This window comes from Oryza glaberrima, chromosome 7, assembly GCF_000147395.1.
Source record: "Oryza glaberrima chromosome 7, OglaRS2, whole genome shotgun sequence".
Lineage (NCBI taxonomy): Eukaryota > Viridiplantae > Streptophyta > Magnoliopsida > Poales > Poaceae > Oryza > Oryza glaberrima.
The window spans coordinates 5,210,977-5,280,895 of record NC_068332.1 but is presented as its reverse complement, the minus strand read 5'-3'; the positions used below and the strand labels follow the sequence as shown (position 1 = coordinate 5,280,895).

Genomic DNA, 69,919 nt, shown 5'->3' with positions numbered 1-69,919 from the left:
AAATAATACTTACATAATCAGTTCAGACCACCCTCCAAGCTCAATAGATTTCCAGTATAAATGCCAACGGATCTGAAATCTGGCAGCACCAATATATCAGTGTATGTGTCATCTTTTAGATCATAACTTTGTAGAACATTAGTTCCCCGCAGTAGGAAGACAATCTTCTCATCGTCTAACAGCAGCAAAGGATAAGCATTGTTATTATAGTATTCGAAATCTATGCTGTACTTCTTAACCCAGAGTCCTTGCTCAAGATCTGACAGAAACCACAGGTCCATGGGGGAACCGTATACAGCATGCACCATCACTAAGGACCCATTCAAGTCGGCTAGCGAGAGTTGCTCCATAATTTCCAAGGTTGAGGAGATAACAATCATATCCCGTCCCCTGGCGACTGGTTTCGGTCCGTTTAGAATACCCATCCATTCCTCCGTCTCAAGGTTAAATGGAACTATGTTACCTGGTCGAATAAGCAAGCCATCATTTGAGCAATAGAGCCTCGAATAATCTAACAGGAAATACGCAACCCCATTGATGACCACACTTCTCATATTGTTACTTGACCAAACACTCATATTGTTACTTGAACAAACAGGTAGCTGAGGTCCTTGTATCGCCCTCCATTGCAAAGCGCCAGCACTATTCACGGTCATGATCTCGCACTCGTATAGCTCACATGGGTTACCAGAACCAAGGAGACGGAGCACCTTGTACTCTCCTGTAGAGGGGACCTTCCCAAAAGCACAGGATTCCATTATGAGACGGCCTGAACTCAGCAAATCCTCATTATCCGCAGAGATCCTCTTTGCCGGGCTGTAGGTAGCACCGGTGACCGGATCCAGCACGGTGGCATCCAAGGGGCTAGGCCCTTCAACGAGGCAGACGAGGTCGAGGCGCGTGCGCTGCACTCTGGATCCACTGACGTCGGTGTAAATAGTCTTGACGATGTCGCCGGAGGACAGGTCGACGATGTCGACGCCGCAGGACTCGTCGCCGCCGTCGTCATCGGAGAAGGAGGCGGCGACGTACGGGCCCGGGTGGCGGGAGGCGTGCGCGTCGACGAAGGCCCGGTCGGAGGCCACGGCGCGCCACGACCGGCAGACGGCGCGGAGGCGGCAGACGTCCCTCGCCGGCAGCCGCAGCATGATCTCGAACAGCGCGTCGAGGGGCAGCCCCGCGCACCGGCCCGCCGCCCGACGACCACGCCGTCCCCTCCTCCTGCTCGTCCCCGGCGGCGCCATCGCCCACCCCGGATGCCCCCCCGATCTACGTAAAACCACCAAATCGTGAGAAATCCTCCTCTTATAGAACGCGGTGATTACGACACGGCGGATCCGGACGGCGGCGCGAGAGAAGGGGAAGGGAGCGTACCGGGGGGGAACTCCGGCGAGGTGAGGTGAGGCGGGCGCGGCGGCGAGGTCGCAGGCGGCGGCGAGAGGGAGTGGATGAGGAGTGGAGTGGAGTGGAGAGGCGGCGGCGGGTAGAAGTAGCGGCCGCGGCGCCGCTCTCGCTGTCTGGATGGGCCTTCAAATGGCGTCATGTCCAATCCAGCCCAAGCCCAACCTATCTGTGCGTTCCGTTGGGGCCTGGCCCATAGGCAGCAGAGAGTACGGCCCATTTGGAGGTTTCGTTTGGGTACGGCCCATGGACGCCCACAAAGGAGAACGGCCCATTTGAGTGATGTGTTTGGGTCCGGCCCATGAAAGCCCATAAAGCAGAGGAGCTCGAGGAACACTGAAATTTTTACATTTTAGCTTTTCTTTTAGACTGTATAAATAAATAGATCTTAAAAAACTATTTTCAGAAATGAATCCTTTTCTGGAGCCCTTTTTAGAGGCTAGCCCCTAGGTTAAATGGCTCGGCGCCAATAAGACTAATGTCGATCTCTCTTCCCATGAGGCTGTTCACAGTGCTCCTTGATGTCGAGTGGATTCGCCGCTCCATCTAAGCCGCATGATGCCGTGGAGAAGAGAAAGTGTGGGCCCTCGGACCTTGGCATAGATACTCGGCGCTTTGGATGGACACGAGTGCTTCCTCTGAAAAAAGCTAAAAAAAAGCAGGTGGGAAGAAAGAGGGATGTGGAACCTATATGAAAAAGCAGCTGGGAAGAGAGTTGGAATCTGGCGGGAAGCAGTGTTGTGAGGATGGCCTGGCCTGTGGTGCTGGAATATTTAAAGAAGCCTCATCCGATATGACATACTAGATTCCTCTTAGGCTATGTTTGGCACTACCTGTTCCCATCCTCTCTTCCTTGTTTTCCGCTCGTACACTTCCCAAATTGCTAAACGGTGTTTTTTTAAAAAAATATTTTCTATAGAAAAGTTGTTTTAAAAAATCATACTAACCTATTTTTTAATTTTTTTTAGCTAATACTTAATTAATCATGCACTAATCCATCGCTCTGTTTTCCTTGCGAGACCGTTTTCCTTGCGAGAGGTGAGGGAACATAGCCTTACTAGTACCTTGCACTGTAAGAGCAAGTATAATAGAAGGCCGTTAGAAGGTTGAATGCTAAGGTGGATGAGAAAAGAGAGGAGAGAGAGGGAAAGCTAGTGGTATGTTTAAAGCCAGCTTAGGTATAGAAACCAAGAAAATATGTAAGAGAAACATGTGAACCATATAGTTTATAGTTAAGAGCTAACTACTACATGAGTTGGCTGAGAGGTAGATTGTAAAGATCTTATACCACATTTGACGTGATTTGGGCTCGTCGCCTACCACGTCATAGTAAAAGGCCGGCAGAAGGGGTAATTAAATAAGTTAGAGGTCTACTCCATCTGTCCCAAAATAACTCAACATAAGATAGGATGTTACCTATCCTAAGATAACGAATCTAGATTAAGTTATTTTGTGATTCCCTCCGTCCCGAAGAAACAAACCTAGGAGGAGATTTGACCCCTCCTAGTACAATGAATCTAGACACTACATCTCCTCTTAGGTTGGGTTTTTTGACGGAGGGAATATTTCTTACGAATAGTAATTTTAGGGGCCTATTTATGAAAAAAAATAAAAAGGGGCTTAAATGTAAAATTTTCAGTCGAGAAACACAAGGTCCTCATCCGAAATTGCTAATTGGCGACTGGTCACGCGCCCCTCCCCCATGCGGATGGACGCGTGGCGCGCGTAGGAGGGGGAGGGGGCACGGCGGCCCCGCGCAGTGGGAGGGCCGCATTCTTTTTTTTCGCCGGTTTTTGTGGGTGTTTTCTTCGGTTCTTTGTTTTTTTAAAAAAAACATCACATATATAAAGTTTGTATATACAGTATACAAAGTTTATATACGTACATATATAAAGTTTATATATGCGTATATATAAACTTTGTACATGTATACGTTATATAAACTTTGTATATGTGTATATATAGAATTTGTATACGAGATGTTTTTCTCCCTTTTTTTGATTTTTTAAAATGGACGTATATAAAGTTTGTATATATCATATATAAACTTTGTTATATGTCATATATAAACTTTTGTATATGCGTATATATTTACATATAAAAATATTTTTTTTAAATAGTACTAGTAGTATATGATAACAGTAGTAGTGGTGTAGTGGTACTAGTTACCAGTAGTAGTACTAGTTCTAGTTAGTACTACTTCCTCCGGGTTGATAATACTTGTCGTTTTAGATAAGGGTGAGGTTAAACTTTAGAATCTAGAATCTTTGATTACGAATCATTTTTAAAATATTTGTCTTTCAAATATGATGACTACATGTATAGATTAGTCTTAAAAAGTACTTTCATAAAATTATATATTTATTAACACTTTTATATATATTATAATGAAAAATAATAGCCAAAGTTGTTTTTCGGAGATCGTGCCATTGTCCAAAACGACAAATCTTATCAACCCGGAGGGAGTAGTAGTTAGGTTGCTTTCGATAGGATGGGTTGGGAACCCATCCCCTCCGCACGAAAAATGAAGCAGTCTATTAGCACGTGATTAATTAAGTATTAGATTTTTTTAAAAAAATAGATTAATTTGATTTTTTAAAGCAACTTTCGTGAAAAGTATTTTTTTTTAAAAAAAATATACCGTTTAGCAGTTTGAAAAGCATGCGCGCGGAAAATGATGGAAAAAGGTTGGGAAACTTGAGGTTGGAACGGAGCCTACTAGAACTCCAGTTACTACTAGTAGTACAAAGTACTACAGTGGTAGTTGTACTAGTACTAGTAATACTAAGTAGTAGTAGTATATACTGTACTCCGTATAGTAGTACCAGTCGCCCATTAGCCACCCCCGGTCCTCATCCACCTAGGCTTTAAAGGCTTCGTCACTTCCACACATCCTCTGCTCCGCTCTGCTCCACCAATGGCGCCCACCACCCCCGCCTCCTTCCTCCGCCCGCCGCCGCTGCCCAACCACCACCACCACCCCCGCATCGTCCGCCTGCCCCCTCCCTCGGCGACCTTCCGCGTCGCCGACCTCCTCGGCGGCCGGGGACTCTGCAACGGCGAGGTCGGCATCCGCAAGGAGCTCGCCTCCGACCCCCCCGCCGCGCCGCCATCCACCACCGCTTCTTCCGACGAGCCCGCGGAGTCGCCGCCGCCGGCTGCGTCCGGGGTGGACCCGGACGCGTTCGACAAGGAGATGATGGGCCTCACCGGCGGATTCCCCGGCGGCGAGGTCGGCCTCAAGGACTTCGTCGCCAAGAACCCGCCTCCCCCCAAGCCGGCGCACAGGAAAGGTCTCGCCGGCGGCGCCGCCGCGACCACGGCGGAGCGGCCGAGGGCGCCGGAGCTGCCGCTGTTCCTCCCCGGGATGGTGGTGCTCGTCAAGAACCCCGACAACGCCTACCACATGTACTGCGGCATCGTGCAGCGCGTCACCGACGGCAAGGTCGGGGTGCTGTTCGAGGGGGGGATCTGGGACAGGCTCATCACCTTCGATCTCGACGAGCTCGAGGGGAGGGAGAAGGGCCCGCCCATGGTGAACCCTAAGTCCGTGCTGCTCGAGTCCCTCGCCGCGGAGATGGAGGACGATGTGGCCAAGGAGGAGGAGGGAGAGGAGGCCAGGAAGAAGGAGGAGGAAGGCACCGCCGCCGCGGCTTGACCACCATTGCTGCTTCTGCTTCTTCTTGTATGTATACAGCTATCTATATTTTCTTAGATGATGGAAGTGAAAGGGGTATATATATATATATATATATTATCTATTCGATGAGTAATTTCGAAGTGAGTAAATGTGTTGTTGTTAATTGCTATATGTACAGTTGGAATCTTAGTGTGAATTGGCACTATGAAACAAACGATTCGGAGATAAAAGTTTAGCATCTTTGTTGAATTGCTATATGTTTGATCAATTTGATCACGTTTGGTCTGGATTGCTAGTGAAATGCCTACAAGGGCACCAGTTGCCATAGTTCATTATGTTGGTAGGATTAATTTTTTTTTTTACAAACTTGAATTATCATCTCTTGCTTCTTGAAGCGAAGAGGCTATGACAGTCAGGTAACCAGGCTTTCATGATTGTAAATTGTACAGAGTATGAATGTTCAATTGTTCGTTATTCCTGACATGACTTCAAAATCCCGCAGTATTTCGCACAGCAACTATCTATGCATTGTAGTTTACATTTGCCTGATAGCTGGTTTCCCATGATTTTTGTTTATTTGAAAGTGTTGGAATTAATGAATGGGCCTTAGCCCACTCAAAGATTAATTCTTTGGAAAATCACAAAAGCCCACCTCATGGGATGGCATGCATGTGAAGTTTAGTACCACCTTGCTTATTCTAGGAGAGGGGGACCTCCTTAAAAGGGAGGATGCCCTCCTAGCCACTTGAAGCATGTGTGGTGGAGAGAAGAGGGGAAACACGCGCTCGCTCGCCTCGCCTCGCCTAGGCAGGGCAGGCGGCGCGCATGCACGACATTACGCATCTCCGGATAAGTTACGCGCGACTTATCCGGTTCGGTTACGCGCAGTAGAGATCGTGCGAGCGCCCTGATCAAGCGACCCTTCTCTATATAAACCGACCTGCTGTCTTCACGGTACACACGCGAAATCAATCTAGGGTTTGCCTCCTACTCTGTACTGCACCGTCGCTCGTAGGCTACTCCATCTCGCTCGCCGGCGTGCACCGGCGATCGGGAGAGCAGGTCTCCGGAACCTCTGCCTTCGACGTCCTGCACCGGGAGAAGGCGGCAATAAGGTTTTTGGGAAGCGCTTCGCGCGACTGCTCCCTGTTCGTTCGCGATGGCTCGCCTTCCTCTTCGCTTGCGTGTTTCGTGCCTTCGTAGACGCCTGTGAAAAGTTTCGACCAAGCAGCCGGTCTTTCCGTCACCTCGGTACGTGTTCAATATGTTGCGCATATTTGATCTGTTCATGTTATACTGTGTAGTTTACATGTGTAGATCTAATGATGCGTTCATGCTAGTTTTCATCTGTAATGTCATGATTTATTTATGGAATAGATTAAATCATTATATGCCTATAATCTCAACAGAAAGAGTATATGAAAAGATAGGGCCTTTACTTCTATATAACCTGCCTTACTCAGGAATAGGATGGTGAAGGAAGAGAGTGAAGTAACAATAATGATATAGTGTTTTGCAAACAGAGTACAATTTGTTTTGATTACCACCATCTATATCTATATCTATACTAATATAAAAAAGGAGGAGTTGTACCCCTCCAATCCTCCAATCCTACGAGCCAAATCACTCGGATTAATCCCTACGGTCCATCCGCGCGCACGAATTCACCACCGCACGATTCCACGCCCAAACTTCACTCCTCCTCCTCCACACGTGAAGACTTTGCTCCTCCTCCACGCACGGACTTCGCTTCTCCTCCTCGCTCGCTCCTCCTCCTCCCTGCATGTAGCGCCGCCGCATCCTCGCCGTCGCCGGAGCTCCTCCCCGCGTGTACTGCCGCCGCATCCTCACCGGAGCCGCTGCCCACGCCGACATCTTCTGCTGCCGCCGCCAAATCCGGCTTCTTCCCTACCGTCGTGGCCAGATCCGACCTCGGCCCCATCCGCCGCCGCCGAGGTCGGCCCCTCCCGTCCCTGCCGCCGGAGTACATCCATGTTTCCCTCCTCGCTGTCGTCCACAGGCTCCGCCAATGCAATGGCCTCTACCTTCCCTCGACCACCGTCTTCTGGACAAAAAAGCAGAAGTACCAACAGGTAAGGTGAAAATGCCCAAAATCATCTTCTATTTTGCAATCTGGCTACTCTTTTGCATGTATTCTTCTGCCATATGGGCTGGAAGGGGTGAATATGAAACTTTCAGATTAATTAATGTGTTGCAGTTTGCCAAACAAACAAATCAACAGTTCTTTATATTATATTGGTATTAGAATGTGGTTAAGAAACTTGTTTTCTACTGGATTCATGTTTTTTCTCTAACGATTTGTTTACTACACGCTTGCAGACAATTATCTGAACCACAAGGGGATATCACACCAACTCACTCTCTCGGCTTGTTTCTGGTATTTATCATACCCAACCTGTTCTCCAAACATAATATTTGTACTGCAACTCACATATTAGAATTACTGTACCATTGTTTCAATAGATGGGAACACTTCAATCAAAAGTTGTGTTGTCTCACTTTCGTTATAAAATAAAATAAAATCCAGTGCTCTTCAACCATGTTGGCAACATAGCCGAGTGTGAATTGTTGGGGATGATTATTCTTTTTTGATTGTTTGGTGAGATTTGATAATTCTAATTATTCTATACAATTCTCTATTCTTGTGAATTACTGATATTTTTTTGAGTCTTTTAGAAGGATACCCTAGAGTTGATGCCGATAAATTGAGGTTTATTTGTTGGTTAAGGATACTTGTAGGCTATTTGATTCGTTCTATAAATTGCAGAGCACCTATGCAAAATACAAGTGTTGTAGGGCTAACCCTTACAATTTTGGATCATTTTGGTTGCTATACATGTCATCCTGAAGCAACACTTCTTTCCAAATACTACACATCACCATAGCAGCTTACCATGGTGATCTAATCATGGCAGTTAGGAGGGCAGTAAATGGTGATGTATGTTGACTAGATACTTTGGAAATTAAATGAAGGCATTGAGCTGGCAATTTGGGCAAAGTAGATGGGAAATGTTGAGCACTATTAGTATGCACATATAATTAGAACTTACAGCATGCACTTTAGTTTACAACTCTCTAATGTTTTCTGCCAAGAAGTTCCATATCAAAATGCCTGCTAAAATATTTCTGGGTGTTTGCTTTCAGAAATATTGCTATATATAATAGAAATGTAAAATCAATCAGGGTTGTCAAATCAAGGCATAAGGCGTAATGTTAAGATTTAGTAAGGACTGCTAGCCCTGTTAACCAGTTCAGCATGCATGCCTGAATTCATTTTTCTTTCTTACTGCCACCTAATTGTAATATTTGATTGATGTGAAACAGGGTTGTGGTCCGACGTGAGAATCTGAACAGCTATTCATATCCTAGATATCATCTTCCTAAGATTTTCTTTTTCAGTAATAGATTTTAGATTCATGCAGTTAAAATTACTGCAGAGTATATCAACTTTACAGTGACATGCTATGAGCCTATGAGTTATGATCTTGTTCTTTTCTTTTCAAGTTCTCCAAAAATTGGAACTACACCAAGCAGTAGCAACACCAAGTGATGTATCCAGCGTCACTGGCGGAATCATTCGTGACCTATCAATGATGGTCATCCCCATTGAGCATCACATGGTTCACAGAGGCCATGGCATCTTTGATTTCCAACAGGTTAATCCTTGTCGTCTCATGTTTTGAATTTTCATCTCCACGTTTGCTTTTGATGGTTTACACTTTAAGTTTGACACTAAAATGTTCATACTCCAGATGAACTGGTTCTTGATCATGTGATCATCAGATACTTGAAAATTTGCGCATTTGGTACTGAAATTAGACTCTGCATTTATGTTTCCAACTACCCGGTCCAAAAAATGCTTGTAGTAAATTACAATTATCACCTAAAAATGTTGGTGGCACATAACTTAAGAAATTACGATGGTTCTTTCGATATAAAGTGATGTCATCGGAATTGCTTCATGAATTACTTGCAAAGTTGTTTAGCAGTTGAATCTTGTGCTTATTGTAATTCAATAATCTTTTGATCATCAAATTGACCTTGAAAATATTAGCCTTTACTATTTCTGATGAGATATCCTTTATCTTTATGATTGGAATCTAGATTTTCTTTGGTCAATGTTAATTTGACTTGACATACACTGTGCATAAGAAAATATTTTACTATCAATACTGATCCTTTATCTTGGCATACATTGTTTTGTGTTTTACTTGACCGATGAAGTGCTGAAGGCGAAAGAAGTTGGACAGACCTTCTCGGTGTGACACTTGACAACACATATGAGGCTGTGGATGTATGAGATGTGAGCAACTGGGTGTGTGCATGATCCTGATTTTGTCATAAGAGGGAGGTACTGAAGTTAAGTCGTGCGGAATACACTGTAATAAACAAGTATAGTTTCACATAAAATAGGCTTAGCACTTTCACTTATTTATATACAGTATATATTTATTCTGGTGATGGATTCTTTGGTGCTACCATGCATGTATAACTTGCTTGCTGTTATTCTTATTTTTCTCCCACAATGGTTTTAATTTACATTTGTTACTACGTGCATTGCACGTGCACGGTTTAGTTACTAAGCCACTCATTGTACCTCTTGACTCTTGAAGCACAACTCATCTTAGTGCTCCCTTCATCTTATGCCACATTTGAACTTTAAAAGGTTGTGCATGTTGGGATTCTTAATGAACTTTGCTTTCATGCAAGCATAGTCAATTTTGGACAAATTTACCAAATTCGTGGTAATGCAATATATGATTTTTAGTTTACTCAAACTCAGATACTATTCATGATAATGAATTGGAGAAGCAATCCTTACTAGAGTACCAAGCTTATGAATCCCATAGTTAATCTAATAGAAGTGCATTGTAGTTTGTTGATAGGGAACTAGAAGTCTGATAATCAATTAGTATCTGGTAGACTTCCTGCGTTGTTAGTCTTGCTTGCAGGGAAGCTTTCAAGCAAGAAAATGCCACCTTAATGAGGGAAACTATGTTTTATTCTTCTGTTCTTGTTGGTGCTAAAGGTCATGAATCCAGAATTTTCTTAATTGTCATATCGTGGTCCCTTGATAAGTCAAATGTTGCAATAAATTTCTTGGGTGCTTCCCAAAATTCCGAGCACAACCATACCCAAACTATAAACACCATATTTCTGTCACATGAAGATATATAAGACAGCTCTACAGAAGGAAAGAGTACATACTATACTAGGAATCAATGATTGGATATGGATGCTTTTGATATGAGAAGAAAGTATATAACAAGAGCTAAGTAGCAATATGTCCCAGCTAGTCCACTCCAATTAGATGAATCGGACTTCAAAATTCTTGCTGTTGTGCTGTACGGAAATCTGAGACATAGGCCTTGGGCCTCGAGTGTAACTAGTTAGATGTCGTGGCTCACAGTCATGATGCAGATAACATAAGGAGGTGCTGCCCAAGGAGAAGGGGAAGCAAGAGGACACCACAGGTAAGGATAATAGAAGCGTAAGCATAAAAGAGTTTACAGAAATCGCACAAACATTCATAGTACTTAAGCATATATCACTTTAGTTGGTTATCTAGATTGATCCCAAACCTGTAGGATATCAAGTACTATCTGGTAGTGTTGCTTACACTAATGTAGAACTGCTATTTAGGACTGAAAGTCTGAAAGCTCAACATATCAGAATTGAGTACTAACTTAGGCTATATGAAAGGAGCAGTTACGCAATTTATTCTTTTGGACAATTTCTGTCATGCTGAAATGTCGATAATTATGCTGCAGGCATATATATATATGAATGATAACAATAATCAATTAAATATCAGACCTTGGGGATATCTTCGTAAGGGTATCAGAGGGCACAATCATGAAAGTATAAACGGTTAGGAGAAATCATGAAAGTATAGACAGTTAAACACTATCTGTTGTATCCAGTGTTCGGATGTTAAATACCCCATCAGTTAACAATATATGAATGCAGGGTTTGAAGATCTCCAGCTGCTCGGCACAGCCTTGCAATTGCGTTGGCCGCTGCTGCAATGGAAGCACCCTCGAGCATCCATGGTGCGGACTGAAGCCAGTGCGGGACAAGGCGATCGACGACTGTTTTAGAACTGCCACTCCCACAAGGATCAAGTTGGGGGATGGAGGAACATCTTTCTGGGTAGATGATTGGTTCCCAGACAGTGGTGCAGTTGCTAACCTGGTGCCAATCGTCTCCACTTCTGTCAAACCGGAGAAATGGACGGTGGCAAGTATCTGAACTTTCTCTTCAGGCCTTGAATAGGTATCTGAACTTTGTGTGTTGGTTGACGTTGTTGCATGGAAGCTGTCGATCAATGGAGAGTATTCTGCTTTATCAGATTAGGTAAACTATCGCAAGATGATCTGAGGAAGTGCGAATTCTTTCATGTGCAAGCTGTTCTAGCTTACAACCTTCTGAACCCTGTGGTTGATCAAATCTCTGCAACTCCTTATTTCCTTTCTGATGAACGAAATCGGCCAGCGATCTCTCTTTCACAGCCCTGCGAAATACATATAAATATACATAATCAGTTGTATCGGTTTGTGCCAATATCTTTGTGTGCTTGTGGTATTGTTATGCTGATTTGGATATCTTGGATGATCTAGGCAGGCTCCTCTAACTTAAGTATGTGTTGTTGATACGTGGGCTCATGTGGGTGTGCCTCACCTGTCAGGACCTATGTTCCACTAATTTTAAGTTAGAGGAGCTTCTTCTGTTCAGAATACCAGGGTTCCGTGCCCCGCTAGTTCTCGAAAACATGAAAATTTGACCAAATATCGAATAAACTTCAACATAATTTACTTTCCAAATTCGGATTTCCTGAAAACCATTTGAAATCCAGCCACCCCCCAAAATCATGAAATTTATGGAAAACGAACCCCCTTTTTTGGCTTCACCTAGGAATGGATGAAAACCGACCCTCTACCATTTTCATTTCTATATTTTTTTTATCGAAAGCGGAATCGGAATGATAGGCCCGAAAACAGTAACGATATCGATAATATTGGTATATTAGAAATGGGACTGTCGGAATGGAATCTATCGATATTAGTTGGAAGTCGAAAATTCATATCGGAAACAATGGGACGTGGCATAATCACACATTTAACTATGCATGAAGATAACTTTATAACTTCATTCGTGCATCATCACACTCCACATAACACTATTATATGATGATTAATGATATGATAATAACTTCGACGAACAATATAAACAAACTTCAATAATAATTCAGCATCGATAAGTTGAGGAGACCAAAGTTCAGCAAAGTCCGCATGTCACGTCTTAGAGTTAACAACCTTTTCCCCTGGCCACTTCCCATTCCTAACAGGCTGCAAGCCTACCAGACTTCCTTCATTTATAGGCTTCTGGTTGGTTAGGCTAGTTAGACCACTGGGGAACTTTTCGAATTTTGACGGAAATTACTAGACAAATATGGTTACCGACAAAACGGTCGGAAAAACCTCCATCCTATTTTCGTTACCATTTCCAAAAGATATTACCGTTTCCATTTCCGACACCGATAATTACCGATACCGACAGTCGGAAAGTGGAAAGTGGAAATGACAGTCGGAAATCTTGGAAATTTTTGTACCGTTCGTCAAACTAAACTAAACTTAAAAAGAGAGAGAAAAAAAAGTTTGTTTGGCTTCGCTTAGCATGCTCGAATGATGTTATAGCCTGCCACTCCGTAGACAACACCAACTAGCGCCGTAAACACTACCATTGCCCTACCCTCCACAGTTAAGTCCAATACAAAAGCCAACACAAGGCAAGTGACGAAGACCCCCAGCGATACGCCCGTAACGATTATCTGAAAATGAGGACAGAAAAGAGAGTGATTAGAAGAATATATATGCATAGATCACCGTATATACGGGAAAATTTGTACTTTCAGTCAAAAAGATTTGAGTTGTAAAGAAAAAAATTATCAGTTACATTGATTTTCTTTTTATATTTCAAAAATAGAGTACTTTCAACGATGTGGCTTCTACATGGAGTCCATATAGGCAATTAGTGATGGCATCAACATACCAATCAATAATAAATAATAACAATAAAAATAAAAATACTGCTTATCTATGTGTCATGCTCACCTCCGTTTTCTCTTTCTATCATAGACATTATATATTTATATATTTTAAATTTCTAATAAGGATATCAAGTGACGCTATGTCTTCGAAAAACACCCTGGTTTAGGCCAATGATGAAATACGAATAGTTTCAAGAGTAGAGAGATTAGTTAAGCGATAATCGGACTATGACCATAGCTGAGGGAGCAATATGGACTTTTTCCTATTAATAATTAATGATGTTTTTTTAATATACTAGATATTTTCCAGATCAAGGCATACTATACTCCCTCTGTTTTTTATATTTGACAACATTAGCTTTTGCACATACGTTTGGTTAATTGTCTGATCCAAAAGTTTCGTACAAACACAAGTCATGGTTAAAGTGCTTGTAACAACAAAACAAGCTACAACAAAATAACCAATAATTACATAATTTTTTTACAAGAAAATTGGTTGATCAAATTTAAAATTTTAAAAAATCAACGGTGTCAAAAAAAAAAAAACGGAGAGGAGGGAGTGTATATATATAGAACACAAGCTTACCATTAGCAATATCTTCAAGTTGGCGTCCAACAAAGCTTCTGGCCTCTCATGCTCGGGCGTGACACTCACTTTCTGCGGCAGTGTTGTTGTCTTCCCCTGCTCCATCATGCTCACGTCCACGTCAGACAAAACCATTCCACCCATACCGCCAGTCGGCTACCACTGTACGTTGCGTAGATCAGATGCGTAGATCGAGTTCTGACTAGATCAAGAAGCTACTTTCTTCGTTCTGTGCTAGTTTTGTTTATTTTGGAACGAAGAGAGTAGCTGCCGAGTCTAGGCTTGTGCCGTTAGGTGCTTAATTTATGGAAGCTAGCTAGCTACAGGTTGATGCAGGCGAGGCGGGCAACATGATTGAATATATAGGAATGTACGATTCGAATATGAATTTGCTTATACGATTCGGATCCGAATTAGTTTTAATTACACTACGATTCGGCTTTAAGTTGAGCTCGATAGTTGTTACTGCTAGTACTGTTCTAAAACAATAAAACAATGATGGAGAATATGCAGTGAGCTACGAATAAAAATTGCACAGAAACCTAGAAAATTTGACGAAATATCGGTTGAATTTCAATTCATTTTAATGACCAAATTTGTATTTCTAGAAAATCATTCGAAATCCAGCCTCCTCGAAATCACGAGATCTCGTGAAAACTGACCGGTCTCTTTTTGTTGAAATTGTAAACCTGACTGTAACTGACCATTCTGCTCTTCCTTTTGGGCCTCGTTTAGGCCCGGCCCATGAAAAGCCCATATAAACATAGTGGCAACTCAAGAACACGATGAACACGTCACACTCCCCAGCGGCGTCGCCCTCCGCCCTCCGCGCTGCGCCATCTCCGATCTCCCTGCCGGCGCCGGCGGCGCATCGACCTAGCGGCGGCGGCGTGTCATATCGCAGGCTATGACAACGGACAAGGAACAGGAGAAGGAAGCGTAATCACGCTGAGGCGTTTTTGTGTAAAGAAAGCGACTTAAGTAAATGTGTAGCGTGAGTTCGGTGTGTGGCCCTGAGGGTGGAAACGCGAGGGAGTAGTATATAATCCCCGTGAACTGTAGTTGGAAAACAAGTCTGAAGAAATGAAATCAAAACCTCTCCCCAAACTCTGTTTCCTCTGCCTCTCTTCTCTTCTCTGAAATTCGAATCCATCTTGTGTTCATCCTCGTTGCGGCGGCGAGATTCTCGCCGGCGACGAGGTTATGACAACTTGGTATCAGATTTGGGTTCTTTCGTGGCGTGGGGGGTTCTGCTTCGTTGTTCAGCTCGGTAAATCCTCGCATCAGAGTTTGGGATTTCTCTTCGGGGATTTCTCTGTTAATCTCGTGCTTGGTTCGATCTGGTTCTTCGACGTAGTCACCACGGCTCCGGCGAAGCAAGGCGTCCAGGTGCGTCAAGTTGTGGCGGCTATGGATGCGATGGAGGAATACATCACTCAAGCGATTGCAGCGTTGGCGACGAAGGTGGAGAGGGTCGACAATCTCTGCAAGCAGCTTGAGCAGATCGACCTCAAGCTTGAAACTCAAGGGAAGCGGCTGGATTCGGTCCAAAGCAAGGTGGATTTGTCCATGTCTTCTCTCGGGCAAGTTCAGCATGAGCAAGCTCAGGTCACGCAGGCTCTCAAGGCGGTGACGTCTGCTTCTTCGTCACCAACTCCGCCGTCGACTCCACCTCTGCCGTCGCAACCGCCTCCACTTCTTCCTCCACCTCCGAAGCCGCCTACTAAGGATGGGGCCTCTTCTTCATCTTCGGCGCCACCGTCCCCTACCCATGTGCACTCTGCACCGTCTCATCAGGTATTCACTACCGCGCCTACTCCACCTGTTCGTCCTTCTGATGAGTCGGGGGGGCGTCGTCACTGGACACCGAAGATGGATTTTCCTAAATTCGATGGGTCTGATGTTCGCGTGTGGTTAGACAACTGTGAGACTTATTTCCGTTTCTATAATATTGTGGATGAATTTCGGGTGTCTGCGGCTGCTCTTAATTTAGTGGGGGATGCGGCGCACCGGTACCAAGCTTGGAAACAGGAGATGGGGTGGCCGACTTGGGATCAATTGCGCACTGCTATAGCTGCTGAATTTGAGCTGCACATTGAGAAAACCAAAATGGATGAGTTGTTGCTTCTGACTCAGACTAGTACTGTTACTGAATATCGCTCCTAGTTCAATCAGTTGGTTTACCACATTCGCTTGTATAATCCTGCTATTACTCAGGGCTCTGTTTTGGTGTCTCAGTTTATTCGGGGTCTTAAAGAGGAATTGAGATATAATGTACATGCTCAGCAACCTGTCACAGTCACTCAAGCTTATATGGCAGCCCTGGCTTTTGAAGGTGCTCAACAGTTAAAGAAATCCTTTGTCAAGAAGGATACTGGGGTTGGTAAATTTGGGGATAAAGGGAAATCTACTCCGGGGGAATTGTGGAAAGCTCAACAACTGAAGGATTGTCGTCGTGCCAATGGTTTATGTTTCAAATGTGGTGAGAAGTATAGTCCTACTCATGTGTGTGGCAAAGCTGAAGGGGTTCAGTTGAAGGCCATGGAATTGACTGACACTACTGAAATTCTTGATGATAGTGTGCTGGATGCTCTTACCAACCTGGATACTCCTCCTGATGATGGTATGTTACTATCTGTCCAGGCTTTGGCTGGTACCAGTTCTGCTAATTCTTTGCAGTTGAGAGCTTTGGTGGGAAATCAGGTGGTGTTAATCTTGGTTGATTCGGGCAGTTCTCACAGTTTTATCAATGCAGATCTCTGTCATCGTTTGCAGCTGCCTTTGGTATCCTGTGATCCTGCCACCGTGAAAATTGCTGATGGCACTCTGCTCACCTATTCTACTCAAGTTCCTGCATTTACTTGGTGGATACAGGGTTACACTTTTGTCTCTTCTATGAAGGTCTTGGATCTGGGAGGTTATGATGCAGTGTTGGGGATGGATTGGCTGTCTCAGTATAGCCCTATGCAGTGTAATTGGGCTGAGAAGTGGCTCTCTTTTACTTATCAGGCACAAACGGTTAAGTTGCAAGGTATTGTCTCTCACTCCCTTCAGCAACTCACTGTTGTTACTTCTGATAAACTGTGTAAGTGGCAAGCTGGTAATGATATTTGGGCCTTGGCTGTGGTTGAAACTGTTCCTGCACCTTCTTCATCTGTTTCTCCACTGCCACCTGCTGTCACCAAGTTACTTCATCAGTATGAGCAGATTTTTCAGACCCCTTCTTCTCTACCTCCCCAGAGACAATTTGATCATTCTATCCCTTCACTGTCTGGAGTTTCCCTAGTTAACAGTCGCCCTTATAGATACTCACCTGCCCAGAAGGATGAGATTGAGAGGCAGGTCACTGAGATGTTGGCCTCAGGATTGATTGTTCACAGCTGTAGTCCATTTGCTTCTCCAGTTTTGTTAGTTAAAAAGAAGGACAATACTTGGAGGTTTTGTGTGGATTACAGAAGGCTTAATTCTTTGACAGTAAAGAACAAGTTTCCCCTTCCTATTGTGGATGAGTTACTAGATGAACTTGCTGGCACCAAATTTTTCTCTAAACTGGATCTTCGCAGTGGCTACCACCAAATTCGTATGAAAGAAGGGGATGAAGAGAAGACTGCATTCAAAACACACCATGGGCATTTTCATTTTAAGGTGATGCCCTTTGGCTTAACTAATGCACCAGCCACCTTTCAATGTTTGATGAATTCCATCTTTGCTCCTTATGTAAGGAAATTTGTGCTCATTTTTATGGATGATATATTGGTTTATAGCCCTGATTTAGATTCTCATGTCCACCATATGGAATTAGTGTTGCAATTGCTCCAACAACATCAGTTATACGCTAAGTTGAGTAAATGCTCTTTTGCTGCCACATCTTTGGAATATTTGGGCCATATCATTTCAGCAGAAGGGGTTGCTACTGATCCGGACAAAACTAAGATCATGCAATAGTGGCCCACTCCTACTAACACCACTGAGTTGAGAGGTTTTTTGGGATTAACTGGCTATTATCGCAAGTTTGTGCAGCACTATGGCATTATAGCAAAACCTCTCACCTTGCTCTTACATAAGCATGTGAAGTATGAATGGTCTGCTGCAGCTGAAGCAGCTTTCCAACAGTTGAAGGCTGCCATGTGTACAACTCCTGTACTGGCTCTCCCTGATTTTTCTCGGCCTTTTGTGTTGGAAATAGATGCTTGTGCCACTGGTATTGGGGCTGTGTTGTCTCAAGATGGACATCCTATTGCTTTTTATAGCAAGGCTTTGGGTATTCAAAATCAGAAGCTCTCTATCTATGAGACGGAATTTTTAGCCATTATGATGGCAATTGATAAGTGGCGCTCTTATTTGATCCGGGGTCCTTTCACTATTAAAACTGATCACCAGTCCCTTTGTCATTTGGATGATCAAGTATTGGGGAGTGAATTACAAAAGAAAGCCATGACTAAATTGATTGGTCTTCAATATAAGTTTCAGTACAAGAAGGGGGTTGATAATAAGTTAGTTGATGCATTGTCTCGGGTGGGGCATTTCTTTGCTGCGCAATCTGTTTCAGTGACTCAACCTCAGTGGGTTCAGGAGGTCATTAACTCCTCTGTGGTGGATCCTGCAGCTCAGCAACTCTTGACTGAATTAGCAGTTGTCAGTCCTAATGCTAAAGGATTTTCCTTGTCCAATGGTCTCATTAAGAAAGAGGGCAGAATATGGGTTGGGGCTAATTCGGGGTTGCAGACCAAATTGATTACAGCCTTTCATGCTTCTCCAGTAGGGGGACATTCCGGGATTCAGGCTACTTATCAGCGTTTGAAGAAACTTTTTCTTTGGCCTGGTATGAAAACTGCCGTGGAGGAATTTGTGCAACAATGTGCCACTTGTCAGGCTGCTAAACATGAGCATTGCAAGTACCCTGGACTATTGCAACCGTTGCCTATTCCTGCTGGGGCTTGGCAGGATATTTCGATAGATTTCATCGAAGGTTTACCTCTCTCTAAGGGCAAGAATACCATTTTGGTCGTGGTCGATCGTTTCACTAAGTATGCTCACTTTCTACCACTGAAACATCCATTTTCGGCTCTTCAAGTGGCTGAAGTCTTCCTGGATCAGGTGGCAAAGTTGTATGGGATGCCCAAGTCAATTGTCTCTGATCGTGATCGAGTGTTTACTAGTAACTTTTGGAAGACACTGTTTGGCAGATTTCATATTCCTCTTAATTTGAGCACGACCTATCACCCTCAATCCAATGGACAAACTGAGCGTGTTAATCAATGTCTCGAGATGTATCTCAGGTGTGCAGTTTCTAACACTCCTAGCAAGTGGGCAGTCTGGCTTCCTTTGGCACAATTCTGGTACGACACTTGTTTTCACACATCTCTACAATATTCACCTCATAAAGCCTTATATGGTGCTGATCCTTCTTATGGATTGTTGCCGTCTTTATCTGAGGGAGATTCTGAAGGTCAATCGGCTGATGCTGCTAAAATACTCAAAACACGCACCTTCTATTCTAGCATTCTTCAGCATCATTTAGCCCGTGCTCAGAATCATATGAAGCAAATTGCTGATTCTAAACGCACTTTTCGCACTTTTGCTGTGGGGGATTCTGTTTATCTGAAGCTACAACCATACGCTCAACATTCGGTGGTGAATCGTCCTTGCCACAAATTGGCTATGAAGTATTTTGGTCCCTTTGTGATCTTGGAGCGTATTGGGTCAGTTGCTTATCGTCTGGAATTACCGGAGGCAAGTCAGGTGCACCCAGTGTTTCATGTGTCCCAGCTTAAGCAATTTGTTCCTTCGTCAGTCCCTGTCTTTTCGGAGCTACCGGACATTGTGGTGCTGGATGAGGTGGAGCTGCTTCCTACTGCGATTTTGGACCGGCGAATGGTTAAGAAAGGGAACGCAGCTGTGGTGCAAGTCAAGGTTCGTTGGGGTACTTTGCAAGATCACTTTGCTACGTGGGAGGATTATGAAGTTCTTCGCACCAGATTTCCTTTGGCGCCGGCTTGGGGACAAGCCTGTGCTCCAGCGGGCGGCAATGTCATATCGCAGGCTATGACAACGGACGAGGAACAAGAGAAGGAAGCGTAATCACGCTGAGGTGTTTTTGTGTAAAGAAAGCGACTTAAGTAAATGTGTAGTGTGAGTTCGGTGTGTGGCCGTGAGGGCGGAAACGCGAGGGAGTAGTATATAATCCCCGTGAACTGTAGTTGGAAAACAAGTCTGAAGAAATGAAATCAAAACCTCCCCCCAAACTCTATTTCCTCTGCCTCTCTTCTCTTCTCTGAAATTCGAATCCATCTTGTGTTCAGCCTCGTTGCGGCAGCGAGATTCTCGCCGGCGACGAGGTTGTGACACGGCGGAGGCCCTCGCGGCCGGCCCGACCTGGTGAGCGCTCTCTCTCTGGAACACGAAATTTCGGCTGCTCAGCCTCTATTAGGGCATCGATCTGATGAGGCCATCACACCTCCACTTTGCCGAGTTGGGATTTATTTCAGATTCTACACTTACCTAGCCCTTTGTGTTAGAGAGACAGAGAGTATATAGAATGGAACCCTAGAATATGTAGAATCGAACCTTTTGTGTTAGAGAACATATATAATTGAAAGTTTGATATTTACAACCTGTTTCACTTTGATGCTAAAAAAACCTTGGGCCTGTTCACTTTGATGCCAAAAAAAAACCTTACCAAATTTTGGCATTGCCGAAATTTTGGCAGGATTTCTTATATAGTTATCAAAATTTGGCAGCAAACTAAATGTAGCCTTTTTTGGCAACTTTACCAAAATTTGGTAAGGTTGAAAATGACATCAAAGTGAACAGGCCCCTTACCAAATTTTGGCATTACCAAAATTTTGGCATAGTGGCATGATTTCTTATATATTTGCCTGAAAGTCCAGCAGAGGAGCACATGTACCATGCCCACCTATGCAAACCTTACACCTCATTTGCATTTGGGCGTATCACCTCCATGGGAGAGTACAAGGTGCTCCGGATGTTCAACCGTCCCGGATTTACAGACCTTGAGCTCCCTCAGCTCTATGAGGTCTTTATAGTCAAGGGTGGCACAGGCCAAGGCCATGCACGTTGGAGGGGAAAACAGGGCCGTCAGTTCTTTGTTGAGATGCAAAAGGCGAACAGTGGTGTCGTCGTTAATGGGGTGGTGTACTTCTTGATGGATGCTCTATATGATGCTATGATTATTAGTGGACTGGGAGCTGGCATTCATCCAGACTTCATCTTTTCTTTCGACCTTGAGACTGAGGAATGGAGGGAAGACATCCAGGGACCAATTAGCAGCAGCTTTGTATTCGACGGTGATTTTGATCCACAGGAGTGTTTCTCAATTTGGCATCAACTTTGTCTGGCTGAGTTGAAAGGCTATTTAGTTCTAGTGTATCACCAGCGGTTTTGTTCAACCATGGACCTATGGTTTCTAACCGATTATGCGACCCGTGCCTGGGTTAAAGAATATAGCATTCAGACTGAATCGTTCATCCCTGTTCTTGAGTACGATGTAAAGCCATTGCTGGTATTAGATGATGGGAGGATACTCATATGGTTAGGATCGACAGGACTACTGCTCATATATGATCCAAGAACCAGCAGTTTTGCGGAAGTCAAGATGAGACATCTTGCTGAAGTTGGCATGTACACAGGAAGCCTACTGAGTTTACAAAATGGTGACATGGTGTAGCATTGTAATATTATGTTACACACTTCAGTTTGCAGTTAATCACTTATGCAGGAAACCATTTCTATTGCTTTTGGTTTTGGAAGTCATTTTTGGACACAACCATAAAATGCTGGGGTTGATCTCATGTTGCATTGGAGCCAGCAAAGCTGTTGCAAATTCTTGAAGATGGTAGGTGTCTTTATTTATTTATTTTGTACATTCTTATGTAAACAAAACGTAGAGTGTACCTGTCAGCATACATTCTGGTATCTGACATAATTTAGGGGAACTGCAACCTTACTTTTCAGCTGCTTGTTGGGTGGCTAGTGTGACTTATGTGCAATTTGATATTTTGATTCAAGAAAAATACCAGGATGATCTGTGTTATATGTGAAATTTGCATTTCGAATCTTCTGTACTATATTCTCGTTTACTTCTGGAAATGACTCTTTTTGCAGCCGGTTGCCAGTCACTTGTATTCAATTCAAACAGAATATTGTGTAATTCAGAAGACATCAAACACAACTGTACTCTGCTCATCTTCTGTGCCTAAACTGGATGCTAATGAAAATGAGTTTTGGGAAATTCAAGTGTTCGCAATCACTTGACATGTACAGTCCATGAACAAGGATCAACTAACTCAAGCCTGAACTTTTCTAAACTTCAGACCTGAGAGTCTGAACTCAATCCAACTCGTGCAGGGTTCATTTTTGGAATTAAAAAAGAATCAAGTAAGAATTTTACTGCCTTTATTGCAGATAATCAGATAATAATTAGTGCTACTTAAGCACATTCAATTCAACCTATCAACAACAAATGATCTTAGCCTGCTAATAAATACAGTGACCGTTAGAGGACTAAGCTCCTATACATCTCTATTTCTACATCTACAGAAGAATCTATTTCTACAAAAGGACAATGTCACTGCTAATCCATCTCTAGCTCCATAGATCGAACAGCTCATCATCAATGGTGAAGTCGATGCAGCTCAGGTCGTAGAAGCCCTGAACTTGACTGTCTAATATGCAGCCCAATATCCACAGGATACTTCAGATACCTTGAAATTCGTCTCAGAGCTGTCCAATGGACATCCATATGTGAATGTAAACATTGGCAAATCCGTCAACAGAAAGGGAAAGAGCTGAGTAATAGTCATGTACTAAAATTCTCACCACCAAGAACCGCTCCTCTCCAGAATAGGTTTCACTTTCACAGAGAAACTGCCTCCCAATCTGCTTCTTGTTCTGAACATTGTCTGTCAGCAGCAGGCTATTGTTTTAACCTATAAATCCTTGCTTATTTCAGATGAGCCATTTTATCAGTAGTGATCCATTTCTTCTTAATGAATCAGTAGTGTATCCAAAGCTGATACTTGTATCTTTGATCTTCCATCAATCTATTGTCACCATTTATATCCTTGACTATGTGGATTTGTATTGCTAGCTCATCTGGACAATCTGATATTCTACGAATTCAGAAAAATTGCAGCAGAGTTTGCAATCAAGGATATATGTGGGCTGTCGTATTTTCTGAGCATTGAAGCAAATAAGCTATCTGGTGATGAACTGATGCTGGCACAAATAAATGAAAAGAGGTATCTCATTGATCTGCCACACCGGACAGGTATTTGCCAAACAGATTGCCACTTTTATGTCATGTTCAGACATCAGACTTTCAGAAGCTATACTAGATTACTGCTGGTGCTGGTGTGCTACAATACTTGATGATGACAGGGTGCGTTAGTATTTACAAGCTCCTACAGATGTGCGTTAGTACTCTGAACTTCTGAAGGCACAGCTTTGCACTGAGTTCAAAATTCAGAGAATGCAGTCAAGCTCTTTTCAGCCCGTTTTCAAACACGGACAGAGCAGATTTTTCTGATCATCACCAGATCAACTAATGGAAATGTACTGTGCCTTGTACCTAACTTCATATCTCCTGGTGCTCACGCTGTCTCACGATCAATCACACAGGCTGAATACAATGCTACGGCAGAGTTAGTATGTGGAGTGACAATCTTGAAGCAACTTACTTGATGACGATAATGTTTGCCTATTATGCTTTAACTGCTGGAGATTAATACATCAGCTTCCTAAATTGATTTGTGACTCAAATTTAGGTGTTCACAATTACTTGACATTTTCAGTACATGATCAAGAATCGATTAACTCATGTCTGAACTTTTCTGAAGTTCAGACTTGGCAGTCTGAACTAAATACAGTTCATTCATAGTACACTTTTGGAATTAAAAGAAGAATCAATTAACAATTTGGCTTCTTTCATTAGATATAATCAGATAATACAATTAGTGCTACTTAAGCACATTTGATTCAACCTATCAACAGCTAATGATTATCAGCTTTGCTAATAAATACATCTCTGCTTCTACATATACAGAAGAATCTCTTTATTTCTACAAAGGACAATGTCACTGCTAATCCATCTCTAGCTCCATAGATCGAACAGCTCATCATCAATGGTGAAGTCGATGCAGCTCAGGTCGTCCATCGTCTCGGCGAAGTCGATGCAGCTCAGGCCATCCATGCTGTCTGGAACTCCAAAACCAGTGGCCTCCACGTCCATGACGCCCGATGAGGAGTGCTCCTTCTCCTTGTCCGGCGATGACATCATGGACCCTGCACCACCACTGGCGTCGACTTCGGCTTCATGGTCATGGCCGCCTTTTGAGGGAGAGTCGACCGGATTGCGCGCGGCGTACTCAAGCGGAACCTTCAGCTCAGCCTCATAGTACCCGGGAAGGGAATCATCCACCATGCCGGAGCAGCTCTGATCGGCGCCGTCAGAGTCATCGGGGAGGTCCACCACTGCTGAAGGAGGAGGAACGGCGCCGGAGCAGCCATGATCGGCGATGTCAGGGACAGAGTCATCGTGATGGTTCACCATTGCTGCAGGAGGAAGAACGAGCTCCTCGATCAGAGCAGTCTCTGACACGGCGCTAGTGCAGCTCTGGCCATCCATGGCGACAAAGTCAAAGCAGCTAACCATGTCATCCAGGCTCTCTGGAAGCTCGAAGAACATTGGCGCCTCGTCGTTTTGGTTGTCCAGCGATGACACCCAAGACGGCGCTGGTGCTGCACGGCCACCCCCGGCACCGGCTTCGGCTTCATGGCCACCTTCTGCTGGAGAGTCCAACGGGTGAATATTAGCAAACACCATGGATGAATCGTCCACCACGCCGGAGCAGCTTTGATCGGCGCCGTCAGTCTCATTGGGAAGGTCCACCACTGCTGAAGGAAGAGGAACGGCGCCGGAGCAACCTTGATCGGCATTGTCAGAGGCATAGCCATCGTCATGGTTCACCATTGCTGCAGGAGGAAGAAAGGGCTCCTCTGATATGGCGCTAGTGCAGCTCGGGTCGTCCATGGTGGCGAAGTCAAAGCAGCCAACAATGTCATCCATGCTCTCTGGAAACTCAAAGAACACAGGCGCCTCGTCGTTTTGACTGTCCAGCGATGACGCCCAAGATGGCGCGGGTGCTGCGCCACTGGCTTCCACCGGTGGTAAGACGATCAGGTCGGAAAGATTAGCAAACACCACGCCGGAGCAGCTCTGGTCATCCATGTTCTCTGGACCTCCAACATCAGCAAACGACGACATAGATTGCGCCGGCAATGCGCCACCAACTACGTCCGCTTCAGCTTCATGGCTTCCTTGTGGCAAAGAGACGAACAGGTTGCGCGCGGCGAACTCAGGCACAAAGCTCTGCAACTCATCCTCATCGGTGACGTCAGAGTCACAGTTCACCACCGGTGCAGGAGGAGGAACGGCGCCATCAGAGACAGAGTTCACCACCGCAGCAGGAGGAAGAACGGGCTGTGGCGGCGGGGCGCTGTCCTCGAGCAGAGCAGTCTCGGGCATGGCGATCTGTGGGGCGCAGCGCGCTCGACCGTCGTCGTGGTGGGCGCTCTGAGATTCCGGTTCCCTCTTGCGCTTCTTGCCGTGGCCGCTGAACCGGATGCGATACAGCCGCATCGTCGACGACGCGAGGTCAGCCGGCGCCGTGATGGCGTACTCGTGCATCACCCACCCCGAGCTTCCCTTCTCGCCATCCGCGAAGTAGCTGAGCACGTATTGCTGAAGCTATACATACGTATTGCTGAAGGTGACACTGAACAAATGATGTTTGCAGCCTATTGGCTATTGCAGTATTGCCAATTGCAGAAGGCCTGAAGCTGACACTGAAGAAAAGAGCCATAAGAAAGATTCAGGATGAATATCACCAAAAGAAATTGACCAATTGAGCAAATCCAGCTGTTGACAAAAGTTCGAAGTCCCTTGATTTGTCTTTTGTCTTGAGGAACATTGATGAGGTTACCGCCCGTTGGCACAGTTCTATGTTCTTAATTCCTCTGAAGTTCAGACTTTAGAGCCTGCACTCAATCTAAATCATGCAGAGTAAACTATTGGCACAAACAAAAGAATCAAGAATTTTTACTGCCTTCATTGGAGATAGTCAGATAAGAGCCTACAATAATTAATGCAACATAAGCACATTCAATTCAACCATTAGTGATTGTCTGTCAAACGGATTTTGTGATATCTGAAATACTGAATGTGAATGCTACGGTTTTGCACTGGGCTTAAAATTCAGAAAACACAGTCCACTCTTTACTTCTGTGAGAGCATTTTCGGACGCCGACTGAGCAAGTTGTTCTGATGATGGCAGATCAACTAATGGTTGATTTCCTGGTGCTTGTGCAAACTCTGAGCTTGTGGGGGGTGATTTGAACTCTGAAGAGATTGTTTGGGTGCAGTACCTGCCTCAAGAAACTAGGTGTTCATCAGGTTCAGAGTTCAGACCCCTCATCTCCTCCTTGGACAAGTTTTTCAGACATTTTTACAAAGCCAATTGAGGGACGGCCGTTTGAGAAGCTTGGATGCAATCTGAAATTTTGGACTTTGTTAATGCTAGTTAATAACTTAGGATTGTGGGGAGATAGCCCTCCTCTGCTAGCAGGAAGAACGGATCCAGGAGCTGAAGATTCAGAATTAGCATATGTACAGTCCAAAAGTGATTGGCCACTCTTCAATTTTTTTTAATTAAGCAAAATTTTGTTCAAATTTCAACTTTTTTCTAACCGAAATTTCTGTAATGTCCACAATTTCGCTTCTATCAGTAACCCCGAAATATTTGTGATTTCCACCATATAGAACCCTACGGTCTTTCCCTTAAAAAAAACCTACAGTCCATGAAGCCGAAATTTTTTAGGCAAAGATTTGAAACCAATAATCTTTCATAAAAAAACAAAAGAAAAAGTATCAACTCAATTAAATAACGTGCTGGCGTGAAATATACAAAACTCATATAGGAGTACATCTCTTCACTCTGCTCTACAGAAGGCACTCAAATCAATTCCTACACGCGACAACGTGCCAATGTCAGTCTTGATCTCACTCCAAATCGGATCCAATTTAAATCGTGTTCGGACTTAAATTCGGATTCGAACTAAGCGTCCCGGCATATAAATCGGATCCAAATTAAATTGTGTTCGGGCTTAAATTCGGATTCGAACTAAGCGCTCGCGCCATATTAAGCGCGCCCGCCACCGTCGCCCTCGATAACTCGTACTACGTAATCAGTGCGCCTCCGGAACTAGATTCACAAGCCGTCTCGACCAGCTCGCCGTGGCGTCATCAATGGCGGCGCCGCCGAGAAACCGCACGACGGAGAAGGCCCATGTTGACGACGAGGCGTTGCAGAGGTATTGCGGCGCGTGGCGGGACATGCAGTGCTCTCGCCGCGGCGGCGGCGGCGGCGGGGACGCGTTCGTCGTCGGCGCGGTGTACCACATCGCCGAGGACCTCACCGACATCACCCTCATGGACGCGTACTCCGGCGAGGTCGTCAGGCGGATGGACGGGCTGAGCAGGCCAGGCCTCAGGGTCTGCGCCGGCGGCGACATGATCTGCGTCGTGAGCCCCGGCGACGGGCTGCTCCGCGTCGTCGACGTGGCCACCGGTGACCTGACCGACCTCTCGATGGGCTGCTCGGCGGCGACGGGGAGGAACGTCTCCTCCGGGTACACGCTGGGGAAGGTGCCCGCCACCGGCGAGCACAAGCTGCTCCACGTCTACGCCGCCGCCAACGGGTCCCAGTCAAGCGAGGTCCTCACCATCACCACCGGCGCCGGCGGCGGCTGCCAGTGGAGGGCGACGTGGAGCCACCCGCCGATGAGGATCGAGCACGGGATCAGCCGGAGCAGCGCGACCGTCGGCGGCGTGGTCCACTTCCTCTCCCCGGCCACCACCTCCGCCCCGCGCGACCGCGGCGTCGAGTGCGACACCATCGCGGCGTTCGACCTCGCGACGGAGCAGTGGAGGCCGGCGCTGATGGACGGCCCGCTCCCCGCCGACCAGCGCCACCGCGGGCAGCGCCCCAACCTCAGCCTCGCCGCGCTCGGCGGCCGCCTCGTCGCCGTCCACCACGACTACCCCGGCAGGACCATCAACCTCTGGTCCCTAACGCCGAACACCACGACATGGACAAAGCTCCACTCGCTCCCGATCAAGAACGTCCTCCGCGGGTGGGAAGAAGAACCGACGAGCCACCCGGCGGCGGAGGCGAAGCGCGGCGGGCGAAGCAAGAAGAGGAAGAAGAAGAAGGAGGAGGAGGTGAGGTGGTTGTGCAGGGAGAAGGTGGCGCAGCCGCTGGCGATGGTGGGGGACGGGAGGATGGCGGTGTGGGCGAGGGGGTGCGAGGGGGCGGTGCGGCTGCACGACCCGAGGACGGGGGCGTGCGAGGAGGTGGCGCAGGTGGAGAAGGGCGGCTGCGTCCTGGGCTTTTATTCCGGGGCTCTCGCGCAGGGCGAAGAGTTCTAGGTAGCACTTGGGTGTGTAGCTAGACGAAACCTTAAGTGTTACTGCAAAAGAATTGTATGGTAAAATAGTAGATATGAGTCTCTTGCGCCGCTCATATATAACGGGCAGACGTGTGTATGGAGAGATTTTTTTTCTTTTTTTAAAAAAGGAAAAAAGTTTATTTAGTATAAGTTTTAATTACTCTATTGTTAATTAATGTGATGTACTTCCTTTTATTATGTAATATAGTAAGTATTTAGTATTTAAATTTATATTAAAATTTGGCTTTTTCTCCCTCTCTTATCTTAACCAATTACAATTATCTTCTGTTTAGTATCTCTACTTATTTCTTCATCTCAACCAATCATATTTATCTTATTTAATTCTGTCAATTTTTCAGCCATGTGGAGAACTCTAAAAATAACTTAGGACCGAGTACACTTTACCAGTATTAGGAAAAACAAACCAAATACACTCTACACATTTCTACCCTACCAAACCAAATATTGATAATGCTAAAATTCGATATTACCAAAGATTGATACTGTTTATTTTGGCATCAAACCAAATAACACTTTGGTGAGTTGGTATACATCCGGCGTTAGTTCAGACAGGAGAAGGGTGAGACTGCTGTGAGATTATCTAGTTAAATACAGTGATATATTATAAGAGTAAATTATGCTCGCAATATATAAATTTGTGTGGTGGGTGCAAAATAGGTACTACAACAACTATAACTTGCACATTCTGATAAAGTAACTTGACTAGTCCATGCGAATCGCACCGAAATTATCCATGCAAACAAAATTATTGTAAGGTTCCAAACTGATAGCATGTATTACTATGTTTTAGAGATCTTATTTGGAATCCAAAGAAAAAGATAAATTAATTGTGCAGAAATTTTCATGTACAGGACAAGAATTTATTTTTTTTATCATCTGTATAACTCTGTATAATGCTCACTTATATGTTCAGGAGCAACAAAATTTCTGCCATGCCATAGTCTCCTGAAAAATTCATTTTAATTTTCATTCTCAAATACTCCATTTCACCAAAAACTTGTTTTTAGAAGTTTATTTCCATGGTTGGGCATTTTCAATTGTTTCACTTTTTTTCAATCTAAATCTGAAAAATATCGAGCGCTTAATAATTATACATTTTGTCGGTCTAAATTTTGATGTGTAATAGTAATATGCGCCACATTAGCTCAATTTGCTTACAATGACCTTTTGCCCCAAGTTCTCACGGACTAGGTAAGTTATTGTATCGAATTGAGCAATTTGCTAGTTGATGTACCTATTTATACCCATCACACAACTTCACGCACCATGAGCGCAATTTACTCATATTATCGTATTATATATATACCAAATTAAAAAAAAATCTAAGGCTTCCTTAGCTTTTTTTTGGTGCATACGTCGTCGTCTCTCAGCTGACTTGTTTGGCCTCTTCCTCCCGCTCCCTTTTTTCTCTCCCTCATGGCCTCCATCTCTCTCCCTTTGGACCTTTCTTCCTTCGGCCAAAAGTCCTTTTTCACTTGTCTCCTTGCCTCGGCCTGCTCCCTTTCCTCTATCCGTTGGCCTAGCTATGCTTAGGCTCAGCCCAGCCGTTGCTAGTCCTACTTCGACGCACGCCTCCAGCCGACATCCGTTCTTATCTCCCAGCCAAACCCTAGCGCCGTTGCCACATCGATCCGTCTCCCTGTGTGCTTCCTCATCCTCCAACCGATTGCAAAAATCGATTCCCCACTCCTCCCTTGTCATTCCCCATGATTTTCCCTTTCAATTCGGCTTTAATTTGCCAGATTTAATCTCCGTCTAACTGCTAATGATGGCCGGTCGGCGAGCTTCCTTGCCGCTTTTATCCTGAGTTTTGCGGAATTGGGTTGTGACATTTGCATGTGGATTCTCTCTGATTTTTGGGAAACGAAAAGAGCAAATTGAGTGGATCAAAAGCTCTTAACCAATTTTGGGAGATCGAGAAAGATTCGGCAGATTTGATGGGGAGGATCGTCTCTGGCATCATACAAGGCACGTGACTGACGTTCAGAGGTTGAAGACGCTACTATAGTGCAACGAGAGGAGACAGCTGACAGTGCTAGCTAGACGCTCCACTTGTGAGCCGAGCCAAAGAGATAAAGGTCAAGCCGAATGAGGTAGGAGATAGCGAACCAGACTAGGGCTAAAAATAGAGAAAGGAATGAATTTTACCTAAAGCTAAGGTAGGATTGTACTTACTTTTTTCAATTATAATGTATAGTGATATCAATATTTTAATTTATTGTTTAGCTCTTAACAGTTGTTTAACATATATCTCTACTACTTAAAAAAGTGTAGTGGTGGTCTTGAATCCCCATCCAAGCAGCCCCATGGAATATGAACTATTGGATCGCGAAATCCAACGCCTCGATCGCCTATCTTTTCTTTTCCTCGAGCTCTCGGGGTTTTGGACTATTTGCCACTCTCCCGAATAAATTTGCTATTTTGCCATCGGGGAGAGAAGATTCTTGCTTGTGTGCCATTTTTGAGCCCGCAAGGCGCCACGTCACCCGATCTAATGACAAAATAACCATCTTATCCTTCTTCTTCATTTCTCCTCCGGTCTTTTTCATCCCCTTCCTTTCCCAGGGCGCCAAGGTTATTGGGCTCCGGTGAGCTCCCCGCCTCGCACTTCTCCCTCCTTTGCTTGCTCCTTACCTCCGTGGCCCCTGCTCTTTCTTTTGTGGCATCGCCGGTGCCTCACTTCATCGTCACCGTCGTCGCCTTCATTCTCCTCTCGGCTCTTCTCCACTCTCCCTGACGTCGGCGGTTATGTCAAGTCCAACCTCGAGGCTTCCCCTACCTTGTCGTTCGCCACCTAGCGCCAGGAGGTCGGTCCGGCGGTGGTGGTGGCGGTGTCACCAGCTCACACGCAAGGAGGAAGGTTGGAGGAGAGAGACCCCGAGCTAGAGGAAGAAGATAGGCAAGACAGTTATTTTGCCCTCGGATCAGGTGACGTGGCACTTTGCAGGCTTAAAAATGATACTTTGCAGGCTCAGAAATGGCACACGATCAAGAAATCTTCTCTCCGATGACAAAATAGCGAAGCCAACCTTGAGAGCGGCATTTAAGAACACGCCACCGGGAGAGTGGCAAATAGTCCAAAACCCCACAACCCAACAAAGCTCTCCTCCTGAAACCGCCGATCCCCTATCCGCCTCACGCCGCCGCATACCCACTCGGTCGCTCCCCCTCAACCGCCGCCACCCCCATCCACGCCAACGCCGTCGCCGCCGCCGCCGCCGCATCCCCTCCAACGCCATTGCTCCACGCCGCAGCCGCAGCCCCGATCCACGTCGCATCCCTGATCCACGCCGCAGCAGCCGCATCACCGGCCTACCCTCCATCGACGGCGTGACTCCGCGCAACGGCTGGAGGAGGCGAGGTCGGGCCTTCCCTATCGACGCTCCACGCCGCCGCAGCCCGCAGCCCCGTCGGCGCCGTCGCTGCGTCGCTCCATCGTCGTCCCGACCTCGAAGGTGAACCTGCTTCGAGTCCCTCACGCCGCCACCGATCCCAGGACTCGTCAACCCTGCAAGCCATCCATCCTGCCTGCGAACAAGGTAAGAGTGCTGCTCGATCCCGTTCCTGTACAGGAGGCATACGAGGCAGGGTATGTTAGATGCATAATGGCTTTAGAAAGAGTAAATTTGGTACGTACCATCGCAAAGTTTCTGGTGTTGGAAAATACCATCGCAATGACCTCGAGTAGAAAAGTACCATACAAATTGCCTAGTTTTTTAGAAATGCCCCTACCGTCGCTTTGCCCGTTTGAAGACGTCGTTGATGATGTGAAATGGCGATGATGCCCCTGCTGTGGCCACATAGGACTGAACCCTAATCCCAATCTCTCATCCCCTCTGCCACATCTCCCTAGTGCGCCACATCTCTCCTGCCGCCAACACAATCTTCCCCGGCACCGGCGGCACATGTGTAGTGATAATCACGATGAGGAGTCCATTGAAGTCGCCAGCAACACGGTCCAAAGCGGTGGTGGCTCGAGTTGTAGATCTGATTCGAGCTGAATCAGCAGAGCAGCAGTCCATGGCAGAGGGCAGGAGGACATCAACGCATTCTCCAAGCCAAGCTCTTGCAAAGTCCCCAGTGGACAATCTCCTGCAAAGCCAAGCTCTGTACATGCAAAGTGAGACACCAAACTTCAGTAACTTGGCTTCTTGGATTCCAGAAGGGTAATAGCTTCTATCCTGTACACTTACTTTCAGAAAATTGAACCGAATGTTTGCATTGTTGTTGGTTGATTGGATTCAAAGAATAGACCAATATATATGTGCGATTAGTAGTACTTTTTAATCCTGTTTTATCCATTGGCGTAGGTTTTTTCTAACATATCAGTGCATTTTCTTCTGCTTTGTTGCGGTAGGATGGATCCTACCAAGGCGTTCAAAGTTACTATTAAAATGGGATCATATATGGCAAAGGATGATAGTGGTAGGATTGAGTACATCACTGCCAGATCCATCCGTAAGGTTGTAGATAAGGAGGAATGCTCACTGTTGACTATTGTTGATTATCTAAGAGATGAGTTTCGATGGGGGAGTAAGCAATATCTATCCTGTTTTTTCTGGGACAAATGTGCTACAGAGTTAGCAGCAATTAATTCTGATGCAGAGCTTATTGAAGCATTTGAAATGTATTTCGTCGAGAGGGCAATCCAATTAAACATGTTTGTGCAGGAGATAGGACCAAAATGGTCTGGTAAGTTAATGCTTGGCATGACCATGGAGGCTGTTATGATGTCACAGAATACCTCTAGTGCTCAGAACTTCTCCCAACCATCTAGTGTGGTTGAGCAACGTACTCCACAATTATCAATTATTCCGGTTCCACCAGCAGCTCCAAATCTTTCTATTACACCAGCAGCAGCAGCAGCTCCAAATCTTTCTATTACACCAGCAGCAGCAGCAGCTCCAAATCTTTCTATTACACCAGCAGCAGCTCCAAATCTTTCTGATCCATCTGCAGCTCAAAATAAAGAAGATGCATCTCCAAATAAAGAAGTTGAACTAGTTCTTCCTTCAGTAGCAGTTACTGCTGATGACTATGTTGGGGTTGATGATGAGGGGATTTATGGTGTTGCTCCCATGGTGGGGCCAATACCTGAGGTTGAGATAGGTGAAGATCCAACAGAGCATTTGTTGGAACGTGAAGATGAAATTACTGACAGTGTACCTTGTGAGCCCTGCCCTGTCGTTGATTATCAAAACCCAGCTATTAAAATCAATGAAGTATTTCCTGATAAAATTTCCTTTCTGAAAGCTCTTAGACATTTCGCAATTCTGAAACAATTTGAATTTGGTGTTGACTATAGTGACAAGACAAAATTTGGTGCCTCATGCTGTGATCCTGATTGCAAGTGGAGAATACATGCTTCTAGGCTTCAAGATGAGCATTCATTTCAGGTATAGTGTATTATTGTCAATCTTTTTCTTAATTTTGTTCATTATAGTAACATGTTTTTATTTATTTTCTAGATAAAGACTGTTGGGTCAGACCATGAATGTACTTCTACAAGTTTTTCTAGTGACAAGATGGCTTCTTCTAAGTGGGTTGCACTTAATGTGATGGATTGGTTAGTTGAAAACCCTACCCTTGGCCCTAAGGAGCTGAAGAGAAGGATCAAAGAGAAGTACCAAGTGGATGTCTCATACTTCAAGGTTTGGGCTGGCAAAGAGGCTTGTCTTGAACAAATTCAAGGTTCATGGGTGGAAAGCTTTGATAGATTATTCAACTTCAAGGCAGAAGTAGAGAAAAGATGCCCAGGAAGTTTAGTGGAGATAGACTACAAGGAGAACAAAGGAAAACATCAGTTCAGCAAGCTGTTTGTGGCTCTCAAGCCTTGCATAGATGGATTCCTTCAAGGTTGTAGACCTTACCTTGGCATCGACTCAACCTTTTTGATAGGAAAGTATAGAGGTCAACTAGCAGCTGCTACTGCTATAGATGGTCATAACTGGATGTTTCCAGTAGCCTATGGCATATTTGAGTCTGAAGCTGCTGAAAATTGGGTTTGGTTTCTTCAAAAACTTAAGCAAGCAATCGGCACACCCCGTGGACTAGCATTGCATACAGATGTTGGAATTGGCTTGACAAAAGCTGTTGGTATTGTATTTCCGAAAGGAGTGGAACATAGGGAGTGCATGATGCACATGTGGAAGAATATGATGAAGAAGTTCCACGGTACTGCCATCGATGACAACATTTGGCCTGCAGCAAGAGCTTATGATACAATATTTTATGATAAATACATGGGGAAGATCAAAGCGGTTTATCCTGAAGCCATAAAATGGCTTGAACAGAACCATCCCCATATATGGGCTAGGAGCAAATTCAATGGAATTTGCAAAGTTGACTATATTAACAATAACATTTCTGAGTCTTTCAATAACAAGATAAATCCTTTGAAGGGGCTCCCAGTTGATGAGCTTGCTGACAAGCTTAGACAAATGATGATGGAAAAAATAGAGGTGAGAAGAAGTGTTGCAGCAAAGTTTGAAGGTACAATTATTCCTAGTGTCATCAAGGAGCTCAATGCAATAACCAGGGATCTAAAAGGATATATAGTAAAGCTAAGCTCCTCGACAGAAGCAGAGGTTAGTGGATCCTACAAGGATGGGACTGCTTGGAGGGAATCAGTTGACCTAGAAGCAAATGAATGCTCCTGCAACCAGTGGCAAATATCTGGCAAGCCTTGTACTCATGCTCTTGCTGTGATCTGCTCAAAGAGGGATAAGGTTGAGAAGTATGTTAATAAATACTACTCAGTTCAAATGTTCAAGGCTGCCTACTCCCATGCAATTAGGCAATGCCAGGTAAAGCCAAGTGGACCAAAGGGACTCAAGGCTTCAAGTTGCATCCTCCCAACCTAAAGAGGCCAGCTGGTAGACCTAAAACTACAAGACATAAGGAGGGCAAACCATGGGGTAAGAAGCACAAGTGCAAGAAGTGTGGAAGATTGGGACATAGGCAATCTACTTGCAAAGAAAATGTTCTTGACGAAGGTCAATCTGAAGCAGGTCCAAGCAACAATAAAAGGTGGTTACACAAACTATATTTACTTCTTTTTTACAATGGATCATATACAACTCAATTTACTATTGTGTTGCAGGCCAAGAACCTCAAATACAACTAAGGCTACAAAGACCAGCAAGGCTACAAAGAGGACAGCTCCAAGGGGGAAGAAAGCAACCATTCAACCAACTTCTACTCCTCCTAGAGATCCAACTCTTGTAATGCCTAGTTCTAGTCCTTTGACAAGGAGCAGGAAAAGGTTATTGGAAGCTAACAATTGCGAAGCACCATGAAGTTCTGAGTCTTTGTTATGTTGCCATGTTATTTTGCTAGACTGATAACTACTAATCATGTGTTATTCATGTACTATCACACTGTTATTTTGCTACTCTAAAAACCATGGATGTGAAACTGTTGTGTAAGAAGTATGGTCTGCCTATTTCGGGCTAGTATTCAACTCTATATTGTTGTTAAACTGATGTTATGCACTTCCACCTAGTTGAATTGTTTTTATAATAAAAGCTGCACTTCTAGATGTTCTACTTGACATTGCATTCACTTCACTAAAATTAGTTTTCGCATACAACTGATAAAGAAATGCACATATTACAGCTTCCAAATTACTACAACTGTAAGGAACACAACTAGAAATATAACTATGTTGATCTTGAAGTCCATCATATCAAAACGTCTTCTTATCTCAACTGCAAGCTTCAAATCATTTCTTCCATTTGGTGTTGTGGCAGTTTGTTCCATAACTGGAGCCATCAGTTCATCTTCCCAAAACCAAAAATGACAGCCACTTGGCTCATCCTGTGACAAGGAAAATCATCACATTGGGACCATGGCTGCAACTGCCAAAAAGTTAAAACTTTGTTAAGTTGCTAATCTTTAACTCACCGAGTGAAATGGGCACCTGTAGTAGTGCCGGCCTGGATTTCTTGTTGTTCCTGATGTCTTCCGCCGAACCATCACGTTGCAGTTGGGACAAACCACTGATGGTATTGCCGAAGAGGCAACGGACTGACTCATCTATGCTGCAACTTGATTGAAGAAGGAGCAACAGACAAAGAAGAGAAGAACAAGATGTCAAGAAGCTGGAATGATAAGGTCCAAAGGATCTAGGTTTTTATATCCCCCGAAGCATCTATTTTGGCTCCAAAAGTTGGAAATTTTGGCGCCAAATGCTGAAATATTTGCAGGGGCATCATCGCCATTCCGCATCATCAACAACGTCTTCAAACGGACAAAGCGACGGTAGGAGCATTTCTAACAAACTGGGCAATTTGGATGGTACTTTTCCACTCAAGCTCATTGCGATGGTATTTTCCAACACCAGGAACTTTGCGATGGTACGTACCAAATTTACTCTAAATCCCCTGCGTTGACTAAATCCCCATTGTTCATTATTAACCATTGTTCACTGTGCATGTATATCTGTGATGCAAAACTCTAATCCAAAATCTGAAGTTCAAACTCTATCATATTAGTGGTTTACTGTACCTGACAAGCAAACATCTCAAATTTGCTACTGTTAATGTATGCTACTGAAAATTCTGGAGAAAAAAAAAAAGCATCGTACGAACGTTTTTTCAGTTCTCTAAAAAATTCAGAAATATACAGTACACTCTGGGAGGTTGACAGCCATCCGATTCAAATCGAACGGACGATACCGACCGTACACCTCTACAGAGCTCGCCCTCTACTACGCCCCTTCTCCGACTCCGGCGAGCCCAGATCTCAGCAGGTCGCCGCAGACCTCTCCGTCGGCGGCGAGAGGGTTTCGATCCACCCGCAGCGCCATGGCCGAGCTCGCGGCGGGAGGCGACCAGCGCGCCGCGCTGCTCGCGGCGGCCACCCTCTTCCCGCCGCCGCCCGACGGCGCGAGGTTCTCGTACGGGACGGCGGGGTTCCGCGCGGAGGGGGCCGCCATGGGCCCCGCGGTGTGCCGCGCCGGGGTGGTGGCGGCGTTGCGATCGGCCAAGCTGGGCGGCGCCGCCGTGGGGGTGGTCATCACGGCCTCGCACAACCCGGTCCGCGACAACGGCGTCAAGATCGTCGACGCGGACGGCGGGATGCTGTCGCAGGACTGGGAGCCGTTCGCCGACGCACTCGCCAATGCCCCCAACCCCGACGCCCTCCTCCAGGTTGCCTCTCCTTCGCTGGATCTCAGCTTACCACATGCCCTGACCTTGTTAGATTGCGTACTACAGCTAGCTAGTCAGTTCGATTTGTTACTGTCTGACGCGTAATCTCTTTCCTCTGTGTTGATTTTTGTAACATGAGAGCTAATGTTGTTAATAGGATGAGCTAGCCAGATCGCCAGTCACCTAAGTTAGGGTGTGTTTAGTTCACGCCAAAATTGGAAGTTTGATTGAAATTGGAACGATGTGATGGAAAAGTTGGAAGTTTATATGTGTAGGAGAGTTTTGATGTGATAGAAAAGTTGGAAGTTTGAAGAAAAAGTTGGGAACTAAACCAGGCCTTACAAACTCTAGAAATTTATTGAACCAGAGCAGGTGATGCTCGAGTTCTTGGGATGCTCCAAATTGTGCTAGAGCATGGATACACTTCACAGTTTCTAGGACAGTGCATGACTCTTTAAGTCTCTAACATGAACAGAACATGTTGCTAACAAGAATCTGACAGCTCTAGAGATGACAGTATTGGCACCATTGTCTCGTCAAAGTTCATTCAGAGCTGAAACAAATCCTCTAGGGTAAAATATACTGCAAGTCGTAAAACCTTGTGGTTGTACTTGGTCCTCTTCTGAGTTTACTTTGTTTCTTTCACTCCACCATCTCCAAAGCAAATTAGTTATATTCAATCGTTTCTCTTTAGAAAGGTTTCAGGTTTCCTCCATCGCTGCTTTAGGTGAACAACACATCAACAGTTTTTATCTTAAATCCTCAAGATCTAGTTCACTCCAGCATTGTCGAACATTCTTGCATTTGAAAAATGAGTGGTCATCATCCTCATGAAACCTCCAGCATATTGGAATTATAGTGATGTTTAAATTCCTTGATCAATGTTAAAGACTCTGATGGTGCTAATTGGTACTTGATACTGTTGGAAAACAGAACTTCAGTGCCTCAATATTATCATTGGATTGAACTATGGAACTAATGAGGAGTGGCATCTTCTGCCTGAGATGTTAAGTTTGTTCAGATAATTGATAGTTTTGTTTCTGCCTACTCTTACCCTCAGTTTTCTTTTATGTTTGTTGAATTGTAGATAGTGCTTCAGTTTGCAAAAGATGAGGATATTAAACTTGGTGGAAGCCAGTCGGCACAAGTGCTGCTGGCAAGAGACACGAGGCCAACTGGAGAGTACCTCCTTGATGTGGCGGTGAAGGTATGACATCAATTTACATCCTTTATTCTGTATTCACTGTATGTCTCATGTTCATGAGTCAATCTTAATAGTTTTCTGGAACTCATGCATGAAGGGAGTAAATGCGGTAATAGGTGCAGTAGCAGTTGACATGGGGATCCTCACCACTCCACAGCTGCATTGGATGGTCCGAAGTAAAAACAAAGGACTGAAGTCTTCTGAGACGGATTATTTTTCACAAGTTATTGATTCATTCAGGTTCTTCTGAATTTAATTCTCTGCTACTGTAAGTAATAAATATGTGGCATCTATTTGTTTGCATAATTTAACTATATTGCAATAGGTGTTTATTGGAGTTAGTCCCAAAAGATAAAGAAGCTGATGCGATAAACAATAGACTAATTGTGGATGGAGCTAATGGCATTGGTGGGTTGAAACTTGAAGAAATAAAGGCAAAAATCTCTGGATTAGACATTCATGTGAGGAATTCAGGGAAGGGAGAAGGGATACTTAATGAGAGTTGTGGTGCAGACTTTGTTCAGAAGGAGAAAGTTGTTCCTCTTGGCTTTGGTCCTGAAGATGTCGGTTTCAGGTGAGTCAGTTAATTGCTCCTTAAATTTCTACTTGTCAGTTGTCACTGATCTTACCTGGCCATTCTGATCTAACTTTCAGGTGTGCAAGTTTTGATGGCGACGCTGACCGGCTTGTTTATTTCCGTATCGTATCCTCTAGTGACACTAGGATTGATCTCGTTGATGGTGACAAGATATTATCACTATTCGTGCTGTTTATTAGAGAGCAATTAGATATTATCAATGGAAAAGACAATAAAGGAAATGAAGTACTTCCTACACGTTTTGGTGTAATTCAAACAGCTTATGCAAATGGTGCATCAACAGATTTTCTCAAGAACATTGGTCTCGAAGTTGTATTCACTCCAACTGGAGTGAAATATCTTCACAAGGAAGCCCTAAAATATGATATCGGTATCTACTTTGAAGCCAATGGACATGGGACAGTGCTATTCTCAGATCATTTTGTCTCACAACTGGAATCTTTGACCAGTGAGTTTTCTTCAAAGGCTGCAGGTGAACTCTTCATGATTTTTCCAGCATTTCTTTTCTCTTTTGCATTGTTGGATCTATTTGTTTATGGTTGTCGTGATGTTTCCCCCTTTCCTTTTACCTTTTCACATTAGGTTCTTCACAACACCAAGCTGCTATGAGATTGTTGGCCACAAGTCAGCTAATTAATCAGGCAGTTGGAGATGCTCTAAGTGGAATGCTTTTGGTGGAGGCTGTTTTGCAATACAAGGGCTGGTCGTTTCAGAATTGGTGTGACCTGTACACTGATCTGCCCAGTAGACAATTGAAGGTATTTTCGCCAAAGTACCTGGAGTTATTACCTCTTCTTTTCTAAGATACGCCTCTAGTTATCACTGTCATATCAGGCTCCCATAATATAATTATGATTTCAGGTTAAAGTTCAAGATCGAAATTCTATTGTTACAACAGATGCAGAAAGAAGGGTTTGCCAGCCTAATGGGCTGCAGGAACTGATAGATGGGGAGATATGTAAGTAACATCTTCTCTGAGCATATAATACTTATGTTTCTTTCCGACATCCGATTTTCTTGGCATAAATTGAAGTGTTACTGAATTCTGAGGTACCCTGCAGCAAATTACTCTCATGGGCGATGTTTCGTGCGGCCATCTGGTACCGAGGATGTGGTGCGTGTATATGCAGAGGCATCTTCAGAGGAAGCAGCTGATAGCCTTGCAAAACGAGTGGCGCAGCATGTTGAGCGCATTCTTGGATAATTTGCCTTCCCTTTTTTTATCTCTTCATTTTCCAGAAGTTTAAAGTGTTCACTTTAGCTCAATTGCCTGACACATTTGAAGAATATCAAAATCCATTTGTTTGTAATGCAACACTACATGTTTATTCGAAATTTTCAGATTGTACATACTGTGTGTAGAGCCATCAGTTATTGTACCAAAAAAATAGTATGAACAGATTGAGTTCCAACGTTTCTTTTTTTAAGAAAGGAAGTTGTCCGTGCAGAACCAGTTCTTTGATTCTTTTTAGCTGGCGATATACTAATGAAGTTATCATTTACAACCATAGGTGAATTCCTTATTCACATGCCCACGGGAGTTAGGAAAATGAATACTGAAATGAAGAGAAAGAAATAGAAATAATTTATACTGCATGTACTCCCTCCTTTAGAAAAAGCTTTATTTTAACTTTCCAACTTTTATCGGAAGGACTTAAGGGCCCCTTTGATTTGTAGTAAAAGTGTAGAAAATTTGAAGGATTTTAATCCTATGGAAAAATTTCAGATGAAACCCTTTGAAACAAAGGATTGAATCCTATACTAACCTTTAAAATTCCTATGTAATGGGTAATCCTACGGAGATTTTGGAGGAAAGTTAACAAGAGGCCTAACCTCTTGGAAAAATTCCTTTGAGTGTATTTCTCATCCGATTCCTGCGTTTTTCCTGTGCTCCAATCAAGGTCCAATCAAACGGTCGTTCTTGTGTTTTTCCTGTATTTTCCAATCTTCTGTTCTACAACTGCATTTCTGTCAGAATCCTGCGTTTTTTCTATTCCTCCGTTTTTCCATTCATGTGATTCAAAGAGGCCCTTAATTGATTTTTCTTAGAAAAAACATAGCATAAATCAATTAGTTTTATTCCTTAGATACCTATCAGCCATCTCTTACCTATCAATTCACGATACTATTATCATATTAACGAGGACGACTTTAATTTCTTACTATGGTCGTTAATTTAAAGATGAAGTTTCGGTGATACGAAGTTACTTTCTTCGTTCCAAGATGGGCACAATATTAAATTAGTAGGTAGAAATAATAGGACGAAGGTTGTGATTTGTTGAGAAAAGAAGATGACGGAAGAAATTAAATGGAGAATAGGTGCAATTGGTTAAGAGAAGATAATATGTGTAGAAATAGCTCTATTTCAGAATAAGTCACTGTGCTAGAAATAACTATATTTTAAAAATTCTATATTTTAAAAACGTAGCACTTCCTTTATCTCATAAATCTGAATATATCTCTGTCTAAACTCAAAGTTCTACTCCCTCCGTCCTAAAATGTAAGTATTTTTAGCTACAAATCTGGACGCATATGTGTCCAGATTTATAGCTAAAAATTGCTATATTTTAAGACAGAGGTAGTACTTATTACATCCGATGCTAGTTTTGGTTTTCATGAGATCGAGAGAGTAAATTAGTACTCCCTCCGTCCCAAAATAAGTGCAACCATGGTTTTCCACGCCCAACTTTAACTGTTCGTCTTATTTGAATTTTTTTTTAAAAAAATTAAAAACATAAGTCACGAGTAAAGTACTATTCATGTTTTATCATCTCATAACAATAAAAATACTAATTATAAAAAATTTCAAATAAGACGGACGATCAAAGTTGGGCGCGGAAACTCATAGCTGCACTTATTTTAGGACGGAGGTAGTACTACTCCTGTACATCGGACCAAAAAAACTTTAGGGCCCCTTTGAATCAAAGGATTTATGTAAGAATTTCATAGGATTCAAATCCTATAGAAAATTTTCCTATTTGGCCCTTTAATTCAAAGGATTGAAGCTTTCCAAATCCTATGAAATTCCTATGGAATGGCACATTGCATGTGGATTTTGGAGGAAATTTAGCAAGAGCTCTAACCTCTTGGAAAATTTCCTTTGAGTCTATCTCTCTCATCTGATTCCTGCGTTTTTCTTGCGCTCCAATCAAACATCCATTCCTATGTTTTTCCTGTGTTTTGCAATCATCTGTTTTACACTTCAATTCCTGTCATAATCCTGTATTTTTCCTATTCCTTCGTTTTTTCTACCCTATAATTCAAAGTGGCCCTTACAGGGGCGGATCCAGGAACAAAAAATTAGAGGGACCTCCAGCCATCTAGAAACCTTTAGTTTATCATTCATGGTGAAAAATTTGAAAGGGGTGCTCCGGGGGTATCCATGAGTCTTATGGGTGTAGGAGGGCCTCGAGTCCCCCCTGCACCCACGTTGGATCCGCCCCTGCCCTTACTCTATGGAGAAATACAGCATGAATTGACCACTGAATAATGACCAGTCCCCCCACAAAACCACAACAGGCCCGTCAGCGGTGGTTTCTCTGCATGTCGAAAACCAATCAATCCCTCACAACGGGCCCGGCCGTCGGCCGTGGTTTCTCCGCATGTCGAAAACCACAGTCCCTCCACTCAAGCGAAACTAGTCCTTCTCAAACACCGTCCTTTTAAGCATTTGTACCGCTTCTTTTTTTTTTCACAAATATTTACACCCTCCGTCTCATTTTAAGTGTAGCCATGATTTTTCGCGCCCAACTTTAATCATCCGTCTTATTTGAAAAAAATTTGAAAATAAATTAAAAACATAAGTCACAAGTAAAGTACTATTCATATTTTATCATCTATAACAATAAAAAAATATTAATTTATAAAAAGATTTTAAATAAAACGGACAATTAAAATTGAACACGGAAAATGACAGTTAGACTTGAAATGGAACGAAGGTAGTATCTCTCACTCCTGGATTCCATTCCACGCTTTCTTGATGAGTTGCCTGCAAAAGAATCCGTCGTACTACTACTAGTAGTACCCATCCACAGTAGTTCTATCCTGCTCATTGGTTAAAATTGCTGCCGCTCCCCACCCTTTTCACGGACACAATTATGGAATGGTACTCCTCCCACCGAGAAAAAAATAATATGAATGTATGCCCATTGCTGAAAGTTGAGACTCGATAAAAATTTCATGGTTATACTGATGATGTTCGCTACGGTATCATTTTCGCACTTAAATTTTCAAATCTCACGGCCAGATTATCGATGACACCGTGACAGGCCTCACCGCTGCATCGGACCTCCTTTCCGTTTTCATCGAAAATAATGAAATAATAAAAGAAGTGTCCAGCAGCTAATTACTAGTATTTTTTTACAGTGTCCACAAGCAAATACATGATCTTCAGGTGTCTCACAGCAAAGACCATAATCTTTGAGTGTCCCGTAGCAAATTTTACCCTAGATGAATGGTTCTTGGGCACCCCTCATCGTGCAGCTCCGTTTTAAGGATGATGACCAGGTCAACATACTACGTGGATGGTATATTAGGTAAAACCGTCGAGGGAACATAATTTACACTGGTTTTAAATGTTTTGAGTGCTTGTCACGCCCTGAAAATCGCCTAAATTAATAATCCATCTTTTAAATCATTTCTAGAAATTATTTTAAAACCTACAAGTTAAACTCTAATAATCTAGGAAAAATTTCAACATAAAATTGAGCTAGATAAAATTTCATTAAATACTTTGCTTGTTTATCTATTTTCTAGATTTTTCTGGAAATTATTTGAGCAAGGGAAGTATTTTTAATAAATGAAACATTATTTCACGAATTATTTTAATTGGAAAAGTCTTAAAAATCCTCTCCTAGGCCGTTGGGCCGTTTCCGGCCCAACTCCTCTTTCCCTCGCGCGCGGCCGTGCGGCCCAAGCCTAGCCACCGCCCCCCTCCTTTCAGCCGCCGACATGTGGAGCCCACATGTCGGGGTTGTCTTCAACCTTCGGCCGGCCTGCCCGAGCCCGAGCCGCCGCCGTTCCCCGCCGAATCCGCCCCAATCGGCCATCTCCGAGTCCGATTGGTTGAGGGGTTTTTATCCCTTTGTTGTACTTTATCCTTTCCCCCAAGAATCGGAGCTAATTGCTTCGTATTTTATCCGAATCAAACTCGTTTCGAGTTTATCTCTCCAAACTAACCCGAAGATTTTCCGGCTTCGATTCCTCTCGGTTGGAGTCCAATCTCTCTAATCCAAGCCTTTAAATAGCATCCCCTAGTCGTCCTCTTCCGTTTGCCTCTTGTCCCAAGTCGAGCGTCGCCCGTAGCGCCGCCGCCACGTCGCCCTAGCCGTCACCGCCGCCTCCTTTCGCCGCCGTCGGGTGTGCACGGAGGAGGAGCACCCCGGCCGTCCCTTCGCCGCCGTCGCCGGTCGCCGGAGCGCCGCCGCCGCCGCTGACCCGAGCCGAGTCACCGTTGGAGCTCGTCACCGGCCGCCGTTCGTCGTCGTCCGTTGTAGTTTTTTTGCACCGGTGAGTTCGCGTCATCGTCCTCTACGCGTAGATGTCCTCCGTTAGCCCGGTCGACCCCTCTAGCGCCGGTGGTCACGTCACCCGTGCCATGGCCGGTGGTGATGACGTCATCATGACGTCATAAACCTCTTTTAGTTCTTTATTAGATGAAAATCGATTAAATTCGGAAATTCATAACTAAATCACCGTAACTCGGATTCGAGTGGTTCAAGTTGCTAAATTTTTCTAAAATCAAGATCTACATGTTAAAAATATCCACATGTACTGTTTATGCTTGTTTTTGTACTGTTTTGTTGATTTTGTTCTTTTGCTTTAGTTTCTGACGTTCCGGAGGAGAGCGTTTTCGTTGAGGAAGGTTCGGAAGCGTTTGCGGAAGTTCAAGTCAAGTCACACAGATCCCAAACAACCCTTTGAGCATGTTGAACCCGTTTAAAGCTAATGTCTTATTTCAACTTATGTATTATTTTCGAATGTCATTGGGTGGTGAGCCTTTCCTAATTAATTAATGGCCGAAGATGACTTTATTTTCCTATGGGTTATAAATTGATTAGCTTGGACATTATATATTGGATGGTTCAGCTAAATGCTATATGTATAATTGCTTAGCCATGCTTAGAAAGATAAGCTCATTAATGGGATGAATCATATATACTACATTATTAATTATGGTTATATTTAATGGTAGCTCACGATGGTTAATCGTGTTATGTTAATTAATTGATAATTAAAACCTGATTAAGGGTGGGTTGTGAGCATATGGTTTTGATGGTTGTGCTCATGACAATTAAGGACCGGTTCGCGAGCTACTGTTGTGAAACATTTACCGTGCCAACCACAAGCCAGCGTGGGCAACGGTTTTACCTTTTGTATGGCATGATTCATTATGGGGTGCCAGACTGTGAAGCGGCGAGAAGTCCGTGGGGGTCGCTGGGGAGTCCATTGCCTCTGGTTTTGAGGGGGAGATTATGATCCAGGAACGGTGCACTATGATGAGTTGTGTTGTGTGAGAGGTATTGTCATAGTTCCTTTCCAAGGTGCCGTGGTGGTACTAAGGCGCATGGTGACATGTTGTGGAGCTGTGTCTTGTGGGTACAGTGGTACACCTCTGATCAGAGTAAAACTATTCGAATAGCCGTGCCCGCGGTTATGGGTGAGTTTAACAATGTTTTTCTTGATTAGTCTCACACTACTCATTAATGATAATATTGTGTTAATTTGACTCCTGGTTTGGAATGGTATATTCCTGGTATGGAGGTTTGATTTGTACAACCGGGGTTGGTTGTTCAGATGAGGTTGGGCCTATGCAACACGGTTGTGTTGTATGGTGTTTATTTAATACTGATTAATTATTCAACTGTTTTATTATTCTCTCAAAGGTTTAATAAATGCTGTTTATGCAAATGAGCTTTTACTATGCCATCCTTTGTTATCCTGTGCACTTGCATATTTGCTGTGTGGCTTGTTGAGTATGTCATATGCTCATTCTTGCAATATTCATTCATCAGAGGAGTATTTCAGTGAAGGTGATGATTTGGAGGACTAGGCTTTGTTCGGGTTAAGTTGCTTGTGGAGTGGAGTCGCCATAGCTGTTCCGTATTTTGTTTTATTTCCGCTGCGTAGAATTTTATTCTTTGAGAGGAACTATCCACCTATGTAATAATTTGCTATTTTGCGAATATTAATTAGCTGTTTAATAGTACTCTATTATCAATTTGTTATTGTGTGCCTCGGCTGATTCCTGGACAAGGATATACACACATATAAGCGTTTGGAATTTTGTATAGAAATTCCGGGCGTGACAATGCTCTATCCAATTTTGCGGTTGAAGAATATTATTGTATCCAATTTTGCGGTTGAAGAATATTATTGGAACCTACCTAGTACCCATATTCTAGGGACGTAAAGTAGACTTCTCCAAAAAAAAAAAAGAAAAAGAAAAACCACAACAGGCTTCATCAGCCGTGGTTTCCTGCTTGTCGAAAACCGATCCCGTCCAGCGACCAGTCCCTATCAAACCGTCCTTCCAAGCATTTGAATAATCATTTCATTTTTTTTCTTCCAAAAAGAAACATCCATCTTGGATTCCCACGTTTTTCTTGAACTAACCTCCAAAAAAAAAAAAAAAATCTTCAGTATCACTCCATCGTCGTCGTACCATGCACACAGGAGTTGTAGCCTTCTCATTGGCTGAATTGTTGCTGCCCCACTCTTTCCACGGACACAAATAATGGTGCTCCTCCTCCTCCTCCTTCTCCTCCCACCATCGCCACCATTGCAAGGAGATCCCCTCCTCTCTCGCCGCCGCACCGGAGGTGAGGTAGACGAAGGTTAGTTTCCACCGGAGTTCGTCGGCGTCGGATCTGAAACCAACCCCCGCTAATCTTCCCCTTCGTACTATCTAGCTAGCTAGGGTTCTTGATTTCTTCGCCACCAGAATCGCGCGCTGTGTCGTCGTCGTCGCATCGACTGTTCTTTTATATCTTCCGTTTCGTTGTTTTTTTAAGTTAATTGTACTTTGATCCATATTTTATATTATTAAAATTTCACTTTGGATAATTCTCTAGCTAATACTTTCATTTTGGACTAGATAAGATTATCGTTGTTGCACTTTTGGATCATCTCAAATCACTTCTCCAGCGACATCTACATAGTTTACACGTAAGTCGAGAAGATTATCATAAAAATAAAAGAATAGTCTACACGTAAGTCGGGAATACTATCGGTTTAAAGATATTTATGTGCTCGAGGTAGTAAAGTGTCTTGCTGATTTGGTGTGTGTTTGTCAGCAATGGCGTCGCGGAGCCAGTGCGCCAAGGTGAGCGGCGAGGCGGGGACGACGGCGTCCCCCTCCGCCGCCGGCGGCGGAGGCGGCGGCGCGGCGCTGCCGGCGGACGTGCTGTTCGAGGTGCTGCTGCGGCTGGGGCCCAAGGACGTGTGCCGCCTCCGCGGCGTGTGCAGGTCGTGGCGGGCGCTCACCACCGACGCGACGTTCGTCACTGCGCACGCCGCGCGCCACCGCGGCCCGCTCCTCGCCGGCGGCGTGCTCGACTTCGACGCGTTCCCCTCCGTCGACGTCCTCCTCATGGACCTCTCCGGCAGCGTCGTCAAGCGCATCCGCCACGCCGCCACCCACCTCGTCCTCCCCACCACCAACCTCGACCTCCTCTGCGTCACCGAGGTCTACACCTGCAGGGCCACCCTCCTCAACCCGGTCACCGGCGCCGCCGTCCACCTGCCGGAGCCGCTGTCGACGCCGCACTCCCTCCGGGGAAGATCTCTGAGCGACTTCGACGGCTCCTTCAAGTACGGCAGGGACAGCAATGGCGATTACAAGGTGCTCCGCGTCCTCACGGATTGCCACAACAAGCAATGCCCCGAACAGCTGTTCGAGATCTTGAGTCTGGACGAGAGCAGCAGATACCATATGCGGTGGAGGGCCAAGAAGGCGCTGCCGATGTGCGTCCGGAGGGACGCCATCGGCGGCGTCGTCATCAATGGCGTCGTCTACTTCTTGCTGGATGGCCGTCCCAATGGCGTCAAGAACGCGCATCGCGAATCCTACGAGATGGATCACATGGCCCTGTTCGATCTCTGCTCCGAGAGGTGGATATCATACCTGGAGGGACCAATGGCGACCCATCCGGAGATGAACAACATCGATGAGATCCTCCCTGAGCCCCTTGAGATGTCGGTGTACCAGAATCTGTCATTGTCCGAGCTGAGTGGTGCATTGGTTGTAGCTCAGTACACGGATTATCGAAGCGCGGAGATCAAATCCTACGTAGACCTCTGGTATCTGATGGACTCGGAGAAGCAGATTTGGGAGAAGAAGTATAGGATTGTTTTGGAGATGGATACCTGGGACACTGAACACATTTTCCCTCATGCACATCCCTCACTGATTCTAGATGATGGCAGGATACTCATCTACATAACTGTGCACTTAGCCAACTTCGAAGGGCAATACGCGAGGCGGGTGATGCGGTTATATGATCCGGAGACGGACACTTTGGGTTCAGACTTGGTGGATGTTAAGAATATTCACTCAATTGGTTTCTTTTCAGGAAGCTTGTTGAGCATACAGAATGGCCAGGGGTTGTGAACTTGTAGTAGATGTGTTACTGTGTCCTTGGTCAGTTCAACACATCCACTGGTTCTTAAGAGTAGTTTGGCCTGAACTTCTTTACCAGATTATATCATTGTTCGGAGTTCAGACATTTTGAGCTAGGAGCTGCATTTGTGTTACTGTCTGAGCTTCTTACTCCAATTATCTTCTTGCCAATCTTGAGAGGCAAGATGTTTTCCATTCTAAGAGTCTGAACCCTGGCTGGCTTGCTGTGTTTTCCTAGTTTCAGTTATAAACTTTGTACTCGGATTGTCCTGCTCTAATTAAAATGTATGAAGCTGGTGAATATGGTTTTTAGTCCATGCTGGGGAGTGGAGTAACTTGAATTCCAGTGGGTAATTTTTGTTTGGCTTTCAGCTTTTTCTCCTCTTAGATCGCAACATGCAATGATCTTGTGTGATAGGCTTCCCTGACATTATTTCTTGTATGATTATGTAAGTTATTACCAAGACTTAAGGTACTTTTGTTTGATAGTCATCTATGTGCATGCTGTTCTTGGATGGTATTTTCTTATGTTTGACCCGGACCATTAGCCCCTGTTCTCTTGAGATTGGGTACAGGGATAACTGCGAGAAAAGGGTATGGGTGTGTCTTCAAATTTCTCTGATCACCTCATGTTCAAAAACTATCTTTTTCGAGTCTTTCCTTAGTCTGTAGCTATTGGTAATTTGGGATGATTGATTAGTTGATTCGGAGGAAGTTTTTAAATCGTGTTCAAAGAATAACATAGGTGTGAAACAAAATGAGCAAGTTCTGTGGTTGCTTATAATTGACAATTATCTCAATGCAATCTTTGATATTGTTCCCTCTGATAATTATCAAAGCTTCATTGTTTTTCCAATTCTGTGGCTGTATAGTGATATACCTTTACGAGGTTTTGAATGATGTTAATAGAAACTGTTGTATCTTTGTCTTTTTGTTGCTGGGAAATGGAAATCCAAATGAAGAGGCTATTTGTTCTGAAGTATCTAAATCCATTCATAGTCTTCAAAGTTCTCTGATTGTTTCTCATGAATCTCTGAGCAATATGCTAGACCCTGTAGTTCTTGCATTTTTCTAGCTTGGGTTTTGTTACATCTTTCAATACGAGATTTGAGGGGTCTTTTTTACATGACAAAATCCGTCCCCCGAAGCATTTTGTCATGTAAAAAAAAAACTTGCATGAATCATCTAGGAAGTTGTTAGTTTCCCTTTTAATCGTGTTATCTGCTAATGCATCTAACCTACTTGTTACATAGCAAAACTTGCATCATTCAACATGGCGGCTCTCTTATATTTCATTTCATATTTAAAACCGTACTCCCTGTGTTCCACATTATAAGACTTTTTTTCTTTATATCTATTGTCTAGATTCGCTAACATACATGTAAATTTGGACACATATGAAGCACATACATGCATCCAAGTATTAAACATGGTTTGGATTTTCGAAATACCACACTCAGATCTTCAGATCTTCCCAAGACTAACCAAACGTTTAGTCTTGTGATGCGCCAACTTAATCTTTATCTTCATGAGTTTCAAACACCACCGTACAGTAGGAGGAGCATCACAGGCTAACAGATGGCTGGATGGGTTAGCAGCACAGAAAGCATACCAGCATAAAACCTCTGAAGAACATTCAAGATTTAACCGGGGCCCAACTTTTTGGGATGTCGTAGTGCCAGGTATTGGTTGAAATCCTTGATGCGATTCCCCGTGTGACTTGTTGGCCACTTGTGTTTATCAATCATCTGCTTCTGCTCCATGTAAACGCCTCTCGGCTGGTGTGAGGTGATCGTAGTCGCCTTCGCGCTTGCAACTTGTAAGCTGTTCCCTTCCTCTCCCATCTTGTCAGTTTCAGTCAATAATTCATCGTTAGGATCACCTGATACGACTTCAGAGCTTCCACCTGAAGAACATTTAGTCAAGTTAGGCGCAAATTTACTACATTAAGTGGAATTAAAGCAGTACATATATTGGTGATTTTTTTTAATAATGAAATATAACATCCCGGCTTTTACTCAAAAGAGCTATAACCCATTATTAATTACAATCTAGCACTCAAAACAATTGTACTCTAAAAATAATAGCAACCATCGCATAAAGATAAAAATAACCAATAAAAGATATGGAGAATGATGTCTATTTGTGAATCTCCATCCATAATTGGTAAAAAAATGCATAACCATCGACTCAAGCTTTCTGCATGCAACTTTAAAAACTCTCCGTCTTCATCAGACCTTTGTAACTGTGTCTAAAACCGGAGCCAATATGTTCCCTAAAATTACCTACATATATGAAACATATGATTATTTATCAAAAACTATGTCATTCCTACACAACCATAGAGCCCAACATATCGTAGAAGCTCCCAGCAATATAAGTTTACTTTTCTTCTTGTCCTCTCCTAACAACCACTCATCAAAAATATGAGAAATGCTAGTAGGAATGTATAAGCCAAAAGAAAACTGAACTGCTCTCCATATGAATTTTGCGAATGGCAATCGATAAAAAGATGGTTAATTGTCTCATTTTTCATACAGAAACGACATCTTGAGCTACCATTCCAGTTTCGTCTTGCTAAATTATCTTTCGTTAACACCACCCCTTTAATCTTAAGCTTCCAAATTATCTTATTCCTCCCAATATAGCAGTTATTAATCAAAGCTAGATACATTGACCTTACAGAGAACCGACCATTCTGATTATAATTCCATGAGAAACAATCCGAAGATTGATTCAACTGGATATGTACAATAGAAACACACAAATCATGCCAAAATATAAGATTCTGACCAACTAAAGCTCTCCTGAAAATACATTAAGTAGAACAGAACTCATGACTGTAGCAATTAAAGAATTCTTCCTTCTGACGATAGCATATAAAGAAGGATACTTATCTTTAAAGGCCATATTACCTAACCATTTATCTTCCCAAAATCTTGTTTGTTCCTCATTATTCACTATCCAAGAACCCATATTCAAGAAAGTATTCTTAACTTTCATAAGACCTAACCAGAAATGAGAGTCACCCTGTCTCCTATCAATCTGGGTTATATACTTATTATAAAGATATTTTCTCTTCAACAAATTCTGCCAAACCCCTTGCTCATTTATTAACTTAAATAACCATTCACTCAAAAGACATTTGTTCTATATTTCCAGATTATGAACCCTCAAGCCACCCTGATCTTTGGGTTGGTAAATAATATCCTATCTAGCAAGCCTGTACTTTTTCTTATTATCATCCCCTTGCGAAAAGAAATGTGATCTATAATAATTAATTTTTTAAAGAACCCTTTTCGGAATCTCAAAAAAGGATATCATAAACATAGCTAAACTCGAAAGTACAGAATTAATCAAAACCAATCTCCTCCAACAGACATATGTTTTGCTTTCCAACTACTAAGCTTCTTCTCAATTCTTTGTTCAATAAGTTTCCAATCATTGTTACTAAGTTTTCTAAAATGCATTGGAATACCGAGATATTTAACAGGTAAGGAACCTAACTTACAACAAAAAATATTAGAATATTGATCATAATAATCCCCTGCATGACCAAAATAAAATAATTCACTTTTGTGAAAATTAATTTTCAGGCCAGACAGTTTTTCAAAAACAGATAAAGTTAGTTTCAGATTCTTAGCTTGTTGTAAATCATGCTAAAAAAATAATGATATCATCCAGATATTGCAATATTGATAAACCATCATCTACTAAATGAGGGATAACCCCTTTAAGATACCAACATCTTTAGCCCTCTTAATTAGTAAAGTAAGCATATCAGTCACTATGTCTTAATTAGTAAAGTAAACATATCAGTCACCCTTAAGGTTGTGTTCGATAGGATGGGTTGGGAACCTATCCCCTCCGTACGGAAAACTGAGCAGTTTATTAACACGTGATTAATTAAGTATTAGTTATTTTTTAAAAAAATGGATTAATTGGACTTTTTAAGCAACTTTTGTAAAGAAACTTTTTGCAAAAAATGTACCTTTTAGTAGTTTGAAAAACGTGCGAGCAGAAAATGACAGAGCCTAAGTTTTTGAATGTTACATATATTGGTGATGCAGTTCACTTGAACGAACAGAAAAGGGTGTAATATAAGTTTACATTAATTTACTACATTAAGTGGAATTTGCTTAGGCTTAATCTCAAACAGATCTATCGTCTTCCTGCCTTCTGGTCCTACCTGCTTCGTTCCCTACTTCCGTAGTGCCATTATTAGCAAACAGAAAGAGTCAAACAGAGAGCATCTTTCTTTTCTTTCCTAAAAAAATGAACAATAAAAAAGAAAGAAACAGAGTTGAGTATTGAAACTTAATTTGTTGGTTTATTTTAAGTTTTTCATTGTAATTCATTTTCAGCCTTTGCTTTAAATTACTAACAACACATATATGAGTATAAAAGTTTATAAACAATATTTTTTTGTTATTAATAAGTTGTTACGGCATAGCGCAATACCAATGTTTATTGCCGAACATCCTATGCCAGTTGGTCAGTTGTTAAAGTTCTACGTGGATAATAGATGTGGGCACATTTACAAATAAAAAAGACTCCAAATTAAATCAATATTTTACTAGGTGGGGAGTGAATGGAACATAGGGAGAGGAGAGATTCTTAGATTTTTTTTATTCACTTATGGTCGATCCTAATCTTATGGTTGTTTTTCTTTTTCAATGTCATAATAGTTATGGTTCACCTTAATGTTATTTTTTACAACGTTATCGTTGTTTTTATAATCAGTATAAGTAACACCCAAAGTAGTCTAGCAACCTATACACCATCTAATAGCTAGTCATGGAGGTTACCCAACCCCTAGCGCCTAATAGCGGAGTACAATTCCGGTCAAAAAAAAAATAGCGGAGTACAATTGCAGGCTACCAATTAGCTATAAGCATATGTAGAGAAGAAAAGAGAAGAGAGAGAAGAAAATCGGAGTACAAATTTGTAGCTAGCTGTAACACAGACTCTAAAATATTGTGTGCGTATGAAAGGTGTGACCATATGTTAATGGTGTAATATATATTTATAGTTAACTATTGTATGAATGGACTATTAAATTGGTTATATATAATTAGAGCTAGTAGTTGGCTATACTACTCCCTTCATCCCATAATATAAGGGATTTTGGTGGGATGAGACACATCTTAGTACTATGAATTTGGACAGAGAGGTGTCTAGATTCATAATACTAGAATGTGTCACATTCCACTAAAATTCCTTATATCGCCCCATAATATAAGGGATTTTGTTGGGATATGACACATTCTAGTACTACGAATCTGGATAGAGAGGTGTCTAGATTCATATTACTCGTGTTACATTCTACTAAAATCTCTTATATTATGGAATGGAGGGAGTATTAAACTTGCTAACTTAGGCAGCCCCTAACACTTTTGAATAGAGGGAGTAGTTTATAAATTTGTATATTTTAGCACAGGTTGTATTTTAGCACACAGTTTGTAGAACTGATCAGCATTTCTTCTATGTTAGCATGATTTCGTACTTTAATAACTATAGAGTTTTATGCATCTACAAGTCCCTGTTCGAGATTTTGCTCGAGCTCTCACCATCACCTATATTGGTTTTTAATAGTAATAATGATTGCCGTAGCAATTGAATTAGACGAGCCATAGTTGACAACTTGCCATCTAAAATTTAGCGATCAAAAGGGTCAATACTTGTCAAGTTCTCTTTTTGGGTGGGAAAACGGTGAAACAAATTTAGGGAAATTTTGTCTTGCTGAATAGAATTGCACGCACTAATCGTTTAACTCAAATTTATTCTGACAAGAAAAGAGGGGCATTCTTCCTCGTGTGAATCCCCCTTTATGAATAAAATTAGAATTCAAATATTTTAATTCATTTTACCCAAGATTCAAGCCTGCGACATTTGGCTCTAAAAGTTATTGCATATGCAAATGCAATGCACCAGCCAATTTTCGCCGCTGAAAAACCGATTAGTTCAGTGTCCTTCAACACATTTTCTCAGCAACAGTTATGTTAATCTCCGGTACACCAATGAATTAGCATTCTCTTTGTTCACAGTTTTAGAGATTTTGGCACAAGATCAGCATCCATCTCGTACACACAGACTTTGCACAGGTAGTAGCAACATAATTAAGTGCGCCAATTAGAGCGTATTCTTCTTGAATTGGCTGTCAACTGAACATTTAACACCCCCAGTTGAATCGAATCACATGGCGTCTTGTCACATCTTGCAACAGTTGTACTCCAGTACGAGTGAAAACTGTAGAGGAGGAGGTTGTACACAGCTGAAGTATAGTAGAAGTGCAGGGAACTACGTGAGACCTGATATGCACTTGCACGTGAGCCAGGGAGAAAAACAAGATTTTGCACGATGCACTTTTCATAATCCCATTGACTTGTAGTGTTCCTGAGAAAAAAATCACTGGTTAAGATAGGCGCTTTATAAATCTATTAATTCAAGAATGGATTTCGAGGGCTATTTTGGTTTGAACCCTAATTTCTACCAATGAAATGTAGTACCAAATCTTACAATACGGTAGTGCCAAGATTTTTGCACTACCAAATTTGTTGTAGTAGAATTTGTATTAATAAAAGGTTAATTTGCACTATCAAATACCCCATATTAATTTTAACCTACTAATTAAAATAAAATATTGATAGTGCTAAAATCTTGGCACTACCAAATTTGTTACAGTAGAATTTGTATTAGTGTGAGCAAAATTAAGCATCCAACCAAACATCCATACAATACTGTTGAAGACAATCTTCTTTGCCTTCTCTTAAAAAAAATACTATTGAAGTTGCCAAAAAAAAATAGTAGGATAAAAAATGGCTTTCATCAAAACATGTCTAAGGCTGAATTGAGTTCTAAGGTGGTGTTTGGGTGGGCTAATCCCTCGTTTACCGTGAGTATGCTTTCTAAATCGCTAAATAGTGCGTTCGTGCAAAAACTTTCATATAGAGGTTACTTTAAAAAATGACAGAATTTATTTTTTAAGTTTATAATAGTTAATATATAATGAATCATTGTTCATCTCGTTTTTCGTGGCACTAAATAGTTAAGCCTACAACTATTTCAAACCCACAAAATAAATCTAACAATTTGGCAGTTAACCTTACAAAATTTAATAATATATAAATTATTATTGGTTAAAGTCTGAACAATAGAATTGACACCACATGGAGAAAGGATTCCATCTGGTTGGATGTAAATACTTGATGTTTCTAGGATAAGATTCAGCCAAACTTGACCAACAGTTTTATATTAGAACATATTCATACTATCTAATAAGACAGCGTTCGAGAGGGTGAGAGAGTGAGTTTGTTTGTTTCGTTTTCCGCGCGCACGTTTCCAAACTACTAAACGGTGCGTTTTTTTAAAAATTTTCTTAGGAAAGTTGCTTTAAAAAATCATATTAATTCATTTTTAAAATTTAAAATAGTTAATACTCAATTAATGATGAGCTAATAGCTCACCTCGTTTGCGTATCTTCCCAATCTCCTCAATCATCTTCTCCTCAAACACACCCTAAGTGTACCAAACTTCTTCTTAGCTGTGTTCGCTCGTCCAAGTTCCCAACAGGAACAGTATGCGTGGAAAACGAAGTGGTCCATTAGCACGTGATTACTTAAGTACTAGCTATTTTTTTAAAAAAAGGATTAATTTATTTTTTTAAGCAACTTTCGTATAGAAACTTTTTGTAAAAAATGCACCGTTTAGCATTTTAAAAAGTATGTGCGTGGAAAACGGGGGAGAGGGGTTGGGAAAAGGGGTGCCGAACACACCCTTCTTCTGGTTTCAAATAACTGGCACCATTGATCAATATAATTTTATCTTTGACCATCAAATACTTTTAAAATGATTAGACCATGACTTACAAAAGAATTAATGAATATATGTAGGATGTAAAACACTTCGTTAAAAATATAATACTTTTAAGTACTTATATTTTTTCTAAAAAAACGATGAGTGGTCAAAAGTTCAAAGATGAATTGTATCCAGTGACAAGTATTTGAAGACAAAGGCAAATATATGTATACAACTTCTTCTTACTAAGCATATATATAAAAATTATTGGCGAACGGAGTATTAAAATGTAACTAAATTTTATTCTAAATTTTAAGTTTTTTTTTACAGTGAGAGTATTTGTTTTAGGTGTTTCCTAAGAAAGAGTTCATTCTTTTGTATGCACATAGATAAGTATTAGTCCAGATGCATAGTTACAAATGATGCATAATTAGAAATAAAATTATTTTAGGATGGAGGTAAGCACTTGCTAATGCTTTCCATAAATTCATCTGCCGTTACTATCTTCAGCTGAGTCACAAATGAAGAAACTCCTGCTATTACTAATAAGGGCGTTTAAAGTTGGTGTTTTTAGCAGGAAATTTATTGTATGAAATTCAAGAAAGAAGCATCAAATTCACATTTCGAAATGAAACGAAATGCCTCAAAAGGAAAAAGTTTATCGTTTCCTTATGCTGGCATGCATGGCTCCAATTCCTGGGGGCAGACACAATTTCAGTTACAAACATCATCATGGATTAAAAACTGCTTGAGCTATCTATAAAAGGAAGTTATTAAGACACTAATAAACAATTGAACATAATACCAAATTAGAGAGGTTCAGATATCCTTATCTCGAAAGAGTTCAGTGTATCTTTGTCATGTGCATCACGCTACAAAATCCAAAATTTTGTGGGACGAAAAAGTCATACAAATTATACTTGAAGAAATCGTTTTTTAAATTACTTTAGGGGGTTGACTTCCATAGGAATATACTCCCTCCGTTTTATAATGGTAGTCATTCTAGCATTTTTCACATTTATATCGATGTTAATGAATCTAGACATATATCTACCTATATTCATTTACATCGATATAAATGTGGAAAATGCTAAAATGACTTACATTGTAAAACGGAGGAAGTACTTCACAATCAACATCATCACACAAGTGCTTCTAAAGTAATTGGTGATAGCTACCAATACATATCAAAATCGGGAAAAAAAATTTGAGTTTACCTATGGTCAAACCACCTCCAAATTGGACCACACCGTCCCCCACCACAGAGGATCCACGTCACCCCCTGAAACAACAGTCAGACTGACACCACCTGGCCCACCTCGATCCACGTGTCCCCCCGCCTCTCTCTCCGTGCCCTCCATGGACCGGGTGTACGAGGACTACCCACTGACACGTGGGCCCCACTTCCGCATCTTCTCCGGAATCCTCATGCACCGAGTCTACGGACGAATCCGGAAATCCCCCGCTAATTACATTCCTAATTACATTCCCTTCACGCGCTCTGCGCCACCGCAGTAGTAAACAAATTGTGTTTTTTCCTTTTTTTTTTTTCAAAAAGTAATCTCAACCTTTTGGCCAAAGGAATGTGATTTAGATTATGTTAATTAACGGATTAGGGTGTTAATTAATTACTCGAGGCGCTCCTCTTCTTCCTCTTCTTCCCCCATATCGCCATTGGCCCTCGCCTCCTCCTCCTCCTGCGAAGCCAGTGCGCGGCCCACTTCCGCCGCGCCCGCGCCCGCGCGCTGCGTCGGGGTAGGTCTAGGGTGGGAGGCGGCGCAATGCGGAGGCCTTCGTCGGCGTCGGCGGCGGCGGGGGCGTCGTGCCGCCGGCGCGCGATCGAGGTGCTCGCCGCGGTGCTCGTCCTGTACGCGGTGCTCGTGTTCGTCCTCGAGTCGCCGCTCGTGTCGACGTCTCTGTCGGGTGGTGGGGGAGGTGGAGGGGGAGGTGGTGGTGGCGCGAGGTATCTGCGGCTGGCCGGGGGCGGGGTGCGGGCGGCCCCGGCGCGCCCGGCGAAGGAGCCCCGCCTGGCGGCGTCCGCGTCGGTCTCGGGGCCCTCCGCACGAGGGCGGCGCCTCTCGGGGATGGTCTCTGGCCTCGACCTCGGCCTCCTCAACTCGTCCCGCGCCGGCCCGCTCCGCCGCTCGATTGCCGGCGCCGTCGAGACGGGCGCCCGCGTGTTCGCGGAACTCGAGGACCTCGACACCGCCGCCTTCGAGTCGCCGTCCGCCGAGGGGGAGGCGGAGGCGGCCAAGTGCCCGCAGTCGGTCATGCGCTCCGCCGACGAGTTCCATGGGAGGGGCCGCGTGGTGGAGCTCCCGTGCGGGCTGACGCTGGGGTCCCACATCACCGTGGTCGCGACGCCACGGCCGGCGCACGCCGAGGGTGACCCTAAGATCGCCGTGCTGAAGGAGGGGGAGCAGCCGATCATGGTGTCGCAGTTCATGATGGAGCTTCAGGGGCTAAAGACCGTCGACGGCGAGGACCCGCCGCGCATCCTCCACTTCAACCCACGCCTCCGCGGCGACTGGAGCGGCAAGCCGGTGATTGAGCAGAACACCTGCTACCGAATGCAGTGGGGCACCCCGCTCCGCTGTGAGGGCTGGAAGTCCAACTCTGATGAGGAGACCGGTTGGGGACCCTTGCAATTCCATTTTGATTATGTTAGTTCAGGTGAATTCTGTGGAAATTTGTTGATCGAGTGAATAATTTTTTGTGCAGTGGATGGGTTCGTGAAGTGTGAGAACTGGATTCTGAACGCGGATGAACGGTCCAAGGAATCGACGACAACCTGGCTGAACCGGCTGATCGGACAGAAGAAGGAGATGAATTTTGATTGGCCTTATCCTTTTGTGGAGGGCCGATTGTTTGTTCTTACTATCAGCGCTGGGTTGGAGGGGTACCATGTGAACGTCGACGGGCGACATGTGACTTCTTTTCCATACCGTCCTGTAAGTACATTTGTTCCTCCATTTATCTTGTGTCCAAGATCGAAATTGTGGTGAATGACTTGCATAATGAATGATAGAACACTATGATTTACGGTAGTTCAAACATCAGTGCTGGGCAACAGTTGCCTTAAGTTTATTTTTGTTTTGCTTTGGCTCCTGCAGGGATTTGTTCTTGAGGATGCTACAGGTTTATCATTGAGTGGGGACCTTGATGTGCAATCAGTGTTTGCGGGGTCTTTACCCACAACACACCCAAGCTTTTCACCACAGAGTTACCTGGATATGTCAACTGTTTGGCAGTCGTCTCCTCTGCCTAACGAACCTGTTGACATTTTCATTGGCATCCTGTCATCTGGCAATCATTTTGCTGAGCGTATGGGTGTGAGGAAGACATGGATGTCTGCTGTCAGAAACTCACCAAATGTGGTAGCTCGTTTCTTTGTTGCACTGGTAATTCTTGAGAATTAACTTGATAGATTTCCTTGCTTCATGTCTTCCGTAAACCTGAGCTGATGAACTTTCTTTATTCCAGCATGGCAGAAAGGAAGTGAATGTGGAGTTGAAAAAGGAAGCAGAATTTTTTGGGGACATCGTTTTTGTGCCGTTCCTGGACAACTATGATTTAGTTGTTTTGAAGACTCTTGCAATATGTGAATATGGGGTATGCCAACAATTTTCTTGCTCAAACTGATTCTTATTTAATGATCTATAAACTGTAGCTGTTATTTTCGTATTTTCTGACTGGTTGACTTGTCTGCTCAGGTTCATGTTGTCTCTGCTAGGTATGTAATGAAGTGCGATGATGATACTTTTGTCAGACTTGATTCAATAATAACTGAAGTCAACAAGGTACAAAGTGGCAGAAGCTTCTACATAGGGAATATCAACTTCCATCACAGGCCGCTACGCCATGGGAAATGGGCTGTAACTTATGAGGTAAAGCATATGTATTTTGTTTGATGGTGGTTGTTAGATAATATTGTGTATTCACCTTTTGTCATCGTTTCTTCTATTTGCTTGAAGTGAGCAAGCTAATTACTTTAGTCATGAGTGATAGACTCCATTAGAAGAACTTGGTTATGGATATGTACTACTAATGTTACTCTCGAAGTCCAAACATTGTTCACAGTAAAAAAGCTGAAAATATGTGTTTTATGGATGCTTATTATAGTTGCAATTGATACATGCAACTTTTTTTCTCTGTTTTTGCTGTGTGCTGTCTCAGAACTTCCTGTTATGTTTAAAGTTTTGAAGACTGAAACCATGCCTTTGTAGATATCAAAATCTGATTAATAACTTGATTCATTCTTTGCATAAGTTTTTTTTCACTGTTTTATACAAACCAGTGTGAAGAACAATTACTTCCTGCAAGTGATGAAAGGTCCTTTCAAGGTGTACATAATCGAAGATCTGAGATATCAATCTTTGTTGATTATTATTAACATCCTTAGTTATCTGTGTTGTCCAGTAGAATTGTTTTGCAATCAGTTAGGCATTTAGGCTGTCTTGTTTGAGTTTTTTTTTCCCTAGCAACTCTACTAGACTGGATAATTCTAATCTTGCTTATCAACATCGCAGGAGTGGCCGGAGGAGGTCTATCCACCCTATGCAAATGGTCCTGGATATGTTATATCTTCTGATATTGCTGGTGCCATCGTGTCGGAATTCAGAGACCAAAAACTGAGGGTACTATCTTATAGTTTTCTGTAATAAAATTTCCGTCACTCTGCGCATTAACTGTCCTCCTTTTATTAGTACATCAGTAGGGGCCTGCCCTCCTGTTTTCCCCTAAAAAGGAGAATACCTTAACTATCACTTTGAACAGTTGGTTTAGAAACATAAAAAAATATATAGGATGAAAGAGACAATAGATTAACTTCACCAAACGAACTATATATGATTCTTACATGACAATTTAGTAATGAAAAATAAGAACCTTCCCTTATTTGGTATCTTGTTTTCGCACTGGTTTAAACTGGTAGATTGATTACTACATAAGTCTGGCAGAAATTTCCTAATCATAATCCACGTTGAAGAAGAAACTTATTTAATTTATAATTGCTTTCTGTGCAGCTCTTCAAAATGGAAGATGTGAGCATGGGTTTGTGGGTTGAGCAGTTCAACAGAACAAGGCCTGTTGAATTTGTTCACAGTACCAAGTTTTGTCAGTTTGGATGCGTAGATGATTATTATACTGCACATTATCAATCACCAAGGCTGATGTTATGTCTGTGGCAGAAGTTGCTAGATGGAAAACCACAATGTTGCAATATGAGATGACAATAGTTTAACTGGTAGCAATTGAATCATACCGTACTGGCAATCTTCATTTAATCAACAAAAGGGATGGATTTGCTGATGTCCTTCAGTAGCCATTTATCACTAACTATATCTTGATGGTAAATTAAGACTGCTTGAGACTGACATGTAGAAATTGATTTCCTAGATTACTTGAGAGTAGCCAGCTTAGTTTCAACATTTGATAAGCCAGTGCACTATTACTCTCTTTTCTTAAAAAAAATGGGTACAAGTTTTTAGATACTGTAGAAATGAATGAGCATCATTCCTGAACATGAAGAAGTGGCAATTCAGTTAAGTTACTTCTACTTCTAATACGACTCACTGCAACGTGGCGGTTGTTCACAGCTTATCTGGTGTGGTGAGAGCTTGAAGTATAGGTTGATTTTGTCCTGCAACCTGTCATGTAATTTAGTCGCTACCTGAATGAACTAGTCTTTTTCTCCTTGACTAATCAAATATGTACTCCTAACTCTTCTATTTTTTATGTCTACAACAAAGTATGGTCTGGGAAATTTCATGTGATGCGACATCTTTAAAACTGCAAGCTTTCGCTGTTGCTTTAGTTCTTACATGAAAGTCGTACCTTCACAAATCGAAGGTGCTTATGTAATGGTTTGCTGTTTCTGTTGCCTTTAATAAATATACTTTTTTCCACTATATCCTTCATGCGTGCAAATCATTCATCATAGTTTTGTCTAGTAAAAGAAAACCTTGTATTTCGGTTGTTCATGTATTCTAGTTGTCTGCTCGATGAATGTGCTGTTATCATCATAACGATTTCCCTATTGATTTATGTGCAAAATGCTTGCTACTGAACACTTGCGATGAAGGAAATGTTGTATTTTTGCCCCTTCCCAAACAGCAAGGCTCCTATTGTGAATTTGTGGTTGCTGAATAATTGAAAATGCCACTAAGATGTAAAGCTTGTACAGCTACTGTTTATTCATGCGTGGGCAGTGACTGTATTTCTACGAAAGTGCTCTCTGTCTCAGTGGTGGCAATGACACCATGTTTAGAAAGTTGCAAATGCTTTGCTGAGAGAATATTCATCATGGTGTAGCTGGCAAGCATAGTTCACATCTTTTTATGCTCTGATTTGCTGCTTTCTTTACGGGCATGGCACTGGCACGAAGATATGTGTTCTCATGTTCCTACACCTTTTGAGCTTTCCTCCCCTCTCCATGGTTTACGAGGTAAGCAATCTGAACTAAGAGCAAGGTCAGTAGTATAGCCAACTACTAGCTCCAAAACATCTATAGCCAATCTAATAGCTTATTTATATAATAGTTAACTATAAAAATATACTACACGATTAATACCCGGTCTCACCTCTCATACACACATAACATCTTAGAGTATGTGTTGCAGCCGGCTACAAATCTGTAGCCCGCTTTCTTCTCTCTCTTCTCTTTTCTTCTCGATATATGGTTATAGCCGGCTTATAGCCTGCTATTGTACCTGCTCTAATCCACTTTTATACAGTAACATCGATTCTAATGCAGTTTAATGGCTTGTTTGTGCATGCAAAAGCAGGTTTACTGGCTTACTGCTATGTAAAGTTCTTCAGATTATGGTAGCTGATTTGTCTCTTGATTTTGTTTTCAGGAACCTGAGCTATCTGCCAGCTGACCAAGAAATACTTATTTCATCATTAAAAAAACTGACCAAGAAAAAAAAATTACTCCATTGTCTAAAAAAAAATTGACCAGAAGTAGTCAGGTCAACCTCGGCATGTGCTGCAGATGAGGTAGGTTTTTACCAGGTCGACCTGGATAATATATTGTATAACTTGCTGCTCAGAAAGAAAGCTCTGTTGTTGATACGCTGTTCGTTTCAGTAGTTATCGCTGTTGTGTTGGCATTTGTCTTGCCAAAATTCTCTAGTCCCAACTGGGCGTGATGAGCGATTCAACACTCAACAGCTATATTACACTAATGCAGTTGTGATGGTCAGATGGTGTCATTCTTACTTCTTTTTTGTCCATCATCATATGGTTTATCGAAATCGTCGCAAAACAAGATGGATTTATCGAAAATAATTGGGATAATATTTGATGCTGCTCTTGTAATATGAGCTAGCGCTTTGTTGGCGAGTTGGACACTTTGGATTGGTCTAAGAGCCATTGTCAGCTATGGCACGTGCATTCTTTTCAGCATCTCGTGTTTTTCTGTCCAAAAAAAAAAAAAAAACTGGAGAATTGGTCCAGAGTGGCATGTATTCCAGACCAAGATTCTGTGGCCGCGTCAAACCAAAATCAACTCTGGAAACCTCCATGATTGGAACCCAACAATTTTGGACGAAACAAAAAAAAGAACTTTAATTCAAAACCAGCAAAGGATTGAGAGAAGGCGAAAAATAAATGGTATCCCGGGAGCAACTGTTCTTGAAAGCTATGGTTCCTTTTGAACTAATGAATTTCGTGGAATTTTTATAGGAATTTCACTGGATAATTACCACAGATTATTTGTTTTGCACCTCTAATAAAGCATTTTCTTAACTTTTCTTAATTAAAATTTTTTTCTTCTACTGCATTGCTTCAACCACTTATCTTAAGCTATATCTTAGATTTATTTGTTAAAATATTCAATTTATGCCTATAAAATAAATAAATAATCCGCGACAATGATCACAGGAATACCATCTCCGGCCCATTTGCCACTCATAGCCAGAGTGAGCAACTGATTGGTAGGCAATCATATGGGATATGGGATAGTGATATAACATATTTCAACTAAAATAGATATTCCTGATTTGGCAATTATGAAATGTTGGGCAACCAAAAGACACAGTACCAAATACCATTTGAACTAAAATAGATATTCCTGATTTATAGGGCAGACGAAGTACTTACTTGCATCATATAAATTTCATAGAATTTTCATATCAATTGCACACAAAAACAGCTCAATGATTTTGTGCAACATCCCAAATAAACTAGAACTAAAACAGAGTACTGCTATACGTACGACCCAATTGTATAATTCATGTACAACTAAAAACATATAATCATATATCAATAAAAAAAGAGCATGTTCATACGCCCTGCATCCGTTAACAACACTTACCAAAATTTAGTCGCACGTGAGTCGGACAGTTGGAACGTGTGTATAGCAATTTCCAAAACAAAATTAAAACACTGCGGGAATACAAATACAGCTTTGAGTAGCACCCAAAATCCCGAGTTCAAATCTCTATATGAGCGAATTTCAGGTCGGTTATTTGCATGGCTAAGTTCCAAATTTAGTGTCTGAATATAACCGACTGGATGTAGAGGCCGAGTAAAAAATATCATTCTCTAAAAAAACAAAAAAAAATACAGCTCTACTTCTTCTCCTAACCTCCTTTGATCGTTCGTTCGTTCGTTTGTTTTTTTTTTCTTTTCTAGCGTACAGCTGGACGCTTCGTTTGCTTCTCCCGTTCCGTCTCTTCTCCTCTCCTCTTCTTCTCCCCTCTCCTCTCTCCACTTCTCCTCTCACCTCTCGCTACCAAACACGCGCACACGCAGCCGAGAGCGCGAGCGAGCTACTTGCCCTAGCAGCAGCAGCAGCGAGGAGCGCGAGGGGGCGGCGGCGGCGGCGTGCATGGCGGGGGCTCCGTCGAGGTCGCGCGGCGACTTCGACCACCTCATCAAGCTCCTCCTCATCGGCGACAGCGGCAAGTTTTACACCTCCTCCTCCCCGCCTCACAAATCAGAGCTCTGTCCCGTGCTGTTTCGGATTCCTCTATGGCTTTTTAGTTGCTTGCTCGCTCGATTCCTGGTTGTACTGCGCTTTCTCCCTCTCTTCTGCTGATTCGTGTGGTGGTAGTACTAGTACTAGTGGTTTTCGCATCTCTTAATGGGTCCGTGGCCGTGGGGGGAGCTCGGGGGAGGAGCAGTACGAGGGGTTCTTGTTGCCGAGGATTTAAGGGATGGGATTTCCGTGTATTGGTTTAATTGTTGGAGTGGTACGTACTACGTAGCAGTAATTGGGAGCTTTCTTGGAGGACTGATTAGCTGCTGATTTGGGTTTTGGTCGGTTGCTAATCTTGTCGGGGAACATTCTCCAATGAGGAGTGGGAACCATGCTAGTATGTGTTGCATCCATAAGTAGCTATGGATAGGGATTTCTGTACCGATTGGAGGTTGGTCATGTTGCAATTGGACAAGGACTTGTGAAGTAATTTGCCGAGATTAGCCTGCGAAAATGTTTCGTAGGTGTGCAATGTCTGTGTGCGATATTGTTCGGATCATAGGTGATTGTGTTGTGGTTGTGCACTCCTCTTTGATCTTCTGTTTATTGCGGTTTTCGTTGAGGCAGTGGGTTCCTGGGGATTTTCACGAATTTTGCTCTCCAGTAGTTTATTAGACTAGGATGATAGTAATTGTTTTGGTTTGATAGGTCGATATAGAAATGGAACAAAATGGGTTATAACTAACATGGGAATCCCCAAAAGGTGCTCTAGTGGTCATAAAAGTTGAGTAGGTCTTAGATTTTCACCATTTCACCATGGTTGACATATTTTGTTAGTCTAAAATAGGTAGGAATAGAGATTAGGACTTGAAGCTATATTGGAGCCAAAAGTCATTAATTGGAAGGGTCCTTTAAATCCAACTTGTACCAGCTCAGACACCATTACTGTTTCAGACTAGTAGTGAAAATGAATCATCACCTCATCCTCATTTATTTGTTCAGATGCTGAAGTTTTGGCCTTGTTTCACAGTCGTGCCAGAATTGTTCCTCATCCTACTTTACCAAAAGTGCTGAAATTACTCATCATTAAAATAGGACTAGGTGTTTTTAGAAAGAACCTTCATGCTTGTCCAGTCCTTCATTGGATTGAAATTGAAAATTGTTAGTTGATCATCCCTTTGTAGTGATATTGCAATTCCTCAAGGCACATCTGACTATCTGTTATCAAATTTATCGGATGACCACATGATTGATTTGGTATATCTGATGGGTCTCCAACTCCCCATTTTCTCATTGTGGTGTTTGACAGTTTTGTTCTGTCTTTATTATCTTCAGTTCGTGTGATGTCTAGTGGCATTTTCTTTCTCAGATAATTATGTTATCATTCTTATTTGGCACTAATTTGTTTAATGGGTTAATCTGCAGGAGTAGGAAAGAGTTGCTTGCTTCTGAGGTTCTCAGATGACACTTTCACTACAAGTTTTATCACCACCATTGGGTATTCACACAACCATTAATTCTTCTATTTTTGGGCATTCACTTATGGAAGCCAATATTCTAAATATGTTTATTTTTCTTTATGTAAAGCATTGATTTCAAGGTTCGGACAGTTGAGCTTGATGGAAAGCGTGTAAAATTGCAGATTTGGGATACTGCTGGTCAAGAACGTTTCCGGACAATTACAACTGGTATATTTTTCACTTCCTTTTCTGCTAATGACTCACATATGGTGATATGGGGCAAATTATGAAAGGCGACAAATTCCTGATATATGACCTAAGGCTTGAACACTGACAGAAATTTGTCGTCGAAACGAATATGAACATGAACAATTGTCAAACTGATGCAATTTCAACCAAACAATATGATATATTCTTTTAGATTCAAATCTTTATTTTTTTTGGAATAGCACATAAAATTACCCTTTTCTATGTGCTCCAATGAGGAAGATATGCATAATAAAAATGTCCCTCTTTGCAAATGTATTTTGCTTGGTTTCTGAAGCTGTAGACATTCAATATGCATATTCATGTCCCCAATTTTTATTGGTCATCTGGAAACCTTTAATTGATGACGACATATATAACCTGTGAATTAGAGAATGGGCATTTATATAAGCATGATGGCAGTTTCTCATATATATCCTCATGTACTTACTGAAAATCTGGCACTATAATGACCCGAGCTATTCAGATTTACCCATTGATTGCAAAGCAAGATTTCTGCACCTTATTTGATCCTTTTCCTTTCTGCAGCCTACTATAGAGGTGCTATGGGCATTCTGCTTGTTTATGATGTTACAGACGAGTCATCCTTCAACAGTATCCATCATACTTGTGCATCCCATTTGTTGACAGAGTGCAAATATATATTTTTTTTTCTTAACTGATGTGTAGACATTAGAAATTGGATCCGCAACATAGAACAACATGCATCTGATAATGTCAACAAGATTTTGGTGGGCAACAAGGTTGATATGGATACAAAGCGGGTAAATGTTTCAAAAAGTTCCTTAATGTTAGACATTCATGGCGCAGTTTCTTATGCCTATTACAAAATGGTGTTCGGTTAATAGGTGGTGTCCACAGCTCAAGGACAAAAGCTCGCAGATGAGTATGGAATGAAATTTTTTGAGACGGTAAGATTTCATAGTATAAGCAAAGTAAACTTACATGTCAAGTTGCTGTCCAACTTTTTGTCACATAACTAGTTGTATTCCTACTTTCCAAGATGATCAGAGACATGCTTAAATACTATTTTCAGAGTGCAAAAACAAATCAGAACGTGGAGCAGGTATTCTTTACCATTGCAAGGGACATAAAGCAAAGATTGACCGAAACTGTTGCTGCAGCAGCTGAGGTAGATACTCTTGCATTCCGTTTCCATCCCCTGTGCATTATTTGTCACTTGGAGTTCTAACCTGTACATCATTCACGCAGCCCCCAACTATTCAAATCAGTAGGCAAGAACCAGATCAGGCAGCTGCCTCGTCAAGATGGTCAGCCTGCTGTAACACCTGATCAACGCTGCGGCGCACTGCACGGCTTGTCCTGTTCGCAGCTTGCCTATGACAGCAAATTTACCACTCCCATCTTCCGTGTATTCAATGCCAAGATGTATATTTCGCCCAGTTGATATCTAGGTCAAAAGATCTTTTACCTGACCATTCTGGTGTTGTGATTCCTCAATGAGGTGTAAGGGTGTTTGCCTGTGTTCTAGCTCTGTTGTTAGTTCTGAATTATGCTTCAAAACTCTTCTTTTTTAGCTCTGTGTTCGTCAGATAAGCTGATGGATTTGCTCCTGTCATGTAAACAAACCTTCTAAGAGACAGCAGTATCTGATTGTCTGAATTCATGATTGTGCATTACTGAAGATTTGTCCTATTTCCCCCCATGTGCTTCACTCAAGATTCCCAGATTATCTTTGTTTGATTATATGCTAGTACTACTATTATTCGTGAGAAGACTGGAGTATGTTCCGTTGTGAAATTGAAATGGGATTCACGGGAAAAACAAGATTCTGAATTCAAATATGTGGTGGTGTAAGGACAATAACTGACGACAATCAATGTGGTACAGAATCAAATGGAAATAGGACTCACCAGTACCGCTGCAGAGAGCGTACAGAAATGTGATACTACAGTACTACTCCATCCGTACAAAAAAAAAAAAAAAAAAAAGACAAACCCTGAGTATCCGTGTCCAACGTTTGACGATCCGTCTTATATAAAATTTTTTTACAATTAGTACTTTTATTGTTATTAGATAATAAAACATGAATAATAATTTATGCGTGACTTATGTTTTTAATTTTTTTAGAGTAAAGTCCATCACCGGTCCTTAAACTTATACCGTTGTGTCATCCCGGTCCCTAAACTCGCAAATCGACCGTTCAGGTCCTCAAACTTATTCGACTGTGTCATCCCGGTCCCTAAACTTGCAGATCACTTGTTTAGGTCTTCCAACTTGTTCAGTTGTGTCACCCCGGTCCCTAAACAGGACGGTCTAAAAACTTTATATCAAAAATAATTCATAACCTTTTCATGTGAACTCTAATGATGACAAACTTTATATCAAAATTGTAGCCCTCGACACGGCCTACAACTTTGTAGTTGAAAAGTTTTTTGAATTAAAACTGTTTAGGGTCCCAAAATATTGTTGCATGTTTATAGATTTTGAAATTTTAATTTTAAAATTACATTTTGGGACAAAAAATGACTTAAAATAAAAAAAATTCAACTACAAAGTTGTAGATCGCGTCGAGGGTTACAAGTTTGATATAAAGTTTGTCTTTATTAGAGTTCACATGAAAAAGTTATGAATTATTTTAAAATATAAAGTCTTTAGACCGTCCTATTTGACCCAGATGATATTCAAATTCA

The 69,919-nt window shown here is 42.6% G+C and overlaps 7 protein-coding genes and 1 non-coding gene across 12 annotated transcripts in view; 7 read left to right on the top strand and 1 right to left on the bottom strand.

Moving 5' to 3' along the window:
* Window positions 1–1,455, bottom strand: part of LOC127778599 (F-box/LRR-repeat protein At2g43260-like) — a 3,929-nt gene extending 2,474 nt beyond the window's left edge. The window contains exons 1-2 of the mRNA XM_052305217.1: window positions 1,375–1,455; window positions 14–1,269 (exon numbers count right to left, since the gene is read on the bottom strand). Of these exons, the coding sequence (XP_052161177.1) occupies window positions 18–1,244 (1,227 nt within the window). The 5' untranslated portion in view covers window positions 1,245–1,269; window positions 1,375–1,455 and the 3' untranslated portion in view covers window positions 14–17. The remainder of the gene's footprint in view (window positions 1–13; window positions 1,270–1,374) is intronic.
* A 2,776-nt stretch (window positions 1,456–4,231) lies between these two features.
* On the top strand, window positions 4,232–5,486 carry LOC127780914 (NAD(P)H-quinone oxidoreductase subunit S, chloroplastic). Its single transcript, XM_052307904.1, has one exon. The coding sequence runs from the start codon at window positions 4,319–4,321 to the stop codon at window positions 5,057–5,059; it is 741 nt and encodes a 246-aa protein (XP_052163864.1). The 5' UTR covers window positions 4,232–4,318; the 3' UTR covers window positions 5,060–5,486.
* Window positions 5,487–32,169: 26,683 nt separating this feature from the next.
* Window positions 32,170–35,371, top strand: LOC127779320 (uncharacterized). The gene is made up of 7 exons (XM_052306053.1): window positions 32,170–32,411; window positions 32,603–32,703; window positions 32,824–33,414; window positions 33,499–33,641; window positions 33,714–34,505; window positions 34,647–35,051; window positions 35,348–35,371. Exons 1-7 carry the CDS (start codon window positions 32,170–32,172, stop codon window positions 35,369–35,371), a joined length of 2,298 nt encoding a protein of 765 aa, XP_052162013.1.
* Window positions 35,372–36,938: 1,567 nt separating this feature from the next.
* On the top strand, window positions 36,939–40,668 carry LOC127778384 (phosphoacetylglucosamine mutase). The gene is made up of 8 exons (XM_052304972.1): window positions 36,939–37,397; window positions 38,485–38,604; window positions 38,699–38,841; window positions 38,927–39,175; window positions 39,256–39,671; window positions 39,782–39,957; window positions 40,061–40,157; window positions 40,261–40,668. Exons 1-8 carry the CDS (start codon window positions 37,053–37,055, stop codon window positions 40,401–40,403), a joined length of 1,689 nt encoding a protein of 562 aa, XP_052160932.1. The 5' UTR covers window positions 36,939–37,052; the 3' UTR covers window positions 40,404–40,668.
* A 6,240-nt stretch (window positions 40,669–46,908) lies between these two features.
* On the top strand, window positions 46,909–49,306 carry LOC127780676 (F-box protein At3g07870-like). Of its 5 annotated transcripts, none has more exons than XM_052307616.1 (3): window positions 46,923–47,034; window positions 47,300–47,365; window positions 47,494–49,306. In XM_052307616.1, the coding sequence occupies exon 3, from the start codon at window positions 47,496–47,498 to the stop codon at window positions 48,807–48,809; it is 1,314 nt and encodes a 437-aa protein (XP_052163576.1). In that variant the 5' UTR covers window positions 46,923–47,034; window positions 47,300–47,365; window positions 47,494–47,495; the 3' UTR covers window positions 48,810–49,306. The 5 variants fall into 5 exon arrangements, with proteins under 5 accessions (XP_052163574.1, XP_052163576.1, XP_052163578.1 ...); XM_052307618.1 differs by having other exon boundaries at window positions 47,300–47,409; XM_052307615.1 differs by having other exon boundaries at window positions 46,924–47,034; window positions 47,295–47,365.
* Window positions 49,307–49,768: 462 nt separating this feature from the next.
* Window positions 49,769–49,839, top strand: LOC127781002 (small nucleolar RNA R160). The gene has a single exon (XR_008018892.1). It is a non-coding gene; the product is annotated as a small nucleolar RNA R160 (small nucleolar RNA).
* An 8,462-nt stretch (window positions 49,840–58,301) lies between these two features.
* Window positions 58,302–62,524, top strand: LOC127780462 (hydroxyproline O-galactosyltransferase GALT6-like). Its single transcript, XM_052307368.1, has 7 exons — window positions 58,302–59,246; window positions 59,337–59,566; window positions 59,729–60,016; window positions 60,099–60,227; window positions 60,329–60,502; window positions 61,145–61,252; window positions 61,640–62,524. The coding sequence occupies exons 1-7, from the start codon at window positions 58,397–58,399 to the stop codon at window positions 61,844–61,846; spliced, it is 1,986 nt and encodes a 661-aa protein (XP_052163328.1). The 5' UTR covers window positions 58,302–58,396; the 3' UTR covers window positions 61,847–62,524.
* Window positions 62,525–65,260: 2,736 nt separating this feature from the next.
* LOC127780098 (ras-related protein RABE1d-like) lies at window positions 65,261–68,921 on the top strand. Its single transcript, XM_052307048.1, has 8 exons — window positions 65,261–65,521; window positions 66,964–67,036; window positions 67,126–67,226; window positions 67,794–67,859; window positions 67,935–68,029; window positions 68,114–68,176; window positions 68,302–68,397; window positions 68,478–68,921. The coding sequence occupies exons 1-8, from the start codon at window positions 65,449–65,451 to the stop codon at window positions 68,556–68,558; spliced, it is 648 nt and encodes a 215-aa protein (XP_052163008.1). The 5' UTR covers window positions 65,261–65,448; the 3' UTR covers window positions 68,559–68,921.
* Window positions 68,922–69,919: the final 998 nt, after the last annotated feature.

Bases quoted from the DNA above. Each gene is read 5' to 3' on its own strand.
- LOC127779320 (XM_052306053.1), top strand. From the start codon at position 32,170: ATGAGGAGTCCATTGAAGTCGCCAGCAACACGGTCCAAAGCGGTGGTG. The intron at 32,412-32,602 runs GTAATAGCTTCT...TTGTTGCGGTAG, and splicing joins GCTTCTTGGATTCCAGAAGG to GATGGATCCTACCAAGGCGT. The intron at 34,506-34,646 runs GTTTATCCTGAA...AATCCTTTGAAG, and splicing joins ACATGGGGAAGATCAAAGCG to GGGCTCCCAGTTGATGAGCT.
- LOC127780676 (XM_052307614.1), top strand. From the start codon at position 46,935: ATGGTGCTCCTCCTCCTCCTCCTTCTCCTCCCACCATCGCCACCATTG. The intron at 47,035-47,493 runs GTTAGTTTCCAC...TGTGTTTGTCAG, and splicing joins CGGAGGTGAGGTAGACGAAG to CAATGGCGTCGCGGAGCCAG.
- LOC127780462 (XM_052307368.1), top strand. From the start codon at position 58,397: ATGCGGAGGCCTTCGTCGGCGTCGGCGGCGGCGGGGGCGTCGTGCCGC. The intron at 59,247-59,336 runs GTTGGGGACCCT...TTTTTTGTGCAG, and splicing joins CAACTCTGATGAGGAGACCG to TGGATGGGTTCGTGAAGTGT. The intron at 59,567-59,728 runs GTAAGTACATTT...TGGCTCCTGCAG, and splicing joins CTTCTTTTCCATACCGTCCT to GGATTTGTTCTTGAGGATGC.
- LOC127780914 (XM_052307904.1), top strand. From the start codon at position 4,319: ATGGCGCCCACCACCCCCGCCTCCTTCCTCCGCCCGCCGCCGCTGCCC.
- LOC127780098 (XM_052307048.1), top strand. From the start codon at position 65,449: ATGGCGGGGGCTCCGTCGAGGTCGCGCGGCGACTTCGACCACCTCATC. The intron at 67,227-67,793 runs GTATATTTTTCA...TCCTTTCTGCAG, and splicing joins TTTCCGGACAATTACAACTG to CCTACTATAGAGGTGCTATG. The intron at 68,030-68,113 runs GTAAATGTTTCA...TTCGGTTAATAG, and splicing joins TTGATATGGATACAAAGCGG to GTGGTGTCCACAGCTCAAGG.
- LOC127778384 (XM_052304972.1), top strand. From the start codon at position 37,053: ATGGCCGAGCTCGCGGCGGGAGGCGACCAGCGCGCCGCGCTGCTCGCG. The intron at 38,842-38,926 runs GTTCTTCTGAAT...ATATTGCAATAG, and splicing joins CAAGTTATTGATTCATTCAG to GTGTTTATTGGAGTTAGTCC. The intron at 39,176-39,255 runs GTGAGTCAGTTA...TCTAACTTTCAG, and splicing joins CCTGAAGATGTCGGTTTCAG to GTGTGCAAGTTTTGATGGCG.